The 72,089-nt window shown below is 47.2% G+C and overlaps 1 long non-coding RNA gene across 6 annotated transcripts; it reads right to left on the bottom strand.

The window, feature by feature from the left end:
• Positions 1-38,007: 38,007 nt before the first annotated feature.
• Positions 38,008-48,675, bottom strand: LOC102548180 (uncharacterized). 6 transcript variants are annotated; one of them, XR_015686144.1, is made up of 6 exons: positions 48,092-48,249; positions 44,723-44,757; positions 43,890-43,951; positions 42,934-42,979; positions 39,517-39,637; positions 38,008-39,184 (listed from the first exon to the last, which is right to left on the bottom strand). It is a non-coding gene; the product is annotated as an uncharacterized LOC102548180 (long non-coding RNA). The 6 variants fall into 6 exon arrangements; XR_015686143.1 differs by lacking the exon at positions 44,723-44,757 and having other exon boundaries at positions 43,890-43,956; positions 48,092-48,675; XR_015686145.1 differs by lacking the exon at positions 44,723-44,757 and having other exon boundaries at positions 43,890-44,117; positions 48,092-48,169.
• Between the last annotated feature and the right edge of the window lie 23,414 nt (positions 48,676-72,089).

Here is a 72,089-nt window from a genome sequence, read left to right on the forward strand (position 1 = left end):
CTAAATCCCCAGCCCCCATATTTCCTATTTTTTTTATTTTATTTATTTATTTTTTTGTTCATTTTTTCGGAGCTGGGGACCCCACCCAGGGCCTTGCGCTTCCTAGGCAAGCGCTCTACCACTGAGCTAAATCCCCAGCCCCGACATTATTGTTCAATAGGACAATTTCCTTTAAAGATTTTAAGTGTGTGTGTGTGTGTGTGTGTGTGTGTGTGTGTGTGTGTACAAACATGCACACATAAGTTGTATGAGTGTAACACTCACTTGGAGTCAGTGGATCTGGAGTTACAGGTTTTAGCCATCCCACTTAGGGGTTAGGAACCAAACTCAGGTCATAACCTCTGAGCCATCCCTCCAGCTCAAGTCAACTTTGTTAACTACCAGCAATAGGGAAGAGAAAGGCAACAGCTTGTGTAGGAGGGGCACCACCAAAGGCGGTGTGTGGATCTTTGAACCTTTTTATGGGAGCCAACCAAATGTAGATGTGCATTTTTATTTTTCCACACTAGGAGACATTTGAGTCAAGCTAGCTATCATCGGGTGATAAGAAATCATTTGCGTTAGGACTTTGGATTCATAGTTTTTTTTTCCCTTCCTTCTCCTTCCCTTCCTGCCCCCCTTTAGATCTACATATGGAAGTATTTAAGGACAGAATGGCACACAATGTCAGGAATTTTTTTTTAAAGTACTGTGGTGGGCGAGGGGGTGGGGAAGCAGGAATGGACCCATATCTCAAAATGTCAGCAATGGCTGAACGTGGAAGATGGGCTCATTTCCGCTTCCTGTGATTTTTCTGAGTGTTTGAAAACTTTCATTGTAAACAGCTTTTTCCAAGAAGGGCTGAGTGAGGCACGGCGACAGTGTTTAGGGCCAGAATGATACGTGATTTCAATGGGTGCAGACTTAAACCCACCAGCCTAGTGCAGTGGCTCTGCTGAACGGTGCCCCAGGAAGTCATTCAAGACACATCCAGTTCTGGTTCTCTAGCTGGGTGACGTCAGAGCCAATCATTCTGAAGCTCTTGTTCTTAGTGATTGGTGTGAAGTGACATACCACCACATGTGACATACCACCACACGTGACATACCACCACATGTGACATACCACCACACGTGACATACCACCACACGTGACATACCACCACACGTGACATACCACCACACATGAAAAGCAACTAGTGAAAAACAGGCTCCTAAAAAGGGGTTCAAAGGAGTTATCACCATAATGAACCCCAGACTCAGAGGCATCAAGGAAATTCATCGTCAGCCCTCGAGTCTGGGGTTGGGTCTATGCAGAGGTGAAGCTTGTGGGGGAAAGTCTTGCCTAGCGTGTAGGAGACTTTGGGTTTCATCCACAGCCTGGAAGAGAAACCTCAGAGTAGGAAGAATCAGGACAGCTCTGCCGTGTGACATCACTAGCTTCCTGCAGGCCCTCCAGGTAGAGAGGTCACTTGGGCACCAAGCATGGACATCAGGGTGGTCAGGGACAGGGTAGGAGACAGGCCAAGAACTCCTGGTCCCTGCTTCCTATGCGTGTGATACTCTGAGGACCATGTGTTGCTTGATGAGTCTAAATATATATGTGTGTGTCGTTACAGCTTCCTTCCCCAGTTCTCCCAGCGTTTTTGTCTCATGAAGCTCAGATTCCCCAGACTGGAGAATGGAATCATTTTGACTCCCAAGGGAAGCTGGAGCCCTGGAATCATTTTTCCCTAGAGAAAGCAAGCCTTCTGGAAATGAGAGAAGGTAACTGGAGAGGTGGACGGGCAGAGGGTGACGTGCAGGGGTCATTTAGTCCATCCTCCAGCCTCCAAGCTGGACTGAAACTAACTGCTTCCAGATGTCCACTGTTCCCCATGCTCAGAGGACTTCTGGGAAAGTCCCTTGGAACCTGGCTTAGAAGCAATTCTAGAGGAGGCTAGGCTCACTGTGTGAAGGTTCCCTTACCCGCCACAGGCTTGCTACGGGTCTGCTTGCCGCTTGGGTGTAAATCATCACAAGATGAAAACAGATGTCCGAGGCCTGTGGGCAATGCACTCCCAGCTCTTTAAAGAGCCCTGAAAACACTTCAGGGGCTGGAGAGATGGCTCAGTGGGCAAAGTCTTTGCCAAGCACGTGTGAGAACCAGAGTTCAAATCCTCAGCCACCACATAAAAGCTGGGCAGGTGTGACATCCTGTGTAAACCCCGCACTGGGAGATACAAGGCATTCCCTGGGCAAACTGAGACTTGTGCTAACTGCAGGGAGGGAGCTCCAGGTTGGGTGAGAGACCTGCTTCAGTGAGTGGAGAGTGACCAGGAAAGACACCTTGTAGTTAACTTAAGGCCTCCTGTGCGTGTGCACATGTACCTGCACGCACAAGTATGTGTGCTCATACACAAGCAGGCACACATGTACAACACACACATAAGAGTATGTTTCCTGGGCTGGAGAGATGGCTCAGCGGTTAAGAGCACTGACTGCTCTTCCAGAGGTCCTGAGTTCAATTCCCAGCAACCACATGGTGGCTCACAGCCATCTGTAATGAGATCTGATGCCCTCTTCTGGTGTGTCCGAAGATAGTGACAGTGTCATATACATTAAATAAATCTTTAAAAAAAAAAAGAGTATGTTTCCTAGCTCTCAGTAGCAAGAGCCTATTTTAGAAAGGGGTTATTGAGACAAGGTCTCACGTAGCCCATGTTAGACTCATATGCAGTGTACAGCACACCTCTGGAGTGCTGGGCTCACCCGTGTGCACCACCATGTCTGACTTCAGCAGCCAATTATTCCAGTTTCTTCTCCTTTCCTTAGAGGACACGGTGGGAAGTGTGGACACAAGGGGGCACATCCCTGATGGGTTCCACCTCTCCAGTACTGGAATTGTCCACTTTGAGCTTCTCACAGGACTTTCAGCCACTGCTGTGGGCCCATGCATGTGCCTTCCGTCAACATCGTGTTCCCAGGCTCTCGAGCAGATTGTAGCGTGTTGCGATCCATTCCTATTAACAACTGAATACAATTGATATGTTTGCGAAAGGTATTAAGGGAATGTTCCAGAAACAATACTTCGCTGAGTAAGGAGGAGCTGGACTGTACAAATGCCAGCTAACTAACCAGCTTGGGTCTCAGCTTTCTCCTCTGCAAGTCAGAGATCGCAGTGGCCCAGTTCCCTCTGAAGGATGCTTGGGAGGGGAAAGGAGATGGGTTAAACAATAATGCAGCCTCGAGTCCAACTGTTCAAAATCAGCCACTGTCAACAAATGTGTTCATCATTTCTCCCACTCTGCTTTCAGTTCCTCAGAGGTGGCTGTACCCATACAATCCTCCCCAACACTAGCTACTGCCCAAGTGTCTCCTGTATGGACGACTTCTTGAACAAGTGAGTGGTGAGGTAAAGAAGGGAGGAATGAAGGAGAGGAGCCCTCATTTGGCCCGGGATTTGTCCTCCCTCTCCCTACTGTGCAGAACTCGATTCAGGAGGCCCAAATGGAATGTGTGTGTGTGTGTGTGTGTGTGTGTGTGTGTGTGTGTGTTATATGTGCACTTGTGTGTGTGCCTGTGCACACACGGAGACCAGAGGTGGAGATCATGTGTCTTATTCTACCACTCAGCATGTGATTGATTCCCATGAGTTAGGATCTCTTACTAAGTCTGGATTTAGTGACCAGCAAGCTCTTGATGTCCTCCTACGTCCACTTTCCACAGTGCTGGGGTTACAAAAACACACATGGTCACCCATGGTTTTTCATGTGGGTGCTGGGGATTTGAACTCAGGTCCTCATCCTTGTGTAGCAAATTCTCTTATCCACCGAGCTATCTCTCCAGCCCCAAAGGCAACTATTGGAAACAGTGATGACAACAGGAGCACAGACTTTTCAGAGAATGGCTGGGATTCAGGACAGGCTGCCCCTGCAGCAAGCAGTTGTTCTGGCCTCAAACGGGAGTGAGACCTGTAGCTAGGAGCTCTGGTACCTTGTTGAAAAATTGTTTAAGCTGGCTATGGTTAGAGCTCAGTTGGTGGAGAATTTTCCTGGCATACACGAAGCCCTGGGATTCCACCCTCAGCACTGGATAACCAGAGCATATAACCCCAGGTGTGGAGGTGGGAGAAAGAGACACAGGTTCAATGCCATCCTCATTATACAGAGCTCAAGATCAGTCTGGACCACATGAGACCCTGTCTCAAAATGTCGATGTTGGTACTACTACTAATGACAATAACCCTGAGCCTCCCTCAGGTTGACTAGGCATCAAGAGACAGGAGAGGAGTCCTCTGTCACAGAAAACACCATTGCCCCAAGCCTTGAGGGGTGAGTCAAGTTAAAGAAGTCATTCTAGTGAGCCAGACACTTGTACGTGGACTGATTTTTAAAAAAAAAAACATGAGGTTACCCTCTTAATGTGAGGTACCTTCAGGAAGTAAATGGCAAACCCTGCAGAAGATGTTGGTCCTTACGTTACCTGGGAATGGCTGTAATCGTGTGAATAGTCAGGCCTAGAGAGGAGCTGGCAGAGTTAGTGGGGATGGGAACCATGTAAAGGGAAGTTAAGAAAGTGGGTTTTAGAACTCAAACGAGTGATGTCTCAGCCAATGGATGGAGGGCTCTTAGGATACTAGATGAAGGGATGCTAGACTACTTCTGTAGGCGAAACCTAACCATGTAAGCCTTAATAAAATTGTGCAGGAAAAATGATCTGTAAATGACTCAATTCTTATTTACCCTGAGATTTTGTACATGGCAAAAACAAAAACCCTGTAACCCACATGATATTTTCACTAGTGCATATTTAGACAAATTTGTATATAGTTTTCCCTGTTGCTCGCTACTCTCTAAAAACTCCCAGGATCTATTTTCAGTGACCTCTTCCTGTTCTAATTATGCCCAGGGAGCAGGGGCTTCTGGGTTTTATTAGGAGCTGGGACGTCAAAGTTCTGAGCTCACTGTAACTTACACATGTGGCCTGGCGTCCAGGGTAAAGAGCCCTGACTTGTATTCCTCTTCGTCCCATCCTATTTTAGGATATGGTTTTGGCAAAGCTCATTATTGTCCTTGAGTCTCAGTTTGCAAGTCTGCCAAACTGAGGATGGCCTTTCATACCCCACGGGAACCATCCTGTACCCTTACGGAAGTGAGTGTGGGGCCCAGAGGAAGCAAGGTGCTCTTTGGAGTGCACCTTATTTCCTATGCCTGACCACTCATCCAAGCACAGTTCCTATTTGTGTGTGTGCGTGCGTACTTATGTGGTATTCATGTATGTGTGTGTATGTAGGTGCACATGCGTGTGCAGGCATGAGCCTTTGGAGGCCACAGATCAACATCAGGTTCTTCCTCAGTCTCTCTCTCCCTTATTTATTCTCATGTCATGTGCATCCGTGGCTCTGCTGTGTGTATGTCTGGGCACCACGTGCACACAGTGCCCGCGGAGGCCAGAAGAGGGTGTTGGATTCCTTGGGACCAGAGTTACAGATGATTGTGAGATGTCCGGTGGATGCTGGGGACTGAACCTGTGCCCTCTGGAAGAGCAGCCAGTGGGCCTCATCACTGAGTCATCTCGCTGGCCTTAAAACAAACAAACAAACAGGTCTCTCAGTAACCAAGTGGGTTAGGCTGCCCAGCCAGCGAGCTTCGGGGACCCTCCCCAGCATTTCATTATGGATGTGTCCCACCCCTCCCAGGCTTTGTTTGTGGAGACGAAGGATCCGAACTCACGTCTTCATGCTTGCTCGTCAAGGACTTTCTATCTGGGTCATCTCCCTGGTCACCTATTTCATTTTAATAGCTTTATGGGAAACAAATCTTAAGATCCAAACTACAATGCCACTGTATATAGTAGAACATGCTCAAGAAACAAACTATAAAGTCACTCCACCTAAAACAGGATTCAGAGGAGTCTGTGAAGACAACCCAAGGTTGGATTTCCATCCTGAAAGGAATCTAAAGATTTGTGTCCTCAGAGGTCCCTGTGTTGAAGGTTTGGTCCCCAGTCTGTGTTACTGAGAGGTGGTAGACTCTTTACAGGGAGAGACCAATGGGTGAAAGTTGGCTCTTTGGGAGTGTAACCCATGTAGGGCGCCCTACCCCACTCTCCATGAGGGTGATCGCTACTTGGTCCCTATCGAGTTGTCACACCCTCTCACAGACAGAAGCAACAGAGCTGACCAGCCATCATCCATGGGTGGAACTTAGGAAACCATGAGCCAAAATACACATCTTGCTTCTCTGCCCCACTTTTTATGGCTTCGTGCTATGAGGCGGGATCTCATGTAGCCCAAGGCTTCACAGTCACAATGCTCTTGGCCCCGGCTGGGATTGCAAGTGTATACCACCACACCAAGGTTTTTCTTCCTTTATGCTGTTCATCTCCAGTGCTTTGTCACAGAGATGGGCAAGCCAACACAAACAGGGGAGAAGTACCCAGAAGTGCTGGGAGTGTTTCTGGGAAGATTTCCACACTGATGTTAATGGAACTTAGTGTTACCCTGCCATTCATGTTCCCAGTGAACTGTGAGCATGGAGAAATTGAGCCTTTCTGCCTCTTTACAGGGCTGAAGATTGAGGCACTCGTACATCCGAAACCAGCCACTCACTCACCTTGAGTTCAAATTGGCTCTTTCCACCATAATCCTCCCGCCCAGTCAAATTCTACTGCTTCCTGTACAAGCCTCAGGGAAACAGCAGTCCAGGGGTTAGGGGCAAGGTAAACACACCTTGGTTTGCACAGCAAGATGCAAAGAGCAGGTCAGTGAGGCCTCAGGCAGTTCCTCCTCGGCACTCAGTAGGCTCTACCCCAACGGGTTGTTGCCCGGCCTTCTTCTCTCGTTGCAGCCCTGTGGGTATTGGGAGGAAATAGCAGGCAGCTGGCGTGCATTGCTCAGTGCACGCGGCATGCAGAGGGTTTGGAAAGGTCTCTGGCATGACTCTACGAGCAATGACAGGAGCACTCCTTCATTAACTGCATGATGGCACTTTTTAACAACTGTCCCAGCTCAAATGGTGGAAGAGGTGGTGGACAAGAAGATAGAGGTGACTGTACCCTGTTGTCCTGAAGGACATCACTCTTTCCATGCTTGGTGACCAGTACTCTTCTTACAGCATAGCCCGAAGACCTATGGAGGTGTTTGCATCAGAAAGATGGCATAGGCTAGGCATGAGGCATGAGGTGGGGAGTTGCCGGGTCATGGAAAGCCTTCGGTCCTGCTACAAAGTGAGTGTTGACAGCAGGTGGGAGAACTGCTCTGGGTTGTACCCCATTTTAATCAGACTCACTCAGAGCCTGCCCCACATGTGGCCCATGCATATACAGCCATCCAATTAGACAAGATGGATGAAGCAAAGAAGTGCAGGCCGACAGGAGCCGGATGTAGATCTCTCCCGAGAGACACAGCCAGAATACAGCAAACACAGAGGCGAATGCCAGCAGCAAACCACTGAACTGAGAATAGGACCCCCGTTGAAGGAATCAGAGAAAGAACTGGAAGAGCTTGAAGGGGCTCGAGACCCCTTATGAACAACAATGCCAAGCAACCAGAGCTTCCAGGGACTAAGCCACTACCTAAAGACTATACATGGACTGACCCTGGACTCTGACCTCATAGGTAGCAATGAATATCCTAGTAAGAGCACCAGTGGAAGGGGAAGCCCTGGGTCCTGCTAAGACTGAACCCCCAGTGAACTAGATTGTTGGGGGGAGGGCGGCAATGGGGGGAGGATGGGGAGGGGAACACCCATAAAAAAGGGGAGGGGGGAGGGGGATGTTTGCCCAGAAACCGGGAAAGGGAATAACACTCGAAATGTATATAAGAAATACTCAAGTTAATAAAAAAAAAAGAAAGAAAAAAAATCAGACTCGCCTGGCTTCCAGTCTTGGGCTCAGGGTGGCACTGGCAAATGCTTAATTCATCCTATATTTTATTCATTCGCCTGGGAGCAGGGATAAGGTTACATCCTGAAGGCAGGCAAGATGGCTTTGCAGGAAAAGGGGCTTGCTGCCAAGACTAGGAACCTGAGTTTGATCTCTCGGTCTCTATAGCGAAAGGAGAGAACGGTTCTTGCAAGATGTCCTCTGACTTCCGTGCCTGTGCCATGGCATACATGTACACACAGACACAGTAAGCAAGATGTCTTTTTTTAAAAAAGTATACCCCATGCATGTGGCTGTCACGCCTTTTAAGTCCAGCAGTTGAGAGGCAGAAGTGGGCAGATAGAGCTTTGTGAGTTTGAGGCCAACCTGTTTTACCTAGTGAGGTCCAGACTTGCTGGGGATACATGTCTCAAACAAATAAAATATAAAGTAGAAAGGGTACGCCTTCCTTGCATTACTGGGCCAATAAGCGACAATAAAGTATATTTGCCAGCTGCTCGGTTCACTGAAGATGTATGACAGTTCACTGAGTTAGGACGTTAGGAATCCACAAGCAGGTGCCCCAAGCATATGGCGGTGGAACTTGTGCTGGGCACTGAAGCAAACATCCAAAGGGAAGGCATACGCTAGGCAGCCGTGAGGGGCTCACACTGGTTGTAAGGAGATAGTGTGTGGGGGGTGGCAAGTGTGGCTTAAGATGACCAACGTGGTGGGCAGGAGCCCCTAAACAAAGCAATTAAATGATGCAGACAGCGTATGCCCAAGAGGAGAAGGGGCATTCACTGTGTCCTAGGCAGATCAGAGGGGCCTTCTCACGGGAAGCAGAACTTCCCTCTCTGGTCATTCTTGCTACAGGGGACATGAGATGGTTGTGTGGTGACTGCCAAGGGTACAGGTGGTGGACTCTCCTAGAGCCCAGCTGTGGGTCTCTTGACACTTGCATGTATCATTAGGGTGTGGGGACAGAATGACTGGTGCCTTTGGCCAGACTTCAAGGCACCACCTGCATCTCTCCAAGCTAGGATAAGCTTGGGATGACCAAGTTTACTGTTGTTGACGCCGATGGCAAATGGTAAGGGATTAAAGATTGCTACTGTATTGTGGTTTGTCCCTAGGCATATGGATTAAGTCTAGGTCGCCACCTACTGGTACTATTTTGGAAGATTCTGGAAACTATGGGGGACATTACCCGGAAAGAGCAAACCCTGGGGAAGAGGACAGGCCCTTGGAAGTATCTTTGCTCTGATCATTTCTATCTCTCTCTATTCTTTGTCTACTGAGTGGTGAGGACTTTCCTCTGTCATACGTCCTCACCAACATGATGCTTCTCCCATGTATCGGGGGCTAAGCAGCCAGGAACCTTTAAGACTGAGTTAAATGGAGTAACCTGTCCCAGGACTGGAGAGATGACCCAACAGCTAAGAGCGCTTGTTGCTCTTGCAGAGGACCCAGGTTTGGTTCCCAGAAGCTCACATGGCAGCCCACAACCACCTGTAAGTCTAGTTCTAGGGGATCTGGCACCCCCTTCTGGCCTCCAAGGTTACCAAGCATGAGTGTGCAGCTCACAGATACTGCTGGCCACACACTCATCCACAGACAAAGTAAAAATAATAACTTTCCTCTCGGGTTACTTTTGTCAGATGTGGGGGTCACAGAAGATAGTAATGGTGAATGATAAACACACACTCTGGTTTCTGGGTTGGGCTCTGAAAGCTGCCTCAAGACTTGTCTTTCTTGATGTCACCCATAGCAACATTTAGGGCTCTGTGCATTTAGAATGCCGGTAGGACCTGGGATACCAGGTCCACACGTCTGTCAGATGACCATCCCCGGACAAAATGCTTTGCAGAAAGAAGTCTGTGGAGAAGGGAGATGGTGGAAGGGAGCATTGTGTCTTCCCACACAGGGGTTGGGGGAGGGGAAAGGGAGTGCAGGGAGAGCAAGCATAAATGCCCAGCAGAGCTTTGCAAAGTTTGTTTTCTACCCTCGCCCTTTATCTTGTGTCAAATACATCCCCTGGGAAAAGAAAACATCTCTCAGGGCAATCCTGGGGAAACATTCTTCCTCCTTCCTGTGATTTATACTGAGGCTGTGGGGGAATGCCTACATGCTACCCAGGGCTATGAGGGGCTCATAGTCTTGCAGGAGAAGTGGGGGCCCCAGGCTGTGAAGAAGCCTGGCCTTGTTTCTGTCCTAAATCTGTTCTCCGGCTCCCAGGGTCCCAAATAGGAGTATTTTGGTGATTCATTGCAATTTAAAGGGCCTTGTTATGAAGTGACAGTGTTAGGTTCAAGTCCTAGCCTTGCTACTAAATCGCTGTGATGTCTCGGGTTTCCATGGCAACGAGATAGATGTGTTCTGCCTTACTCACGTTGTCACAAGGATCCAGTGAGCAGGGAGAGAAAATTGATGTTAAAAGAAAAGTGGATCTAGATCATTATCACAGGTGATGAGAAGGAGAGACTCCCACTTGGACTCAGACAGTGAACTGCTGCATTATCACAGCGGGTGGCTTGTCACTCTGAAACCCCTTTGAAGTGGGGTGATCCCATTTGTGCCATTTCACACGCATATGAGTCGAAGAGTTCCAGGTGAAGAGGGCAGAGGCTTTGTGTGCTGGCCCACTGCAAAATATGGTGGGTCAACGCTGTTGCAAATTCTCCCTAGGGCTGGACCAGCTCCGAGGACAAACGGGACCATGTGAGGAAGGATCCATGGTGTGTGGCTATCTCAGAGACCTGGGGCCGTCAGAATTGCTCTCTCACTTTGAAAGCACTCTGCGGACACTGCCCCGTCAATGGTGCACATTCTTGATTTCAGTATGGGAACTGGGCTATGGGAGTGAACATCTGCTTCCTAGTGTGTGGAAATGGAGACCATCAGAAGCAGAAAAACACACTGGTAGGAGAGTCTCGAATTAGTCACCAAATGCTCACCTTTCCTTCTGTCCTCACGGCAGAGCCCTGTTGAAGATGGAGCGGTGAAGTGTTCACACCAAGTGAATGTCCTTTTCCGTATGGTGGCCCGTGTGGCTCCTTGGACCACAGAGATGTAAGTAGAAGCTCTCAATGGCGCTTAAGGAGAATTCTCTGGAGGAGGCAATTGCCGAGCTGCCCTCTGCCTTTTGCCTCTCTGCCTCACGTTGCTAAACGTCTGGAATGTAAGATATCGGAGGCAGCTACAGCGACCGCAGGGCTTCCAGAGGAGAGAGGCAGCGTAGCAATGTGACAAGGAGTCTGGGGTATCGACGATGTTATGGAACTGTCGGCCTGGCCTTAAACTACCTACCTCTAACTCTTTTGAAAGGAAAAACAATCTACTCACTTAAGCTGCCTTCTTTTTTCCATGATCTCTCTTAAAAAAGAATGCAAACACTGACTGGATCCTAAAACAACACATTTACTGATAGGAACGTTGAGGTCTAAGGGATAGCCTTGAGCAACCAATCCTTGAGGAAGAACTGCCTTTAGGCCTCCCACATGCTGGGCGTGCGCTCTACCGCTGAGATACGGGCCCAGCCTCACCTTTTATTTTATCTGAAAAATACGCTTGCAAATAAATATGTTTACTTATTTATTTTGTGTGAGGCTGCATGTTTGGGGGGGGGGTTGTTTGTGGTGGTTCATTGCCAAGGTCAAAACACAGTTTGTGGGAATTGATCCTTTTTAATCTACCGAAGGAAGTAGGTCTGGGAATTGAACTCAAGCTGTCAGACTTCACAGCAAGAGCCTTTACCCACTGAGCCATCTTGCTGGCCCCTCTGTTTTCTATTTTTTATTTTCACACAGAGTCTCTCACTGAGTTGAACTTCTGCTCCTCCTGCCTCAGTCTCTTGAGTAGCAGCTACTGCAGGGCCTGTGCCACTAGACCCAGCTTTGTTTTTGTTTTTGAGTCAGTCACATCTTCCTGGACCAAAATATCAACCCTCTTGGAATTATTTCTGAGTGGAGAAGGTGACAAAGTATCCCAGTTGCCATTTTTCCAGTTTGAAACAACAATACTGAAAGACTCATTGTCAAGATGAGCAAGAATTCCTAAAGAGAGAGGCCATGCACTCTGAAGGTCCTCAGTTTTTACCTGAGGTGGGGGGAAAGGAGGGAGAGGGAGAGGGGGAGGGGAGGGAGATGGAGAGGGAGAACAGGGAACCAGCAAAGAGAGGCAAGCAAGATGTCACCCCCAACATGGATTTTACCCCTGCAGAATGCCTCTATCAGACACATTCCCTTTTCCTTAACGAAAGCCACACCCAACAGAGCAGTTCTGTGGATGGGAGCTGTATTCTGTACTGCCCGGCACACCTGAATAGCCTACAGATCCCTACACTTCTGCTTAGCCAGAGGAAATCAAACCTTGCTTTGGAAACACCTGGAAGACTGTCAATGCTTTCTTCCCTCAAACAAGTATCTGTACCTGACTAGCACCTGGCATTGAGCCCTCATAGCCTCACGCAGATGGGGATCCTAGACTGAGTAACGCACCACTTATGTAACATGACTCACTGTGATGTTAATCTCTGAGTAAAATGCACTCCACAGATTGACAGAAGGGAGTGCAGTGGTGATCTCATGGGATAAGGCCTGCCTCTGCAGGTGGAACTGAAGAGCTCGTGTGACCATGAGTCTGCAGCCCTCCCAAATGCTTGGTGATTAAGCAAGAGTACGCTTTTAGCTTCTTAAGGTGTCTAAGGATACACATGGACACGCTGATGTTCCGTTCTGCCTCTCTTCCATTCCCATCTGTGAATCTGGACTGTCCTGCTGTTCTCCACTGTTCAGAGCAGTTCTTCAGCTCTGTCTTATGTTGATCCCTCACTGATGTGTCTTAACTATGTCTCTCAACTAGAAACTGCACTGTCTAAATACAAGGAATCCCAAGAAACATCAATGCAGCTGGTGCTAAGCAATCGGTCTTGTTGCTCAGAGTGAGGCCTGCCTTATGCTTCTGGAAAGAGGGAGTAGGTGTTTCTTTATCCCACTGACTAAAGAACAATGTAAACCTTAACCCTATATGGAAGACAGATGTTTGAAGATTCCAAAAGGAAGGACTGACGGGTTTCAAAGGTAACAATGATGATGGTGATGATGATGATGGTGGTGGTGATGATGATGATGGTGATGGTGATAATGATGATGGTGGTGGTGATGATGATGATAATGATGGTGATGGTGATAATGATGATGGTGATGGTGATAATGGTGATGGTGATGGTGATTATGATGATGGTGATGAGGAGGAGGATGGTGTTAGAGACCATGGCGAGGATGGTGACAGGGACAACAATGATGATGATGATGATGACAATGCAACGATAACTACGATGTTGATGGCAATAGTTATGATGATGGTGACAAGGATGATGATGTCTATGATGGCTGTGACAATGTTGACTATGACGATGATGACAATAGTTATAATGATGGTGATGTGACAAGGACAATGATGGTCGTGTTAGGGATCACAGCGATGATTATGATGATGATGGTGACAACAATGATGATGGTAATGATGATTATGATGATGATGACAACAGTTATGATGATGGTGACAAGGATGATGGTGGTGTTAGAAACCATGGTGATGATGATGACGGTGACAACGATGATAATGACACTGATGATAAGAACTATTTAGACTTATGTGCTCCAAGCTTAGAAATATGACTAGGATACCCAAACGATAATAAAAGACTATTATAGACAACTCTAGACATGTAAGTTTGAAAATTGAGATGAAATGAATACTTGCTTGAAAAACAAACTCACCAAATATTAAATATGACAGATTTACATACATATATACCATGTTAAGGTAATTGACTTTGTAATATTAAAATTCTCCAAAAAGAAAATTTCCAAACTCAGATGGTCTTGCTCGAGCATTGTATGACACAATAGAGAATAACATTGACTCTATACAATCTCAACTCAAAGATGAGAGAAGTAGGCATCGTTCCAATGCATTTAATGAAATTACTATCATCATGAGAGCAAAACCAGGGAAACAAGCAAACCTACAGTGGTAGTTTGGATAACAATGACCCTTTAGGCTCATATCATAAACTTGATATGGAAAGGGCGGCTATAGATCAGAAATTAACATACGTCTTTATTTCAGATGACATGACTATTATCTACAGAACTAAATCCCAAGTAGTCTACAAAAATACACCCTAAACTAATCAGTGAGTTTACGACAGAGACATATAGAAATCAACAAGCTTCAATACAATAATAGCAAACGAGTAGGAAACAAGCCCTTTGTAAATGAAAATGGTATAAACACCACTCTTACTTGCTCAAAGGAAAACCAAATATTCAGGTATGCATTCAAGAGAGCAAGTGTCAAACTCACATGCTGAACACTACAAGATGCTGAGGAAAGAAATCGAAAGAGTCTAAGCGAATGGGGAGATGTCCCATGTTCACTCATTGGAATGGTGTGTAAAAAGCTACTTGTCGGGGCAGATACTAGAAATGAAAAATGGAGGATACACCTTGCAAACTTTCTACTATTTGAAGTGAGTTTTATTTCTCTGAAACTAGTAACAATGTCACGAGGCATCGTGGTCTGCACACCTGACACATGATCGGAACAAGCTCATGAAGATTATCCGTTGAAAAGTGCTCAGTGTCCAGCCCTAAGCGGGTTATCTGTATCACTCGCTTCACAGCTCAGGGAATACCGTGGAAGAAGGAATGAATGGAATAGCCAGAGGAGGTGGCAGTGACTTGGAATGTTGACTTCTGGTTATGCCAGGGCTGTTGTACCTTTGACTCAGCAGCTGTGGCTTCCGGCACAAGATCTGTGTAAGATTGGCCTTGTCAACCCTCTGTCAGGGAAAGGGAGGGAGCTAGCAATCCCTCATTCTCCATGAAAAGGTAACACAGTTTTAATGGTTGATAGTGGAGGGAGGAACATTTTCTTCATGGTGTTGCCACTGACAAGGGACCCATACTTCTGAAGCAATGAAAACCAGTGAGTCACAGAGAGAAAAGAAGAACTTCCACAAATGTGGAAAGGAGGATAGTTAGGAGGAATAAACTGACTGACGGGTGGGAGAAAGTGTAATTAAAACATGGCTCAGTGGTTAAGAGCACTGACTGCTCTTCCAGAGGTCCGGAATTCAATTGCCAGCAACCACATGGTGGCTCACAACCATCTGTAATGAGATCTGATGCCCTCTTCTGGTGTGTCTGAAGACAGCAACAGTGTGCTCATATACATAAAATAAATAAATCTTTTTTTAAAAAAGTTTTAAGAAACATTATGTTTATGTATGAAAATGTAACGTCAAGCTCAGCAGCTAGCAGCACTGACCATGTGGTTCAGTTCCCAGAATCCACCTGGTGGATAACCATCTGTAACTCTAGTTCAGAGCATCCAACACCCCCTTCTACCTGCCACTAAACATGCATGCGGCACACAGACATACATTCAGGCAAGACAGGTACAGGCATAAATCTGAAATAAAGAAATCTTTTCAAAAGTGCCTAACCAAAACCCTGGTACATAATTAATGTAGGCAGAGGAAATCTTTTTCTTTTAATAAAGTATTGATAAATCTAACCTGCACTGTAATCTAGCCCTCTCCGTTTTAACTGTGTTCTGTGCACTTAATGCTTGTAGCATCAGTGGGGAAAAAATTGTCTAACGTTGAGAAAAAGAAAAGGAAAAAACTGTGAGTAATTCATACGACTTACAGACACTGTTCTGAGAGGTGAAAAGCAGAAAGGTTGCATGTCTACAGCTCAAACCATCATAGAGGCCACAACTCACTATTTATGGGAAGTCAGAGACATCAGTACTGTGGTTAGCATAGTCTGGAGTCTGCAGGAGCCAGGGTTAATCTCCACCACTTGGTAACTGTGGCCTTAAGTGGGAAACTCTGTCTTCACCAATGCTGCTCTCACAGTCTGAAGACTGGGGCCAATTATGCCTGTCTCCCTGGATTTCTGTAAGATCACACACGATTAAGGGCAATAATGGACATGAAACATCAAGTTTAGGACTTTTGGCCTAAAGTCAACATAAATGCCTGCTTTGAAATGTGACTGAAGGACACAGGTTGACTCTCTTGTGAGATACTTAAATGGAACCTGCAGGCCATCTGAGGAAGAGTTCACAAATGGGTTGAGGCATCAATCAACCCCTTCCAAACCTGATGCCACTCTCCAAAGCCCTGCGAGGAACAAGCTGTACTCGGTGGGAGAAGCTTGTGCGTTACACAATGACTTTGATGTCTTTACACCCTGTCCCTCAGTGATCGCTCACTAATGGAGCCCAGCGTCTCTGCCTTAGTTGGGGCCAAAAGGAATCACACATAATTACAAGATGACACTCGGGATTTGTCAAAGAAGGAAAAAGAAAATTTTCAACTCGATAGATGGACTTAAAAGTTTTGGCAGATGCCTTTCTGAAACATCGCATAAAAAAGTGGCTCAAATATGTGTGCTTTGAAAACATTTGCCCTTTAAACAAAATGGACTTTTAAGATTAAAGTGAATGATCACCATTCTTAACTGAAGCGCCTCATATACTGTATAGAAAACCTCATGCGTTCAGGGGAAATGGTCTGCAGTCCACAGAACTAACATGGAGTTACTCCTGTAATGGTCAATGCAATAAGAAGGCAAAAGGCTCCAATACGAGATAAGTGCAGATTCTTTTTCTCTAGGTGGGCAAGCAGCACGTTGGGAAGTTCCCCATCATAGTTAGCTTCAGATGTCAACTTGACACAAACCTAGAACCTCCTGGGAAGAGAAAATGCTAACTGAGGAATTGTCTTCTTTGGATGGACCCAGGAGTGTGTCTGTGGGGGATTTTCTTTATTGCTAGTTGATGCAGGGTGGCCCAGTCCACTGTGGGCGGTGCAAATCCTAGGCAGATGGATCTACCCTGTGTGAGAAAACTAACTAACTGTGAGTCTGGAAGAAAGCCAGCAAATACCATTCTTCTGGAGTCTCTGTTTCAGTTCCTGCGCCCAGCTTCTTACCTTTAACTCCTGTCCTGCCTTCTCTTCATGATGGACCAGTTACCAGGAAGTGTCATATGACACACACTCTTTCCCAAATTGCCTTTAGTCATGGTATTTACCATAGCAACGCAAATGGAAAGACTAAGCAAACAGAGAAGCCTGCAGTTCTCTCAAATCTGAGGAGAGGCAAGGTCACAGAGCAAGTACTGTCCCCAAACAGAGGAGCAACCAATGACTTCGAGAATCCCATCCCTCACAGACAAACTTTGAAGGATTTAGTGCCGGGAAAGAGACTGGTGCTGAAGCCAGAGGCTCATGCAGAGCGCCCCAGCCAGAGGAGGGGTACCATTTTCAGTGAGCTTTACCTCGGGGCCATGTATCTGGTTCTCACTGTGACATTAGAAAAATCCCTTCTACTGTTGTCAGAGGAAGGAAAAAGCACTGGTTTGGAAGATGTCGGGGCATTCACTTCTTGATGAGGCCTCCCCTCTGGACAATTTAATTAGAGCCTAATTAATCTGGGGCAAGGAAAACACTCCATCGCAGTCTCTTCTAGACACTCCGTCCTACCTAGGAGGAAAAGAGAGCTGAGACTCTCTGGTGAAGCTTGAAGTCGGGCATGGACTTCTCAAAAGACCAAGACTCAACTATATGACTGCAGAGTAACCCTCCCCCCATCACCACAACCTAAGACCAACTTACAGCATGCTTTTTCTTCCACCCCACTCCTCACATTAGCTGGATATCAAGGAAAAGCCCAGGGCCCACCAACAGATAACAGAGTGTGAAGAGACAGAGCAATTGTCCAATCAGAATCAGATGTTTTAGGCTGGGAAGTTCAAATATCTTACCTGAGTTGCCGAGGGCTCCAGGAGCTAGAGCAGACAGCATGCGAGAAGAGTTGGAGGATGTAAGCAGAGAGAGAAATTCTAGGATGGGGCTGGTGATGTGGCCCCTCGGGGAAAGGCACTTAGAGCCAAGGCTGACAATCTGAGCTCAGTCCCTTGGTGGAATGAGTTGTCTTCTCAATCTACCATGGCAACCCCACCCCCATGAAGAAATGGAAGAAAGAATCAAAACCATCACCACAGGATGTCATTGTTGAGCTTATTGGAATTTAGAGATGGCTGGGGATAACTCAAGATCTCAGAAGCAAACCAAAATAGACACAGAACAGCAAACCCCAGAATGTGGGGATCCCTGCAAGGGTTGGGGCCAGCAGGGCAATAACCTGCACACAAAGCAAGAAGGGAATCTGGTTTCAACCCGACTCTGTAGCCAGTGCTGGTTCAAACTTCTAGAGTCTGACCCCAGGAAGTTGACTTCTGACATATTTAAGCACAGTACAGCTTTGGAAAAACATTTTCCAGTCAGCACAATAAAGTTTAAGGTGTGACTGCATCAAAACTCCTTTTGCAAAGTTACTCATCTTTTCCAAAGCACGTGTGACCTCTTCCATAAGGATGGATTCTGTTGACTGAGAGATAACGCTCAGGCATCTGGGATAAACATAATAGTCTGTGGAATTCGGGTGCAGCCTGGCCCTGCAGAAAGCAAAAGATCACCAGGCTACTAACTACATCCACTCCCAGCCTTCCGGGTGGAAACCAGGTATCCGCTGTTGAAGAAGCAGGCCTGGACACTTAACATTTCTGGTTTACCTGGTGCTTGTTGGTAAGCATGAGGACTTCCGGCTCTCTACGCCAGAGTATCCAAGATCTTTGGGACAACTACAAAAAGTTTAACACATAGATAGTAGGAAGCAAGGAAAGAAAGAAGAGAAACAATAACAACCCAGAAGTTCTCCAATGTTGGGTTCCACCAGTGCTCTGGGAAGAGAAACAGTAACAACTGAGAAGTTCTCCGATGTCTCACACCATTGCTCTGGGAAGACCAGAGAACTAGAGCAAATGTAAAAACCATCAAGAACAAAACTACGCAGTCAGATTTGTGTAAAGTGAAGATTCAGGGGAAATCTTGAAGAAAGGAACAAGGAGTTACACAGGGAAAAGCAAGGGAAATAAATCACTTGCTTCTTCAGACACAGAGACAAGTAGAATTCAAAATTAAAAATGTCTGGTTTATATTCACATCTAAAAACAAAGGGTTCTACACATAACAAAAGAGACACAAGCTCTATATAGGAAAACCTACAAAACTCTGATGAAGCAAATTAGTGAAGAAACAAGTTGACTGTAGAGATGGCCCGGGTTTATGGGTAGGAGCTGCTCGGTAATGTCTCATGATACAATTGTGGTACCTGACCAGGTTCTTTGGTCTATTTCTATGAAAGAGCAAAAGACCAAGATAGAGATGGTGCCACTGAAGGAGAGAGTTAAAGTCATACATGGACGATAATGTGTCTTCAGGAGGTGCCAGGAACCTACAGTGGTCAAGACGATGTGCAGAAACAAGTCTCTAGAGGAGACTAGAGAGGGCAAAGTCAGAGCCCCATCAATGTTGGAGAATGATCTTTGGCGAAAAGAAAAGGGCAAAATAATGGGGGCAATGCTCTTTAATGAAATGTTGAAGATCCACAGGATATTTATGTACAAACTAATTAATCAATTAATCTAATAAATCTGAACAATGAACCTTATATTCCTCACAAAATAAATGTAATCTAAGATTCTTTATGGACCTCTAAAAGTCAAACTATAAAATTTGGAGCTGGAAAGCTGACTCAGCAGTTAAGAGAAATGGCTGCTCTTCCAGAGGACATGGGTTCAATTCCCAGCACTCACAAAGATCTTTAATTTCAGTCCCAGGGATTGAACATTGGCTTCTGACTTCTGAGGGCACTACCTGCATGTGGTACAGAGGCAGAAATGCAGCTAAAACACTCATGCACACAAAATAAAAAATAAATAAATAAGATTCTCAAAAAAATGCTGAATTATAAAATTTCTAGACAATAACGTAAGGAGACAATTTAAATGGTCTCCATTTTGGCAGTGACAGTTTAGATACGACACTATCTATGGCACAATTCATGACAAGATGGACTTCAATAAAATTAAAAACATAATAGTTTTAAATTACATTGCTCAGACAATGAAGAGAAAAACCAAGGCTTCGAGGAAATAGTTATAAGAAATATTTGACGGGAGAATGTTTCCGCAATATTTAAAGACCCTTGACATTGTACCAAAGACATTAAATTTATTTTAAAACTAGAATGTAAGGAACTTTTAAAATTAAACGATGAGTTAACAATCTGAATAAAGCTGGCCAGAAGGCTTTTTTTTTAAATAAATATATGCATATACTAAATAAACATGGAAAAATATATAAGATCAGCTGTTATCAGGGAGAAACAACTCAGAGCAACAATAAAATATTGTTATCACCTGTGGAAATGGCCATTTTGGAAGCCTGATACCACCAAGGACTGGGGAGAGAATGGAGCAACTGAGGGCTCTCATTCATAGCTGGTGGAAACTCAGACAGTCATGGCTGCCGGGGAATACCACTGGCCATGGCTTGTACAGCAAAATGCTCATATGGTACTCATTTCACCAACCACACTCTATGTCCATGCAAAGCCTTGCATCTAAATATTTATGGTGACTTTATTATTGGCTGCTGGAATACGCAGGCAGAGATGCTGTCCTTTAAGAGATAAATGGGCCAATAAATTTCGGCGCACAGTGGTAATGGAATATTATCGCAGTGATAATGGGTATCATCATAGCGGCAGTGGAATGTTATTCCAAATACTTATGTCATGGAGAGACATAGACAACCTCTCAAGACACATTCGTAAGTGAAAATGACTAGTCTGGAATGCTTATGTGCTGCAGGGTTCAAACTTCATAACATAACATTTTACGACCTCCTAGAAGGGACAAAACTGCAGATGTAAAAAGAAAAGCGTTGGGGCTGGGGATTTAGCTCAGTGGTAGAGTGCTTGCCTAGGAAGCGCAAGGCCCTGGGTTCGGTCCCCAGCTCCGAAAAAAAAGAACCAAAAAAAAAAAAAAAAAAAGAAAAGAAAAGAAAAGAAAAGGAAAGTGTTTTCCAGGGGCTGGGGAGGGAAGAAAGAACAGAAGGCCACTGAAGTTTCTTCGAGAAGATTCTGGAATTCTCTGTACAAAGCTGAAATGATGGATTCGGGCCCTCTTCACTTATACAAAACCCTTAGGGTATGCGACAAGAGTAAGTTTTGATGTCAGCGATGCTCTCTGGGTGATAACAGTGTGTCCCTGTGCTGAGATGCAGGAGGTGACACTTCCGATGGGGACATTGGCAGTGGGAGAGGCATTGCCTTTGTTGGAGCATAAGGCACAGGAGCCCTCTGCTCTCTCCTCTCAATTCACTGGGACCCTAAGGTGTTCTTTAAAAAATAGTCTATTTCTGAGCGGAATGGATTTGAAAAGACACTTTATAAGAGAGGCTGCGTGAGGGGCTGAGGAGCCCCTGAAAGGAGTCAACAGGTGCTAAAAATGCAAACCACAGTAGAGCTGCCATTTCACACCTCTGACGCCTCTGAGAAGCTAGTACTGAGAGGAGGTGTGGAAGGACAGAACTCAAAGGCATTGCTAGTGAGGATGAAAACTCAGAGCCCCTTAGAAAAGCTTGACAAGTTTATAGAAAGCTTTTACTACACAACTCAGAAAGACTACTTGGAGGTATTTAGCCAAAATGAAGCATTTGTTCACATAAATAATCACAGTAGACTTACTTGTAATAGTTCCAATTTAAAAAAAAAATGTGTCAATAGTGAATAAGAAAATAAATTGTGACACATTTACAGAATGGAATAATACTCTATGACAAAAAGAATTATTAACCTCTGTATCAAAATGATAAATCTCAAAGATATGCTGTCTAAAAGAAGTCACACACAGAGTATGAACACAAAATTCTATTTGTGTGAAAGTATAGCTTATATTCTCAGGCATTTGTGACCCTGAGGCAGGAGGTCAGAAGCTCGAAGCCCATCTGAGCTGTGGTGTGAGGTCAGGGCTGGCCAGGGCAACTCAGCAAAACCCTGCCTCAAAATAAAAATGACAGAAAGAGTAGAGGTTGTAGCTCAGTGGTGTAACAGTTGCCTGACTTATGGAAGGTGCTGAGTCCCACAACACAGACAGGCAGACAGATTAAATTAGAAGAAAGAACAGAACGCAAGGAGATTCATGGCTACCCAAGTACAGGAGGGCCGGGTATCTATATGGGGGGGATTGGCCTGATGAAAGTGTTGGTGCTACACTGTAGGCTGCACACTCTCTTGGCGTACAGGGCACTTTATGTAGCTATGTCTCGTTAAAGTTCCCTTAAAAACCCGAGTCCTGGGGTTTAAGATAGCTCAGTGGGCAAATGTACCTTCTGTCAAGCACAGAGACCCGAGTTCAATCTCTGGGAGCCACATGGGGGAAGGAAAGAATAGATTCCCAAAAGTTGTCCTCTGACATTCAGTTGTTCACTTGATACACACATGCACACACACACACATACACACACACACGTAGGCACACACACACACGTAGACACACACATGTAGGCACACACATACACGACAAATAAATGCGCTGTAATAATTTTAAAGAGGAACCAGTCTGCACTCATTTCACAAATAAGACAGCAAGCCTCTGTGGATTCCTTCGGGAATTACCGGGCCATGCAGACGGTGTTCCGGGAATGTTTACAGAGAAGGTGTTATGTATGAGTATTAGTCACTTTCCTATGCTGCGATAAGGCACTATGGCCAAAAGAAACTTGTGGAAGAAGGAGTTCTTGGGGCTTATGGTCCCAGAGGGATGGGGTCAGAGTTCATCACAGCAGCAGTCTTGGGGCAGCAGCAACAAGCTGACAGGTAGTCACTTCAACCATAACCATAAAGCAGAGAAAGAACCAGAAGTCAGGCAAGGTCATAGACTCTCAGACATGCTTCTCCCAGTAAGGTGGCTCCCCCACCAGCTGGAAAGCTATTGTTCAAACATCTGAGCCTCTAGGGACAATGTCAAACCAATCACCACATGGCTGCAGGCCAATCTGACCAAGGCCACCCTTCAATGGAGGTTCCCTCTTCCCAGGGTGACTGGGCATCAGGTTGGCCAATGAAGCTATGACACAGGGTATAACTCCTGTCATGGTGGTGGAGTACGGACAGGGAGTTGACAGATGCTGTGTTCAACCAAGTGAACTTAACTGAAAATGTCTCCCCTGACCATACCTTTCTTACCCATTGAGTGTTTCCTGCCTTGGCCAGATCGCCTAACACCACATGAGCGTGTAAAAAGAACTTAATCAATGTTGGTATGTGCTTGTATTAAATGTTAAGTCACTAGAGTTGTCTTTTAAAGATTTTTTTTGTTTCTATTTTATGTATTTGCCTGCATGTGTGTGTGCATGTCTGCATGTGTGCATGTGTGCATCATATACATGCAGTACCATTGGAGACCAGAAGTGGGCGTCATATCCCTTAGAACTGGAGTTACAGATAGTTATTAGCCACTATGTAGTTTCTGGGATCCCAAATCAGGTCCTCTCCAAGAGCATCATGTGCTCTTAACTGAGTCATTTCTCCGGTCCCCAGATTATTAGAGTTTTAATTGCCTTTTAAAACTCTATCTTGGGGTTGGGGATTTAGCTCAGCGGTAGAGCGCTTGCCTAGGAAGCGCAAGGCCCTGGGTTCGGTCCCCAGCTCCGAAAAAAAGAATCAAAAAAAAAAAATCTTGCTGTTAATAATTTTTTCAACCTTGGAGAGTTTTTCCTTTTCTGAATCCTTCTAAAGTCTCCCCTGGCCCCACCCCTACGCCCACCACGTGTTCTGTGGTGGTATAGACAGTAGACTGTCTTTGGTAGCATCTGGGAATTGGGTCATTGTAAAAGTTTCCTGTGAAGAATAGGATCTGGCTAGGAACAATGGGTGTGCTGCTGATTAAAGTGGGGCCTTTGGGGTGGTGACACTCTTCTACGGTATTGGGGAGGCGTTGATCTGACTCTGCATTTTTGATACCCTTAGAAACTGCACACCATGAAGAGTTGGTTTTGCAGTATGCAAATGTGTAAGAAACCAATGAGGATGTGGGGTGGGTGACTGCCGAAAGGAGTGCACATTTTGTAATGAACCCAAACGCATCCAAGACCGTGGCATCACCTCACCCAAGGGAGCCAGCAGGAGCCAAAGGACATTGCTCCTGTAACTCTGAGGGGTAATCATTTGACTGGACACTGTTAAGTCTACAAAATGTACAGAAGAGTCTTGTATTCTGTTGGTAAAGTTGATTCTCATAAGGATGTAACTTAGAGGATGTAACTTTCCACATGTGCTAGGCTGAGCAAAGATGTAAATAAGCTACAGGCAAGAGAGTCTGGTGTCTCACTACCAGAGAGAAAAGGGAGACGTTGGAAAGAAGAGTCCAGAAAGAAAAAGGCAAGGTGCTGGGTTCAAGGAGACATAACAGTAGGAACAAATACTTATTCTTGTGTGTAACAGGAACAAAAGCTAAAACACACACACACACACACACACACACACACACACACACACACAAAACCCACACATACACCCTACACATTCTGTCCATAAAGAAAGCCTGGAAACTGAAATGCTCCTTTGGCAAGAAATACAACCAGTGTATGGGTCCTTTTGTTTCTAATGCATCTCAAAAAGGGCAATTAGTTCTCTGTAGGCAGAAATGACTGGGAAATGGGAAGGGAAGGGAAGGGGAGAGGAGAGGAGGGGAGGGGAGGGCAGGGGAGGGGAGAGGAGGGGAGGGGGAAGGAAACAGGACAGATCAAAAGATGCTGACCTGACAGAGCTTCTGATATCCCAAGCTAGAACAATTTGAGGAAACAAATGAGTGAAGAGGAAATTCGATGCTGACCCACAGAGTAAGGAAATGCCCATGGCTCCGCACCTTGTAATGAGTTCAATTCTGTGTCCTGGAAACAGGTGTCCGCCAGGAGCTGAGATGGTGACCTTAAAAATCCCACCCATGCAGATACAACCATTTAAAAGCCTCAGGATGGGATACTCCTGTGTATGGACAGTGACTGGAGCTTGACACGGAGAAGAGGAGAGGGCAGATGGAGAGACACCGCCACACATCAGAGGGTGACCCTGCACGAGTAGCATTACTCGGGCATGCATTTCTTAGTTTTGACAAACGTGCCTCAGTTGTGTCAGAGGCCACACAATGGGAGGCTGAGGGCGAGATGTGCAGGGATGTCTTTTACAATCGTTGCAACGTTTTGGCAGATCTCAAATGACTTGAGAATGCAACACTCAATCGGGAAAAACAAAACCACGTATAAAAGACCTAGAGGCCAGTCAGCACTTTCTCTACCTCTGCTTTCCACCCTGTGGTTTTATTTCCTTTCCCTAAAGTGGAAGAGACGCTGTACTCAAACAAGGCACCTCTCCCCTCCCCTCGAGCTCCTGCCCAAACTACTGAATGCATTCTAAAGACTCAAAAGTAAACGAACGACTGAAAGGATTGCGATTCCTGGGGGACCTCAGCAGTCTGGTGGAGTCGGGGTAGAAAGTGTGGAGATTAGAACGAGAGGCTATTGGCACACTTCGAGGGCAGCACCCACACACGCACCACTTCCAAACAACAGCTCAGTCCTCTAGCTCCTGGTCCTTCGTCCACCACCAGCCTTATGGACAGAGCCAAGGCTTCTTGTGTTTGTCAACTGACTTTCCACCCCACGTGGTTGGAACTGGAAAATATCATCCTGAGTGAGGTAACCCAATCACAGAAAAACACACATGGTATGCACTCATTGATAAGTGGCTATTAGCCCAAATGCTTGAATTATCCTAGATGCCTAGAACAAATGAAACTCAAGACGGATGATCAAAATGTGAATGCTTCACTCCTTCTTTAAAAGGGCAACAAGAATACCCTTGGCAGGGAATAGAGAGGCAAAGATTAAAACAGACACAGAAGGAACACCCATTCAGAGCCTGCCCCACAGGTGGCCCATACATATACAGCCATCCAATTAGACAAGATGGATGAAGCAAAGAAGTGCAGGCCGACAGGAGCCGGATGTAGATCGCTCCTGAGAGACACAGCCAGAATACAGCAAACACAGAGGCGAATGCCAGCAGCAAACCACTGAACTGAGAATAGGACCCCCGTTGAAGGAATCAGAGAAAGAACTGGAAGAGCTTGAAGGGGCTCGAGACCCCTTATGAACAACAATGCCAAGCAACCAGAGCTTCCAGGGACTAAGCCACTACTTAAAGAATATACATGGACTGACCCTGGGCTCTGACCTCATAGGTAGCAATGAATATCCTAGTAAGAGCACCAGTGGAAGGGGAAGCCCTGGGTCCTGCTAAGACTGAACCCCCAGTGAACTAGATTGTTGGGGGGAGGGCGGCAATGGGGGGAGCTTAGATAGGGAAAGGGGGACCATTGCAAGCCTCCTAATACCAGGCTACCTTTGTTGCCACTCATTTTTTCAAGTTGGTCTCTTCTGGTGGACTGTCTGTCCATGCCTCTGGGTATCTGCTAACAGCTACCAAGATGTCCTGACTGGGTTCCCTAGGCTCTGCGGCTTCAGCCACTTGAGCCTGATGTCTGAGCTTCCATCAGTTACTTTCTGTCGCTGTGATAAAAGCCAACACCAGGAACAAGGCAACTTCCAGGAGGAAGGGTTTATTAAGAGTCTGTCGTGGTGGGGAAGCAAGGCAGCAAGCAGCAGGCATGGTGGCTGGGGCAGAAGCTGAGAGCTTACATCTTCAACTGCAAGCAGAAAGGATGAACTGGAAATGTCTGGTGGGTTTTAAACCTCCAAGCCTGAGTCTTGAGACCAAAATGTCTTTGAGACAAAGACTCACATAGTCCAGACTGATCTTAAATGGCAAGATAGATAACTTCGAATTTCTCAACCTCTTTTTCTCTCTACCTCCGAAGAGCTGGGATTATAGGTGTACACCATCTTATGCAGTTCCTATGCTCCTGGGAAACCACACTCGGGGCCTTATGCATGCTGGGCAAACTCTACAAACAGAGCTACATTCCTAGCCAAAGCTTCCTGCTTCTACCAGAAAGCTCCATCCACAAGGCCATTACATGTGATTTTTTTAAAAGGTGGTAATTCCCTGAGAATGGTTCTACTGGGAGAGAGGTTGGTGGAGATCATGATCCAGGGCCATACAGGAGGTATTTTTCTCTTGAATGGTGGCAGTGCCAATACACAGATGTGGGTCCCTTCAGTCTTTGGAGCGGTCCTTTCTGCAAGAGGGCAGGAAGCAGACCACTACGCTCTCAGCGCCCATGAGCTCAGTCAGCTTCATAGGCCCTGGCTGCAGCAATGTCTTAAGGCTCTGGAGGAGATACAGGAAGGCAGAAGAACACACTAGTCGAGCCCCGATGGGGGAGAGAGAGAGAGGTCCAGGAGCTATCTAGCCAGCAGAGAACATCACTGAAAGTTTCCAAAGATACTGAAAACAACAGATCCTAGAGCCAAAAGGAGAGTGGAGCTAGGAAGGAAATACAGACCCTCAGGGCTGGAAAAGGGAAGGCCGTTGAAAGGAAAGAGGGTCAGTGTGTGCCCTGGAAACACACTGCTGGCCCTGACTAACTTTTAGGAGACATCAGGAGGTTTGAGCGCCTAGAGGGCCATCAGCAGGCCAGAGGTACTTGTCAATACAATGCTACAAGTACACTTCTGTGCCTGCAACTGGAAGTGTCCCTCCTGTTCCCCTTGCTTCTTGAGGTCCCATTCATCTTTTGAGAGCCAGATCCAGACCGGCTTCCCTGTGAACTGCCCGTCCTCATGAACTCTTACCACCATTTTGGTTCCTGCCTTGCACTTCGACGGGAGATTCCTGACACACAGTATGCATTTACAGCCTTATCTCTCATCTAGAGGGAAGACACCTGGGTTTAGGGACTTTGAACACCTTCATGGCATCTAGCATGCTGCTGGGCTTAGTGAACTAGAGGCACTAGTCACATGGGTCACACCGTTCACCAAACCCAGGTGCTGCCCATCCAGCTCCATGTAAATACACAAGTGTCTGCGGGCACTAAAACTTTCTTAGCATGGGACAGCTGAGACAGGTCAAACCACTTATTGGACCTGCTCACTGTGGAGCTTTCTGGTAGAAGCAGGAAGCTTTGGCTAGGAATGTAGCTCTATTTGTAGAGAGTGTGTCCAGCATGCATAAAGCCCTAGGTATGGTTTCCTGGGAGCATAGGAACTTCATAAGATAGTGTACACCTGAAATCCCAGCTCTCTGGAGGTAGAGAAAAAGAGGTTAAGTTCAAGGTTATCTATCTTGCCATTTAAGATCAGTCTGGGATATGTGAGCCCTCGTCTCAAAGATAAAATAAGAACCGACCATCTGCCATGGTCCCACTGAAGTTACCTGGGGGACCTGTCAGTGACTTGCTTCTGGCTGACGTCTAAGTAACAATGTGTTTAAAGACATTTCTCTGGCAATGCTCACACACAGACATGGCACGTGGCTGCACACGCATCCCGAAATCTCAGATGCCCTCCATGTTCTAGCACCTTCTCCCCTCTAGTCCGGTTCACCTACCTAGATGTCTAAGCAGCGTTTTCTACGTTTTCTCTGTACCATGCTTTGCTTACCGAGCATTTAGGCAGTACACCATGTGCCAGGCAGAGGGTGACGGAGAAAGAGGTGGTGTTTGGCCAGCCATAAACTGGGCCACAGAGATAGTTTAATGGAAATAGTAAAAGTACAAATAAACCTGGCTGTCTAAGTTCAAGAACTTAATAGGGTCAGACAGGCTTTTGGATAAAACCTCACTGCCTGGATTCTCACTGGATTTGCTACTGCAACACAAAGACTAAGAAGGAGGCAGCTTCTCTCTATGCAAATTCCCCACCCATGCAGTGCCAGGGAAGTGACGGACAGAGAGTGAACAGGAAGAAGTAGCTATGTGGGCTGGCAGGGCTCTGTCGAATCCCCCAGCCCTCCAAATCCTGGACCGCTAAAGCAAACGATCTGGACTCCGGGTGTGATCAGATTCCAGAGTTCAATCTCTCTCTAGCCATCCCTTCTCTTCCTGTTTCAGAGGAGCATTGACACTCCTGTAATGACTGATGTTAAGAACTTCCTTTTCCTGTTTCACTGAGGTCCGGAATACCTAAGAGGAGAGGAGCCCATGTTGGTGGTCTCTTCCGGTCAGAAGCATCTGAGGCAGTGATCCTCAACCTTCCTGATGTTGTGACCCTTTAACACAGTATCTCACATTGTGGTGATCCCCAACTATTAAATTATTTTGTTTCTACTTCATGACTGTACTTTGGCTACTGTTATGAATCATAACGTAAATATTTGATGTACAGGATATCTGATACATGACCCCCCCCAGAGCGGTCGAGACCCACAGGTTGAGAAACGCTGATCTAAGGCATAGGGAGGAATGAGAGAGGGGAAGGTGGCCAAGAGATAGTGCTTAACACTCTCTAAAAAGCCCCAGGGGAAAGCAGAAGGCCCATCATGGGCTATCTTCAGTCTAGAGCCTAGTGTTTCTAGCCTGGGCTCACAGACACTGTGTATTACGTGGAGCTGGATGGGCAGCACCTGGGTTTGGTGAACCGTGTGACCAACTTGATTAGCGCCTCTACTTCACTAAGCCCAGAAGCGTGCTAGATGCCGTGAAGGTGATCAAAGTCCCTAAATGTACGGCGTGACTGACCATACAGCCTCTGCAGTCAGGAAGTCCAGAGCTATGAGGCTAGTGCTCACCTCACTTTCCTCCTTAACCAGCCTGAGACCTCAGCCCACGGGACGGTGCCAGCCACGTTCAGGGTTTTTCCTGCTCAGTTAAACCTTTCTAGCAATGTGCTCCTAGACGCATCCAGAGGTGTGTTTCCATGTGATTCTAAGTTTAGTTCAGTGGACAAGATTAGTGATCACCCTGGGCTTCCTGATACATTGCATCCTGTCATCACTAGCTCAATTCTGTCCCTCGTGGGCTTATGACTAGTATAGTGTAGGACGCAGCTTCAGAAGCCATTAGTTCTGGACCTTCATTTGATACCCAACGGCAAGCAACAGGAAGACCCTATCCTTTTGTGGGATGTCTGGGTGGAGAAGCCCCGACACTCAGTCATGAAACAGCGACTCCTTTGTCACTGCTCTTTTACCTTGTGTTTGCAGAGGCCATGGATGACTTTCTCCATGCTCACGGTCCCTCTCCTCTGGCCTCCCTCTGCTGCAAATGTCTGGGAATCAGACTCCTCTAAACTGTTTCCCAGAGCTCCTCATCTGATTGCCCACAAAGCAGGCTGGATAAGAGAGTTCAAGGAAGCCGAAAGACAGAAGCTCTTCCCGGGCAGGGCTGTGGAAATCTTGAAGCATACCAGGCACAAGCCCTTCAACTCCTTGTCATCAGCCTTTGATCCAAGTGGCAGCTAACACGAGAGGAGAATTTGGCCCTCTGACTGCACAGGACAAGACCTGACAAGGAGATCAGGTTCTCTGACAGTTTCAAAGGCCCCGACACTTTCGTTACTTGGCACTTGGCCATGGGGAATGGAGCTGTGGACACACGCACCCGCTCCCCCACAGGAGCCATTTTTCCAGGAAGGCCTGACAGCTCAAGTGTAGGCAAGCCCACGAGGAATGACGGGCGAGCTCTGCCCTCCTGTCACTGAGGACAGGTGGTGCTACTGCAGGAAGACTTGACTGAGCCATGGTGGAAGATTCCTACCTGTCTGGGTGGAAGGACACTAGAAGGGTTGACTGGGGAACTAAAGAAGCTGCTTTCAGAACTCAAAAGAGGGTATCTGTTAACAGCCAGACAAAGTTTAACCCAAAGATTCTGGAACCAGCCTTGGAGGATTGTTCCAGACTGCCTGAAACTTGGAGGTGTTTGTTTGGTTTCCCAAGCTCGCTCTGAAGTAAGCAGGCCAAAACGAACTCTGTTTTGTGAGGCTATGGCACCTGACTTAACCTGTTTAGGTTCAGTTGCTTCGTGTGTGGTTAGCAGTAGGCAACTAGGATGCTGGCCCTGTGACTGAATCATGACCAGTACTTAACAGTGACAGTGGGTGACATCATGACCGTTCTTGATTAAGATGTGTGACCACCTTTTTGGTATGCCAGAAGGATTCCTGTCAACATCAGGAGCTGCAATAAATGACCCTAGAGTGCTCTTCTGACAGCCACCGCCTATGACACTCTTCTTTGAAGATAGACCCAGAGGATTGTTGAGTGTCAGAGGGTTCAGGAAAGGCAGTGTCAATTACTACCCCAAACAGGGCTGAGTCTGAAGCTGAGCTATGTTGAGAGAGAGAATGAGATACATTCCTCTCCCTCAGCAAGACCCCAGCTGGAGAGGGCGTGGGAGACGCTCGGAGGATGCACACAACGTACATAGCTCCACCAAGATGCTGCCCCAGTGCGCAGCATAGTAGGCTCTTCATCAGAGTGACCCGTGCGCGGGGAGAAGGATAAAATTTCTCTGGCGGTGTATACTGGGAATACAGTCCTCTTGTAGCATGTACAGGGTCCTGAGATCCATCCCAGCATCTGGGGAGGAATCAGTGACAGGATCCCCAATTCTAAAAGCTCAGTGGATCTGCAGTCAGGCTGTGGGGTTCAACCCAGAGGCACAGTGAGTGACTAAGAGTGGTTGCAAGTCAGCTTTTCCCGGGTGCAGGCTTAGGAACCGAGATTTGAGTGGAGGGGTCATGTTAGGAAGTATTCTACCTGTGGGGTTAGGTGACTGAAGCAGGACTGAATGGTGGTGGGAGGGGGCAGGCTACACTGTGCTCAGAGGTTGCCAGCTCACCCATGTGTCACAGCTACCATCTCGTTATGAGTCTTCATCTCGCTGCATGACCACTGCATCACCTCCCTGAGGTGTATCATGTCTCGCTGGATCAGCCACCACTGGGTACAGGCTGCCTCTAAGGCCATGGATGAGCAGGTGTCCTGCGTAGCGACTCTGTAAAGAGCACCACCTGCTCATGCAGCAAGTAACTCCCAAAGGGATCTGGTGGGGGAGTACCTCTGGGGCTTTAGAGCAGGTAGAATCCTGCACTTAGCTGGTCTCCATGGAGAAAGCTAGCTGGTTTCCCAAGCTGCCCATCACTTGCCCAGAATCCTTTGCATTCTGTCTCCCAGAAGCCCAGAGCTGCAGGGTCTCAGTATGGATTCACACCAAGGGTATAAAAGCTCACGGTGCTGCCTTCTCTAAACTGTTACAGAGTACTTTATGGATGGCCTGTGTAGGGAAGGTATGCTGGGAAGCCAGATTGCTGTCCTGAGGCAGTGGTCCCCACTTACAATCCCAGCACTTGGGACCCTGAGGCAGAAAGATCATAAGTTCAAGGTCTGCTGAGACTACATAGTGAGTTTTAAGGCATCTGGCATGTCTTAAACAAGGAAAATATAATTAAAAACTGGGGCCGGTGAGATGGCTCAGCGATTAAGAGCACTGGCTGCTCTTCTAGAGGTCCCGAGTTCAATTCCCAGCAACCCCATTGTGGCTCACAACCATATATAAGGAAATCTGATGCCCTCTTCTGGCATGCAGATATGTATGTGGCAGAGCACTCATGCAATAAATAAAATCAAAGAAGTCATTAAAACCAATGTGATGGGGCTGGAGAAATGGCTCCATGATTAAGCACATGCACTGCTCTCGCAGAGAAGCTAATTCCAGTCCCCAGTAATGACACGGCCCACAACTGCCTATAACTTCAAACAGTCTAATGTCCTCTTCTGGCCTCCACAAGCAGCTACATTCAAATGCACATACCCACACATGGACGCACATTTAAAAAAAATGAAACTTAAAATGTATTTCACTTCTTTATTAGTTTTATCTTTAATGTTTATTAGACTACTTTAATTGCATATGTCCCTAAAATTGGCAGCCCCAAGTATTTCTCTGGACAAACAAAACCAACTTCAGGTTGCTAAAGAAAATTAAAACCGGAATCCTAGGTATCAGGAGTGCGGCTCAATGGTTTAGTGTGTACTTAATGTGCAGAGCTCCAGGTCCAATTGCCAGCACCAAAACTGAAAGAAAACCCTGGAGGGTGTGTGGTTGGAGTTTATCTCCCAGAAGATACGTTCCCTCAACAATGGGTGAGTTCCCAAGGAGAAGATTGGCAGATGGAGTCTGGGCTTCCCCAGGCTATGGACCACTCCTATGCACAGCGTAGACACAACCACCCCTTTTAGCAGCTGGAACAGTGTACAGCAGCCCTCCTCCAGCAAATCCCAACCACAGCTCCAGTCAAGAGAGGCCTCATTAATTAAAGCGACTCTCTTCCCTTCCCCTCAAGTCACTTCCTTAAGGCCCTGAAATTATAGATGATTTTTAACATTCTTGTGCTGGGAAGGAGAAAAAAAAGATCCATCCCTTATTCCAAAAGCATTTGAGGTGGCAGGGCTATACAGTAATTAAAATTACAGAGATGATGGGAAAATAACCAGGAAAAAGGTAGCTAGAGAATGACTATGACAAACACAACCCTTCCTATAAAAAATTATTTAAAGTTTACCGGAAATCCCACACCCGCGGATCCCGGCCCGCAGCAGCTCTCTGCTCCCAAACCCCGTGGGAGAGAGACCTCACCGCCTGATCAGGCTGCAGAGCGGAGGAGACCACCAACACTGCCCACCCCTGCCCACATCCCTGGCCCAAGAGGCAACTGTATAAGGCCTCTGGGTTCCCGTAGGGGAGGGCCCAGGAGCGGCAGGATCCCTGCGCCTGAGACACCGCCGGAACCTGAAGGAAACAGACCGGATAAACAGTTCTCTGCACCCAAATCCCGTGGGAGGGAGAGCTAAACCTTCAGAGAGGCAGACACGCCTGGGAAACCAGAAGAGACTGCACTCTGTGAACATCCAGACACCAGAGGAAAACACCAAACGTCATCTGGAACCCTGGTGCACGGAGGCTCCCGGAAAGAGCGGCGCAGATCTTCCCAGTTGCTGCCGCCGCGGAGAGGACTTAGGCAGTACCCCACGAGCAAACTTGAGCCTTGGAACCACAGGTAGGACCAACTTTTCCCCTGCAAGAAACCTGCCTGGTGAACTCAAGACACAGGCCCACAGGAACAGCTGAAGACCTGTAGAGAGGAAAAACTACACGCCCGAAAGCAGAACACTCTGTCCCTATAACTGGCTGAAAGAAAACAGGAAAACAGGTCTACAGCACTCCTGACACACAGGCTTATAGGACAGTCTAGCCACGGTCAGAAATAGCAGAACAAAGTAACACTAGAGATAATCTGATGGCGGGAGGCAAGGGCAGGAACCCAAGCAACAGAAACCAAGACTACATGGCATCATCGGAGCCCAATTCTCCCACCAAAGCAAACACGGAATATCCAAACACACCAGAAAAGCAAGATCTAGTTTCAAAATCATATTTGATCATGATGCTGGAGGACTTCAAGAAAGACATAAAGAACTCCCTTAGAGAACAAGTAGAAGCCTACAGAGAGGAATCGCAAAAATCCCTGAAAGAATTCCAGGAAAACACAATCAAACAGTTGAAGGAATTAAAAATGGAAATAGAAGCAATCAAGAAAGAACACATGGAAACAACCCTGGACATAGAAAATCAAAAGAAAAGACAAGGAGCTGTAGATACAAGCTTCACCAACAGAATACAAGAGATGGAAGAGAGAATCTCGGGAGCAGAAGATTCCATAGAAATCATTGACTCAACTGTCAAAGATAATGTAAAGCAGAAAAAGCTACTGGTCCAAAACATACAGGAAATCCAGGACTCAATGAGAAGATCAAACCTAAGGATAATAGGTATAGAAGAGAGTGAAGACTCCCAGCTCAAAGGACCAGTAAATATCTTCAACAAAATCATAGAAGAAAACTTCCCTAACCTAAAAAAAGAGATACCCATAGGCATACAAGAAGCCTACAGAACTCCAAATAGATTGGACCAGAAAAGAAACACCTCCCGTCACATAATAGTCAAAACACCAAACGCACAAAATAAAGAAAGAATATTAAAAGCAGTAAGGGAAAAAGGTCAAGTAACATATAAAGGCAGACCTATCAGAATCACACCAGACTTTTCGCCAGAAACTATGAAGGCCAGAAGATCCTGGACAGATGTCATACAGACCCTAAGAGAACACAAATGCCAGCCCAGGTTACTGTATCCTGCAAAACTCTCAATTAACATAGATGGAGAAACCAAGATATTCCATGACAAAACCAAATTTACACAATATCTTTCTACAAATCCAGCACTACAAAGGATAATAAAGGGTAAAGCCCAACATAAGGAGGCAAGCTATACCCTAGAAGAAGCAAGAAACTAATCGTCTTGGCAACAAAACAAAGAGAATGAAAGCACACAAACATAACCTCACATCCTAATATGAATATAAAGGGAAGCAATAATCACTATTCCTTAATATCTCTCAACATCAATGGCCTCAACTCCCCAATAAAAAGACATAGATTAACAAACTGGATACGCAATGAGGACCCTGCATTCTGCTGCCTACAGGAAACACACCTCAGAGACAAAGACAGACACTACGTCAGAGTGAAAGGCTGGAAAACAACATTCCAAGCAAATGGTCAGAAGAAGCAAGCTGGAGTAGCCATTCTAATATCAAATAAAATCAATTTTCAATTAAAAGTCATCAAAAAAGATAAGGAAGGACACTTCATATTCATCAAAGGAAAAATCCACCAAGATGAACTCTCAATCCTCATCTTCGATTGGTTTATATACAAGTGTGCAATTTCTAGGCTTGAAAGTAAAATGATGCTATCTGGTGCTGGATAGAGGAGCCTTATTTTTTATTATGGCAGCTTGCTATTTTTGTAACATGGTGATTTGGTTGAACACAATAAAGTACAGTAGTAACTGATCTCCCCCTCTTCCTGGATGAGTGAGGAGATGATTAAATGTTGATGTCAGCATCCATGAGCATATTCAGATGAGCTTCTGCTTCTGTTGAAAAGGATGCTGTGTTTGATTGTGGTCCGAAGCTTTGAAGCACTACTTGGCATCTCCTTCCTTGGAGGTCTCACTGTTTAAACATAACAGATTTGATAGCTTGTTGGTAAGGTGAGGTCCAGCTTGTCTCCACTAGGTCATCTTCATGTGAATCCGGTGGTTATACGGTTTTGTTCTAGGGATATTTCATTTTTTTAATAACGGTTTTAGCTGACATTCATGGAGAGAATGAATCCTTAGAAGTGTGCCACTAGTGAAAGGAAATCCTGTCTAGAGTATGTTTCTTTACAAAGCTGTGTCACACCATCCTTTGGGCCCTCTGCTGGAAAAGTAGAATCAAGTCTCAAATAATGCCTTTTAAATTGTATCCTCTAGTATTATAGATGTAGGACAGTACTGTATCATACCTCTGTGGATGTAAAATAGCTTGTACCTGCTTTATGATACGTAGTAGTGACCGTGCTTTATCAGAGCTGTTTTTAATGATGTTGCTCAGAATGTTTTCTTTCCAGATGATGATTGAGAAGCTAATTTTAAAAAAAATGGTGCCAGGTACCACAAGAGTAACAGAACTGTGCTGTTTTCTCGGGTTTTGTTTTTTTACTTTTTTTTTTTTTAATGGAGTGTGCTGGATGTCTCTACAGTTTTGTTCAGATGACTGCAGAACCTGGAAAAGCTGTTGCTGCTGTTGATGCATAACACACTGCTATTATTGGTCTTTTTATATAAATATAAATATATATATACAGATATATAATTTGAATTTTTTGAAACTTTACCTGTGCTGTCAACTTTCGAAAAAAGTATCCCCGTTTACTGTGTTGAGTTGGCACTGTACAGAAATTAACAGCCATATTGGTCTAGAAATGTTGAACTTAAGTTTTTTCCATTTGTACAGGGGTAACACACTGTATTAAATATGTAAGGTCTTATATACGTGGGTTTGATTACAAAAACTAATAAAGTATTCTCTAAATTAAAAAAAATTATTTAATATGTTTAATATGTGTGTCTACCTGCATGTAAACATGTGCACCATGTGTGTGGCTGGTGCCCAAGGAGGCCAGAAGAGGGCATCTGATCACAGCTCTTCCCTGTCTAGGAGACTAAAAGAGTGAGTGGGAGGCTTCCTGACGTGGAGATAAGGGGGCACATTAATTGGTCGGGAAACTAACAAACATTTAACTTACACGTCACCAACTTGGAGCATCAGATGTCAGTGTATTAGATCTATGGAGGACTTCACTGGGAGGGAAACACAAGCGCTGAGTAGAGACCCCAATCTTGGGGAGCACTCAACTCCATCCACTTAGGTGTTCACACTGAAGAAATGACTTGTGAGGAAGGAAGTTAATGCTAGTGTGAAGGACAGGGCCTTTGAGCCATGCTAGCATAGAAGACAGAGCCCAAAGGGAAACAGGATAGCCTGGGTATCAGATGAGTCTAGGGGCTGCGAACACAGTTCAGTGGGAGAGTGCTTACCTAGCTAGCATGTAAGAAGGTGTGATCCTTAGCACCAAAAACAGGAAGGAAAGGGAAGAAAGAACAGGAACAAAAAGGAAAGGGGGTGTTTTGAACACTTGGTTCCTAGTCAATGGCATGTGTGGGGAGGTTGTGGGAAGTAGAGCCTTGCTAGAGGGAGATATTGACATTGTAGCACCTCACCATACTCCTGACTCACTCTTCTCCATTCTTATAGCTGAGATGTGAACGCTCGACTTCTTTTTCCTGCCACCGTTCCTTCGGCTGCAATTCTACCCCAACCATGATGGACCCCAACCACCCTGGAACCGTGAGCCAAAAGCAACTCTTTCTTCTCTGCGTTGCTTTGATCACGGTATTTTATCTAGCTACAGAGAAGTAACTAGGGCTGCAGAGATGGCTCAGCTATTAAAGGCTAGGCTCACAACCAAAAATATAAGAGAAATAACTAAAGCAGAAAGGAAGGGGAGGGGAGGGGAGGAGGGGGAAGGGAGGGAAGGATGGGAATGGGAAGGGAGGAGGGAAGAAAGTGGCCTTGAGGAGGAATATGCAACAGACCAAGAAGCCAAGGCAATAGATTCAACGATCTTTTAAAATAGCCCTACCACTGTCCCCGTCATACACAAGTAGAAATTGGGGACATGAGGATGAGTGGACATGCTCAAGGTCATTCAGGGAGTGTATGTGTCAGAGTTTAGGATTAAGACTCAGGTAACTTCATCCCAATCCCGTCTGATAGAAATAGATTAAAAGCTCTAGAGACACCTGTAATGTTAACTACTCTAACACAGGAAAATGAAAAGCCACAAAGAGGTGAAATTGACTTTAATGATATTTTGCGTGTCCCAGTATGTCTCAAATAGGTCATTTCAACATGTGATCGATCTACAAGTAACCGACGGACGTGGCATTTGGCACTGCTTTTTACCCATGAAATTGCTATCTTTGAAGTCTGGTGTTTCAGGTTTTTTTTAATATATTCAAAGTGCATTTCAATTCAAAATGGCCATATTTCAAGTGTTCAGTGAAGGCACTTGGCCACTGGCTATCATATTAGTCTAGTATTGACCATGGGCTGGATCCTTAGTCTGGAGTGTCCATTGTAGGCTGCCTTTCTAGAACAGGGGCCCAGAGAGACAGGATTGGGAAGGGAAGCTAGGCAGAGTCTGAGAAGGGATTTGAAGACCAGGAAAGAGGGCAAACATCTTGTAGGCACCCCTGCAAACTGACGCAACAAATGTAGCACCTTATGTTATTTCCCTCTGGTGTGATCACTCAATTAGCACAAAATTGTGCCTGTGATTTGGGTTCTGTGCTGAGAGAATGGCCTTAATGTTGAGGCCTGGTGGGCAGGATATAGGCCCTGCCTTCACACACCAACTGTGAGATTTGAAGCAGGATATTTAATCTCATTAATCTTAGGATTCAGTGTGTATAATAGGAGATGGGAATCATCTGGCTGAGGTCATGGTGCTATGGTGAGGATTGACAAGTGGCTCAAGTTCCATAGTTACAAGGTTCCGAGTGGTTCAGAGAGCCCAGTTGTGGATGGCCACCTGAGACCATGTACACTGGGACATGCATTTCAGTTCTGCCTCTCTCCATGGGAGAAGCAAAGGAAGGCAGGTAAGGGTGCAGGGGGAGCTAGTGCGAGCCGAGAGCAGAGGTGATGTGCAGAGGAAGGCAGAGCGGGCTCCCTCGAGACCTTGTGAGCTTGCAGCAATCATCCCAGAGAGGAGCCGGAGCCAGAGTGGGAGCAGTGATGCCTTTAATTGTGGACTCTCGCCCAGCAAGAGCAGCTGTGCGAGGCCTCCTTGCCCATCACAGCTGGAAAGAGATGGAAGGACTCTGATGAAGCACCCGTGCCTGAAGCAATGATCAAGGAAGGAGCACAGGAAACGTCAGAAGCCAGGAATCTCACACCCTCGTCTCATGGCCTGTACCTAGAAACCCTTGCTGCTTTTTCTCTTATGAAGCCTGATTGCCTGAAAAATAAAAATGATATACGATACATTAAACGTATAGAGATGTTGGATTCCTTGGGAGACTGTCCATGTTTGCTCTTTCTTAGACTCCCATTTCTACTCCCAAACTCTACCCTCCACCCTTCAAAATCTTTTTTTCCCCTCTCAGTTCTCTGCATTGGAGCCTAGGGTCTTGTATGTGCCAGACGAGGTCTCTGCTACTGCCCGATATTCCCAACCCTCAAACCTGCCCCCCTTTACATATTTTCTCCATGAGGCCTTCTCACAGTGATAGGAACAGAAATATTAATCATAGCTGTGGCGAATATTGTGAGGGCTGATGAGACACCAACCGCTGTGCTGAGAGAATGCTTCTCGTGGACTATTCCATTTTGTCTTTGCCAGGACTCTTCCACTCTTAGCAGCCTGACATCACAGCTGTCTTGTTAGGGCCAACTAGACACAAGCTGCAGTCTGGAAGAAGAAACCTCAGTTGAGAAAATGCCCCCAACGGATCACAGGCAAGCCTGAGGGGCATTTTTTTTTTTTATTGGTGATTTACGTGGAAGATCCTAGTCTGTTAGAAGTAGTGCTATCCCTGGGCAGGTGGCCCTGGAGTGTATAAAAAGACAAACTGAACAAGCCAGGAGAAATAGACATTTCTCCACAGCTCTACTTCAGTTCCTGCCTCCAGGTTTTTGCCTTGTGTTCCTGTCTTAGATTCCATGATGGTCTATAACTCTATGATGAAATAATTTCTTCCCAAGGTTGCTTTTGGTCATGGTCTTTATCACAGAAACAGAAAGCAAACTAGGATAACACCTAATGGGAAATCAAGACAGAGCAGTGGTAAAGGTTGGGCCCCAAGGTAAAACACGTGAATGGCGAGTTTAAACATGAAGATCTTAGTAGGTTCAGTCCAGGGTCTACTTTCCTGACCCCAAACCTGTATAATGCCATGTTACATTGGGCATTTTGGGTGTTGCTTTGCCTATCAATCTTTTCTTTTTGTTATTTTCCCATTTTGTGTGTCTATCTGTCTGTGTTCGTGTGTGTGTGTGTGTGTGTGTGTGTGTGTGGTGTGTCTGTGAGTGTATGAGTGTGTGTCTGTGTGTTTGCCTGCCTGTCTACCTGTCTGTCTGTCTCTCTCTATCTGTGTAGGCCTGACAGTGACATCAGGAATCATCCTCCATCATTCTTTTACTTTATTCAGTGAGGCAGGGTCTCTCAATCAAATGCTGATAAGCCTACCCTTGCTAGCCAGATTGCTCTGCCTTCTGAGGCTGAAATTGCAAGTAGGCTGCTATGCTTACCTGGCATTTTACCTAGATTTCTGGGATCCAAACTCTGGTTCTCATGCTTGAGTGCTGTCTCACTACCCCTCTTCCCCAAGTCTCTTCTCAGAAATCATATCTGTCCTGTTTACTCTTCTGGTAGCTAGGCAACTTAGGGAACTTCCTTCCGCATTGGGGGTGGGAGTTTCTACTTTTTATTTAAGCATAGTAAGTTTGGGGTTGCCCAGGAGGTAGACAAAGAGACAAGAAGAACAAGAGTGTATGTGTTATGGGGTGCTCACTGGGGCATCTCCAGAACTCCGATTTTAGCCAGTAGGCATTTTTGGAAAAAATTCACAAAAATAGGAAGTTTGTACCAGTGTGAAATGGGCAGTTTAATGCTACTCTATTTTTTTTTTTAATATTTGAGATATAGTCTCGTGTAGTCCAGGCTGACTTTGAACTTGCTATATAGCTGAGGATGATATTGAACTGCTGAGTCCCCTGCCTCTCTACCTCCTAAGAACTGCTGTGATTATAATGTGTGTCGCCTGTCTAGCTTCTAAAACCTATCTTACAGATGGGGAAATGGAGGTTTATAGATGGGGAAAATAGGTGAGCTCTTACTGTGGTTCAAGTCAGGGATAAGATGAGAGTCTGGCAAACAAATATAAAATCAAAATCAGTGTGTACCATTCTCTCAATGTGTGCCGTAACTTGTACACAGATGATCTGCAGCCAGTAGGGATTACATTTTTGTAATCTCAGCGCTTGGGAGGCTGACACAGGAACATCTCCAGTTAAGGCTAGCTTGTATGATATAGAAAGACCCAGTGTGTGTATGTGTGTGTGAGTGTGTGTGTGAGTGTGTGTGAGTGTGTGTGAGTGTGTGTGAGTGTGTGTGAGTGTGTGAGTGCGTGTGAGTGTGAGTGTGTGTGAGTGTGTGTGAGTGCGAGTGTGTGTGAGTGTGTTGCGAGTGTGTGTGAGTGTGTGTGAATGAGTGTGTGTGAATGTGTACGTGTGTGAGTGTGTGAGTATGTGTGTGTGAGTGTGTGTGTGTGTGTGTGTGTGTGTGTGTCTTTAGTCCACGTGATGAGGCAGATAATTGGCCCCATTTCACCGACTTTAAAGTGAAGCCTTGCTGGGCAGTAACGTAGTTTGTTCTTGTGCCCATCTGGAAATGTGGAACCCACTCGTATCTGCTGGCTCACTGCACAATCTTTCTAGAGGTCCTTCGAACTTACTGCCTGGTAGGTCTCTCACAGCCTCTCTCTGAGGCTGATCCCACGGCCCCATTTTCAAATCAAGGATACTTAAAGAAGGCAGCTGCCTCAACTGTGATTGCTTACTCAGTCCCTCAACAGTTCAAGTTCAAACCCAAGTCTGTTGGACTCTTGATCTTGAACTCTTAGGTGCAAGGATGCGTTGAACTGAATGCCCTTCAGGTTAAAACGGATAAGGCTTGGGACTTTGTTAGGCCCACAGGTTTGCCTCATTTTCTTTGACTTGTGGTGGTAGAAGGGACATAGCTCCTGCCTGTTACTCCTCTCCTCACACTGAGTGCCGTTCTTTGCTGGCATCACAGCTCCAACACAGTATGGACACATCTCAGCAAGTAGACGCTCCTTCTATCCCTGATAACTCCAAAAGGCGATGAATCAGTAACTCCCCGTGACCAAGGACATATTCCTTCTAAGTGCAAGCCAGTAATCCGGTTCAGTTCCAGAGAAGCAAGTTGCAGGCTTAGGGAAAGATCCATCGCAGCAGTGTTTGCCATGCAATCTTCTTTAAGGACTCAAGAATCAGGTTTAGCTCAAGATGCTGAGGCAGGAGGTTTGCTGCAGGTTAAAGATGAGCCTAGGCTTTGCAGGAATTCCAGGCCGGCATGGGTTACATAGAAAGACCCACTGGACAGTGGTGTGGGGCACACCTTAAGTCCCAGTACTTGGGAGGCAGAGACAGGCAGATTTCTGAATTTGAGGCTAACCTGGCCACACAGAGAAACCTCCATCTCGAAAAACAAAAACAAACAATAAAAAAAAATCTTATCTCCAAAACCAAAGGGCTTGGGATACACCTTAGTGGGGAGCATATTGGAAGGCCCTGGATTCCATCAATGGCACTATAAAGAACACCCTAAGTCCTGGGATTACAGAGGGACACCCACATGCGGTCTTCACACTGCTTTCTGTGCGTTACTCCACAGAGCACCAAGTCCTTGTCAGAACAGCACCACTGACTGCGCTGGCTCTATGCAGATGACACGGGGTCAGGGAAGGCAGGGGAGCAGAAGGACGGGGTGCTTAAGATGAAAGGGGAAACCTGAAGATGTGTCTGGAGTTAGCATCAAAGCAAGAATGGCCAGAGCCTCCTCATCCAAATCTCCCATGAGTAAAATCCAAGCCACTGCATTTTCTTCTAAGGGGCGGGGACAAAGAGGCATGAAAAGAATTATTAATAAAGCAAAGACCAGGGAAAGGAAATTTCTCTCTTTACCTTTTCATTTTCTAAAACTCCGGTCTTTGCTGTTCCGTTTCTCGATCTAGGAAGAGAAGGTTATAGCATCTTTCCATGTGTGTTCTTCCAGTTTGCTTTTTGTCTCTCAGTATTGCTAGTAGGAGGCATTTTTTTCTCCTCTCTGTGCCTGTAAGTCTGGCTCCTGTGTCTGTACTCTCTAAGGGTCTCCTCCAATGGTTGTCTCTAGTTCCTTTGACTGGAGCAGTCTCTCCAGGCTATAACAAAGCCTTCATCCTTGTTTTGCCTTGCCTCTCTCCCCATCAGCTGCCTTCCTGAGTCACCAGTGTCCCCGATTCCATTTTGATGGCCACAATCAGTACAGCTGAAATGTTGAAGGAGTCCTTGAAAAGGGAATGCTAATCAGGCCTTGTTAGAGAGCTGCAGCAAACCTGCTGGGGTGTGTGTGTGTGTGTGTGTGTGTGTGTGTGTGTGTGTGTGTGTGTGTGTGTGTATGTGTGTGTGGTCTGTTCCCACCACAGTATGCAACAAGGATACTTGAGCGTCTCCATTCACTTGATAAGGCTGGGGAACAGAGGTACACAGGGTACCACTTCTATACAATTCTCATCTTCAGTTGAACAGTTTGAGACTTTTCCAAAACATGCAGAGGGAGAAGCACACATAAAACAACCACACACTGGCCTGGACAGTCACTGTCTGGGTGAGAAGTGTTTCCGGGGGAAAAAGAGTGGGTGTGGGCAAGCAAGTGTGGGGTGATTCATGAAGCAGTAGATGTAATGCAAGGAGTGGCACTCAAAAGGCTCAAGCAGTCCTCTTAGGACCTATAGTTGATGTAGGATTATTTTCTTTTGTTTGTTTCTTTGTCCATGCATTTGTTTAGTTTTGGTTTCTTGAAACAGGGCCTCATGTAGCCCAGGCTGGCCTCAACTTTGCTTTGAAGCTGAAAAAGACCTGGAACTCCTGATTCTCCTTACCTGCTCCTCTGCGGTTCCAGGTGTGAACCGACAAGCCCAGCCTTCTTGTGTCTATTGTTATTCTGTACTGGGGAGAAGAGAAAGGTCAGTGACCAGGCCCACTACTCAAAGCTCAGTAATCAGTTGTGGCCTAAAATCAAGACACTGATTTTCTTTGAAGACATTCTCCGACCCAGCTGGGAAGCATAGCATAGGAGGCAGTCAGGCTATGGGCATGTTCATAAAAACCTAAGAAACAGAAACAGGAGGTGAGGGGAGCGGTGGTCCTTCGGCAAAAGAAGTCACTCGTTGTTCTTTCAGAGGACTGAGTTCAGGTGTTCACAACCACCAGTAGCAACAGTTCCTGGAAATTTGATACCATCTTCTGACATCCGAAAGTATCTGGGTGAACATGCATGCATGTGTGTGCATGCGTGCGTGCACACACACACACACACACACACACACACACACACACACACACACGAAGAATAAAGTAAATACATATTATTTTAAAGAAAATGGAAAATTAGCAGAATAAAGAAAGCATGCTGGAAGAGAAAGGCCTGGGGTCACAAGAAGGGTCTTTTCTCCCAACACCTGCATGCATGGGTTCTCACTGGGTCTTGGCCCCATCTGTAAAATTGAGTTGAAATGGATTCATCTAAGAGATAACAATTTATGCTGTGGAACCTCAGACAACAACCTTCATCCTCTACCTTGACATGGCATCTAGATAATAATCCTTATGGTCTCTGTCTTCATTCATTCCCAAAGAATTATCTTTGAGAGAGACCCCTTGTTCATTTACGGTAAGACCCAAGGGCTGGTGGTGTAGCTCAGTGACAGCTTACCTAGCTGTGTGAGATCCTGGGTTCTAGCCTCAACACTGCAAAACAGATAAAATAATTTTAAAAAATAAGGGATGGCCCAACAACCAAGCAAGTCCCTCCACCCCAAGCCCCACAAAGCCCCGAGCCAGGCCCCTTAGGGTTGTGGGGCATGCAAGAAACAAGCAATTCACGTGAGCCCTACTCTGTCTATCTGACATGGCAAGTGATGGGGGAAGGGGTGAGGCAGGGGGAGAGGAGATGGGAGTTTTCTAATGATCTTCTTTAGTTAATAGGCACAAGTTGTTAGCTTGATCTGAGAAGGCCTCTTTCCCCGTGTGCCAATTCCACCCCCTCTTTTTTGTAATGGGTTTCGTTCCCACAGCTAATGTACTGCGTAATGAGGCCGGAGGGAAGCAGAATGCACTGGGGTAACGATATGGAGCCTCCTGGGCCCTGACAAAGGGCAGAGTGAGCCTGGCTGGGTGATCTTAATGACAGGATCCAGGCTCCTTTCAGCCCTGCTGAGCCCAAGCCTCCTGCCAGGGCTTATGCTAAGCACAGTATCATAGTTAGGCCCTGGTGGAAAACCCCAAGGGGTCTGGTACAAGACCAGCCTCTGCCAAGCCAAGTTCATTTTTTTCTCTAAGCTCTGACCCAACTTTTCCCCATCTTCCTCTTGGTCCTTCAGGATGGGGTACACTTCCCTACTGGGTAAAAACATACCCTGGCCATTCTGCCAACTTTGACCAGACTTGCATTGGGAACGTGAGAGCACACACTCTGAATGGTCAACTACCCAGTAGTCAGGGTAGTCATCGTAAGAGATCTAATCTTCTCCGTCACTTCTGAGTGCCCCCTTTCTACATATCTTGTGGCACTTTGCTCAATAGAATGACAACATTATCTGTGCATATTTCCATCCAGCAGACCAAGGCCGTTTGGGTCCCTATTCCTCACCCCCACCTCCCACTAAGTACACTGAGCTGAAATTATTTCATGAGCAATGAAACAGACTGCTGACGAGAAGATTTGAGAGTCTGAGGCATTGTAGTGAAACTCTGTCTCAAAACAAACAGGTAAACAAAACGGAAAGAATTAACAGTCGGAAAACTTGAGCAAGGAGTAGTTCACATTGATAGGGAGGCAGCTGCTGTGAAGGTGCCTCGTATAATGCCTATAATAGTTATTTGTTTGTTTGTTTATTATCTACCTGCAGTGTTGTGGATGGGACCTGGGTCCTCCACAGTTTACAAACTGTCATTGAGTCTTCCTAACACTTTATGGTAGGAGTTTCTAAAATATGGGAATGACTTCTGGAACTTTCAGATGAGGAGCCTGGGTTTCTTGGGGTAAGGTTACAAGGTGACATTGTTTATGCATCTTAGAAAGAGCTCCCCCTACCAGGGCTTTTCCTATTGTCCCACAGACCTGTGAGAGTCAACCAGTGTTAGAGAAAACAGTGTTAATGGCAGTGTAAAGGACAGGAGAAATAACAAAAGGCTTCCTTGTTGTTTTCACAAACCTGTGACCTGAGGTAACTGAAAGTTTGAACAAGCTAAAATGTCAAATAATTAAAATGGTTGGCCGTTTTATTGGGCAGATAGTAAACTTGTGCTTATTGGCAATAAACACTTGTTTGGTTTCCTTGCATCCCAGCTGTGTTACACGGTAATTTCCCGTGGGAATTCTGTAAATCAGATGTTGTCCCTGTCTTCACAGACAATACTGCTAAGAAATACCAATGTTCTTAAGAACAACTAAGAAAAAAAATAATAATAGTATCTGATGATCCGAGATAGGTTAGTGAAGAGGAGTGGGGAGAGAGGACATTGTCCCACTCCTCTGAGGCTGATAATGGGTTCCAGCTTGGGCATCTGGCAGTAACAGCCACAGACTGTCCAAAGCCATGGCTCTGTATGGGTCTCATTTCTCACACTCTCAGACAAGTCATTCTCTGCATCTGAGGAGAAGCAGAACATGGCTCCCTAGCTGTGGTGGTTACCACACTGCAGACCCAGCACAGCTTATCTTGTACTACCGTAAGGACTTCAAACTTGCACTTCCCTCCACCTCATAGTATTCATATGGCCACCCCCCTTCCCATTTGGCTCTCTACTCAAGTGTGTTCTTCATGGGAGACAGTGTCACTATCAGAAACAACCACCGCCAATCCTGCTATCCCCTTACCCTCACTTATTGTCGTTTTTATGTCTTATCACCACCTGACACTGTGGTGTCTATTTCCTTGTCTGTTTATTGCCTCCACCAGAATGCTGCCTATGTGGAAGGAAGGACTCTCATCTACATTGAGCTTTGTAGTTGCTAAGAAAGTAACTGGATGTCATAGGTTAACTGTGTGTTGCTCCATGATGAATGAATGAATGAATGAATGACTACCCAGAGTTCTCATTCTTTACTTTACTAGTTATTGGACCAAAGAGGGGGTGTCCAAGTGACCTTTTCTTCTGTCTTTCACTTTATGTGCTGCTCCTTGACACCTTGGTCACTCCCTCTGCTTTATTTATGAGCATAACAGTTCACATTTTTACCATCATTCATTGGAACACTATGACCTGGGTAACCACCTATAATAGGAGGGCACCTAGGATACAGCAATTGCTTGCTTAATATTTCACCCACTATCATAACAGTCTAAGCCCATTCACCAAGTTCCCCACAGTCACTGTGGCAAAGAAAGGAGTCATTACCAAGTACTCATTGTGGCCTAGGGGTTTCACATGCAGTGCCTCTCGTCCTTTTAAGAGCCCCAGAAGGTGAGCATTCTCATGTGCTACAAGGCACAGTTAGGAATTCGCATCCTAGTGCTGAGTCTATTTGACTCCAGACTCCACCTCTTGACCCTAAAAACGTAGTGTTGCATTTGTAGAGACACACCTTCCTACCCGATGCTGGGCCAGCCCTGGTCTGTTCAACACACCTGAAGGGGAAAAAAACAGGAAGAAGAGGAGGAGGAAAAGAGGAAGAAGGAGAAAGAGGAAGGAGGAAGAGGAAGAGGAAGAGGAGGAAGAGGAAGGAAGAAGGAGAAGGAGGAGGGGAGGAGGAGGAGGAAGAAGAGGAGGAGAAGAAGAGGAGGAGGAGGAAGAGAAAGAGAAAGAAGAACAACAACAGGAGGAGGAGGAAGAAGAGGAGGAGGAGGAGAAGGAGGAAGAGGAGGAGGAAGAAGAGGAGGAGGAGGAAGAGGAGGAAGAGGAGGAGGAAGAGGAGGAGGAAGAGGAGGACAAGGAAGAGGAGGCCGAGGAAGAGGAGGAGGAAGAGGAGGAAGTAGCCTGAAAGAACTTTCAGGTATTTTGCACTTTTTATTCTACAACTCTATGTCTCTCCAGCATTGATGGAGCCCCCGGGAGCTCCCTCCCCAACTGCACCACTTACTGGGACCGCCTCCTTCTTCATCCTTTCCATGTCCTCTGAGTAGGACACAGTTCTTCTTTTCCTTTTATGTCAAACACCACCCAAAGGCCACGCATCTCTGATATGCACCCCCTCAAGAGAAACCAACATCTTGGCGTCATCTTGTTCTTGGTTTCGCCCAGAGCTGTTGCCAAGACTTCCCACCTTGCAGGTCTGGCAAAGATAACTCCTTCATGCTGGGCCTTGGTTATCAGAAACAACGTGAGACACTTTCCATTGATAACCTCATGTCAATCAAGCCCAGGCAGCCTCTCCAGCAGTTATTTCAGTTAAAGACTCAACCAGTCTCCTGCCTCCAAAGCCTACACTGGCAGTCGCTAGCAAAGTGGTGTTCCCATTTGGTTAGGAGAGTTGGTGCTGGCACACTAAGCTGTATGCGCTAGAAACACTACAGGACCTCCTCACAGACAGGGAGTTATGACCCACTTAAAATGTTTGTGAGTAGAAAGCAGGGGTTGGCCACCTGCTTCTCTTTCCGCTGATGCTTGTAACAGCTGAGAAATCCTAACCTTTCACAGAAACCTCACCTTGGTGCCTCATTTTCCAGCCTTTTGTCTCCATTTGTCATAGTCATCTTCATAGAAAAGCTTTGTGAGAAGTTTCCCAACCCTCACAAAGTAAGGAACATTTTTTTCAACAGGTCTTGACAGTTCTGCTCAACCTTGGGCTTGGAGCAAAAGATGAAGTATGCAGCTGTCTGTTTTCCTCCTCGTGCAGGTCCAGGGTCATGGTGAGTTTCCCATAATTCCTTGTGAAGGGAGGTAGAGAAGCATCACAGAGAAGGCCCTCACATTCTTCATGGTGTTTCTCAATCCTGAAGTGCCAGCAATTTCCCTTCAAGCAGAGACTGGGATGATGAATCCACACACAGATTCTCCTGTCTTCACTGCCACACACACATGCGCGCGCAAACATACACGCTCATGCAAGCACACATACTTCTGCTTTCAAGGTCAAGGTCCTGCTGACCGTTCAGGAAACCTCTGGCAAGGGCTCTTACAGTCATTTTGGAGGAGGGCATCATTATGGAAGTAATGGAGCATGCAGCTCTGTTATGTGATCTAAAACTCTACCACGAGGGTTCTTGGTAGAATGGTAAAGCTACATGGGAAACTAGAGGCTGGGTACATGTGGTTTCCTAGGGCGGTAATGAGTAAAAACCCAGGACCTGAAATAGCTCAACTGGTAAAGGCGCTTGCTGTCAAGCCTGAAGACCTGAGTTTGAGTCCCACAACTACCTCAATGTGGAAACAGAACCAGCTCCACAAAGTGGTTCTCTGACTTCCAAGTGTGTGCACCTACAAAGGGCACATGCATGTGTGCCTGTGCGCGCGCACACACACACACACACACACACACACACACACACACACACACACACACACCACCTGTAGGTCTCCGAACGCACTCAGCTACACTTTCCTCTTACCAAGAGTGAAATCTGGCCTAGGCATGGTGGCATAGGCTTTAAATCCCAGTACACTGAAGACAGAGACAAATGCAGCTCTGTAAGTTTGAGGCCAATGCAATCTACACAGCAATCCCCATCATACCCAAAACCACACAGTGAGACCCTGTCTCAAAAGGAAAAATTCATCCGGCTCCACCCAAGGCTACCTTTCTGGGGGCAATGATGAAAATAGAAACCCAACTGTATTTTGCTACTACTATCGAAGTCCTCCAGTGCATTTTGCCCCATAAACTGGACCATGTTAATAGAGGAACACCCAGTGAACTCTGGCCACCCTCTCCAGCCATTTCTTTCCCAGGAGCACCACAATTACAGTGTTTACAACACACTCAGGATCCTGGGAAGGCTGTTTTGATTGTCCCCAGGTGAGGTTAAGGCATCCACCTATCTCACCAGATCCCTTGGTAATCAGGCCACTAATTGTTAAACACAATGATGTAATAAAGTCACCCGTTCATTTTATAGAATGCCTTTTTCTCAATGGCCCAAAGTGCAAACAGAAAGTGTGATGTTGGGGCTGGAGAGATGGCTCAGTGGTTAAGAGCACTCACTGCTCTTCCAGAGGTCCTGAGTTCAATTCCCAGCAACCACATGGTGGCTCACAACCATCTGTAATGAGATCTGAAACCTCTCTTGTGGTGTGTCTAAGTCAGCTACAGTGTACTCATATACATTAAATAAATAAATCTATTTTAAAAAGTGTGATATTGCCTTGTTAGCTTATTATACTTGAAGCCAAGGTATTACTGTCTTAAATCTTAGCCACAATGTCTGCCCCTTGTCCTTGGACCCATCTTGGCTTGCCTCCCTTGTTTGATTCACTGCAGTCTACTGATATACCAGTGGCCTCTGGACCATAGTGGCCTTCTGCCTCAGGCCCAATGAGTCCATCCTCAATGACGAAGGTTTGGAATAGCTAGTGTGGACATCTCTATTTGCTGCTGATGGTGGTGTGGCATGACCTTCCTTGCAGAAGACAAAACATTCTGTGCAGATTATACAGACGTAAGCAGACATCTGTACAACGTAAGGATACCCCAGAAACCTAAAGGAGCCCCATCTGGGCATGGAGCCAACACCAGCAACGAGGGAATGAGTAGAAGCTCACGTGCCTTTCCACAGGCTGGATTCTGGGAGACCATAGTCTAGCAAGATGCTGCCCATGCTTCCTTCTCAGCAGGCTTAGCTGCCTCACCACCCACAGCTTCTGTACACCCAAAAATGACCCGAATTCCACACGACTGAAGCAGCCATTGCAGCTGTCACTCAGCATTGGCCACGGAGAACCTGGATCCATTTCAGGGAGGGGTCCCTGAGGCCAAAGATGGTGAGAAGGAGAGATCCCAGGGGAATCAGGAGGGCCAACTGGAGACGGAGGGGAAGGCACAGAGGGGAAATCCAGCAAAGACAAAAGAAGAAGGAGTCTTCAAAAAGCATGTCACCCTCATGGGAAGAAGGAGGGTGAGGGGGAAAGGAAGAGGGAAGCCCTAGGTGAAGGCTGGCCTTATCACCAGGCAGATATCATCACTCTGCAGAACTTAGGTTCGCAAGGACACCTTCCTGCTACTGTTTTGGCCACCAGAGGGCTCCTGTAATCCAAAAATATTATGGAAAAGAAACAAACGTTTCCATATTTTCCACCCCCACACAAACCCATAAGATCGGCAGCCCCTGCCAGCGTGCGGGATTCTGATATTTCCATCTGGACTCGTAATGCTGTGTCCCTGGGTGAATATACACAGACACCATCAGCCTCCTCGCTCTGTTTCCCTTTCTAAAATGGAAAGGCTGCCCTTGTTACAATCTATAGCTAGAATCAGGAGAAGGAGAGGGAGAGGGGGAGGGGGAAGGGAAGGGGAGGGAAATGTTTCTAGCAAACAAGACAGGAGACTGTAGAGATAAAATCATGTTTGGTTAGGGACGACTCAACTGTACTGTAGGTTCACTATTGTCCGTGCCCTGCTGACATTCCAGGAGAATAGAACATGTCTGTTTGATAAAAGGTTAATGTACCACTTCTGTTCACTCCCCACTACATACATGACCTTGGCCTAAGTTCTACACCTCACAAGTTTCTCTCTCTCTCTCTCTCTCTCTCTCTCTCTCTCTCTCTCTCTCTCTCTCTCTCTCTCTCTCTTTCTCTCTCTCTCCCCCCCTCTCTCTCTTTCATAAAATGGAAACGTTCTCAGCTCACAGGTGGAATGTGAGACTCGATAGTGTTGAAGGGGGTTGAGTTGGCAAATAGCCAGTGCTCTCAGTTCTCCCCGTCACTCAAATGTGGCCTACAAATGACACCAATGTGACTGATAATTCCCACCCAAATACCAAACTGGGCATGCTCAGTCTGAGGACAAGAGGATTGAGGATGCTGTCAGGTGTGCCTTGAAACATCTGCAGGACTAACCCATTAGAGGACAGATTTGAAATCTTCAACCTCACCCCAACCAGTGGAGGTGAGTCTCCTGGGGGGAACCACCGATCACGATTGATAATCCTACGAATGACTGAAGAAGTACAATCTCCAAAAACGTGTGGGGAGATGAGTTAGCTGACAGAACCTCCAGTCCAGACAGAAATGGTGAAACAGGCGCACAAGGGAAGCTCCAGCAAGGATTCCTGCAGCAGATGGATCAGGATGTTCATGAGCCAGAGTGGGAGGAGGGGCAGACAGTGCACCAAGGGGAACTGGAGAAAGCAGGGTGTCTCAGAAACCAAGTGTGGCATCGAGATCTACAAGAACCTGGACATGCGTATCCTTGCCTCAAGGTTTTAGCTACAAACAGTGATAATATTATCAGAGTGTGTTGACTCTACACGAAGCCTAGCTCAGGGCTTGGCCGCACTGTGTTATTCAGACTATGGTAAGCTGCTCTTTATTTTATGGGCAAGGAACCAGCCAAAATCAAAAGAAATCCCAACTCCTATAGGAAGGATGTGCACTTCCGTGGAGTCCAAAGAGCAGACGTGGGGATGTTTGCTCTGGGGGTGTACCTGAGAGGCTGTGCCCCTGGTTATGTAAACTGAACTGGGAGCTATCTGTACTATATACATGGGGTTGGGTGTGGGCACAGATAGGCGAGGAGAATGTGGGTGTGCTCGATGTGAATCAAAGTGTACGATGTCGGTTACCTTACACATGTTGTCCCACGTAGCCTTTCTTTGAAGCCTAAGTGTTCTCTCCTCTCTGCCTGGTCCTTCCTTCAACCTGCACACATTCCTTCACTGTAAGAAATCTGCCCCTGCTCCTTGAGAAGGGTGGTAGAACTCATGCTCCCCCTCCCCCAGGACTTTACCTAACCCCAGTCAAACATCTTTTCATGCCTGGTAAGGGGCAGTTCAGTAAGCAGGCTTCAGTTGCATTTAAAACTACCAGAAAAAGCAAAGACTGTTTTAAATCACCAGGGATGTGGCCGGGCAGGTGGTAGCCAGCCACTCTCTAGCTTTTCTGAAGCCAGCAGAAGAGATGTGTTTGCTTTGGAGCAAGGAGTTTCCACACTATCCCCCAAAGCTCCCCTATAGGTAAGTCTGTGAGTGCACTGGCAGCACCCATCAGAAGAGGTTAGACAATAGCCCTCTCCTATTGGAGGAGAATGTTAGGCTGTCAGTACTCACCTGCAGGGATGGCTACTCCCTTATCTACCATTATGATGCTTAGAAGCCAGTGGCATACACTACACCAAAACTCAGACCACAGTAATTGCATGATGTTCTGCCGGAATAATAGGAAACGACTATCATATTTAAGTCATGGTGTCACGAATCGCTCTAGAGCTGTGTGGGGCTGCAGCAGACCTTGGAAGGGACCAAGTCACCGATCTGCCTTGTTTGCTCGACACTCCTATAACTTCCTCTCTACCCATCCTTCCTGATTCAGCCTGAAAGATATGCAAAGGCAGAGAGAAGACTTCTGAAGATTGTTAGGCAAGACTCTAGCAAGTCCATCACACATCACGACCTAGAACGCGCACAATCAATCATATAAGCACACATATTTTGCAAAGCATACGCATCCATGTACTCTGAGGTCTTCTGTTCCATTCTGTAGTCACCCATTCTAGTTTTCAATGTTAATGACTCTCACTCTGCAACCCAAAGTTTGAAAGGCAACATTCTTCACTGCTGATTCCCCCAACAATTCTAGCTGCTCTCTACTCCCTCTACATGAGGTCCAATGTCTTTTTTTTTCTTTTTTCCGGAGCTGGGGACTGAACCCAGGGCCTTGCGATTGCTAGGCAAGTGCTCTACCACTGAGCTAAATCCCCAACCCCGAGGTCCAATGTCTTTATCACAATAAGTCATCCCATTCGGCTTCAGTCTGGCCAATCACCTGAGCTATTGACACATCTGGCACCTGACTACTGTGTCTGTCCTTCTTCCTAGCCTGCACATGCGACAGAAAACCTCTCTTTCCTTGTATAGCATCCCAGACACCATTCCTCTGAAAGCTATTTTGTGTGCCCCCGCAGAAACAAACTTCACTATGCTGCCACAGTCTTCAGGAATTTTTTTTTTTTTAATTTCTCTCTCTTTTTAATTGTAGCACAGAATGACTGCCTGGCCCTGCTTCAGAGTGGTGTTTGGGGTGGGGGTAGGAATGAAAACATGCAAATGAACACGGAGGTCAAAGGTCGATTGAGGTTGGGTATCTTCCTCCATTGCTCTCCTCCAGCTTATTTTTTGAGGCAAGGAACTGGAACTGCAGTTTATTGATTTGATTAATCGGACTGGTCTGCAAGTTTTGGGGATCCTCCTGTCTCAGCTGTAATTACAAATGCTAGCTTTTTACCAGGGTGCTAAAGATCTGAACTCGGGTCCTGATACTTATACTTTACCAACTGAACCACCTCCCCAGCCAAAGGAATTTAAAAAAAAATAACCCTTTCCTTTGTGATTATGGCCCTTTCTTCTTGTCAGCTTGTCCCCCTTTCTCCTGTTTCAGTAAAGCTCAGAACGCCTCACAGAATGGGGAGTTCTGAAGGAGGCAGGAAAAAACGACCGGGTCTGGTTTGTCTTTATTTTCTTTTAGACAGACAGTCTCATTACCAAGGTCTGTGAGCTTGTCCAAGGCGCAGCACAATCCGTTGGAAGGAGCTAGCCGAGGTGGAGAAATGGAGAATGGTGGCCCGCTGAGGCTGCCAAGGCAGGGTAGGTACTCACATGAGGGAATGAAGGAAACAATACTGATTCCCAGACCAATGACAAAACCTTGTCACCAAGCAAGTGCCTGTGGCAGTCTGGGCTGGCGGGCAACAGACACCCAACTTCTACCTATCCAAGAAACTTGATGAACAGTTCGTTACCTTCATCTACTTAATGGCTGGTAAAGATGAGTCGGTGAGTAAAGGTACTGGCTGCCAGGCGTGATGACCTTAGCTCAAGTTCCAGAGCTCTGGAAAGAGAGAAAAGCCTCCCACAAGTTGTTTTCTGACTGCCATGTGCAGCATCTCAAATGAATGAATGAATGAATGAATGAATGAATGAATGAATGAATGAATGCATGTTGTAACAAACAAACACTTCAACAAAAAATAACAGCCCAAAGATCCCAGTGTTCTGCAGCTCTAAAGTAATGATGTGTATATTGTTCCATTTAATCATGGAGATCAGGGAAAGGCAATTTGCTTAACACATCTTGATAGCCAGGGAAAAGAGACCAAGGCAGGCCAATGACTTGCCCATGGTCACGCCTGATTAGCAGCAGAGCACAGAGCTTTTTTATGGCAACCATGCTGGTCACCCATAGAAGCACCTAGTGGGAGCTAAGGCTCTGAGGGCTGCACTGCACCCAGATTGCAGAGCCCCCTAAACCAGGCGAAGCCCTGCTGCCTGCCTTGTCTTCAGAGAGAGGCTTCCCAAGCCATCAGCCCTGCCCATCACGCTCTGCCACATGCCATATACATTAATGGTCTCTTCGCAGTATTGTGGCTGTTACCAAGTGCCTAAGCTATTAACTCACCAGCAGCAGGTGCCAAATTGCCTCTTCTTCTGCACAAGATGTTCATTTAAAACCAAATTACACGTAAATCCTCAAGTGCCTGATTATTTCCTTCAGCCCTTAGTTTTTTTTTTTTTTTTTTTTTTTTTTTTTTTTTTTTTTTTTTTTTGTGGCTCCCACCCCCTCCACACCCGGCTGCTGGGTGTCTCTGAGATGACACGTGGCATCTACGCAGTCATGCACTGAGAAACTGGGCCGTGTGGACCCCAAGCTCCCGCATGCGAGGTGCATGTGTAGAACTGGAAGGATGTTTAGGGACGCTTCCCCCATAAACTTGACCCTCTTCATTGGAAACTGAGGCCAAGAATGCAAAAAGGGCTTGCCCAAACAAGCTGCAAAGACCAGACTAGCATAAGTTTTTTGCTTTGCCAAAGAGGAATCTAAGCTTAGAGGGGTGGTTAAGTGACCACCCCTCAAGCCTGGAATCGCCTTGAGAAGGGCAAGAGGCAGTCCCTGGGAATCGCGCCTTCCTACTGTCTTAGGCGCTGTGTCCCCTGAGGCCTGGGTGCCCCTTGGCCCTTGTGTGCATTGCTGAAGACGGGATGGGGCACCGATGGGGGCGGGGAGGGGGGCAAGAGGGTCTTGACCCTGCAGAAACCAGCTCCGAGGAGAGGCCCCACCCCAGAGTTGAAGGGGCCTCTGGTTGTTGAGCCCGGGACAGGGTCCGAATGCCTTTCCCCATTCAGTAGGATTATCCCTTTTGAATTGTTGGGGGCGGAAAAAAAAAAGCTACAGCTAGCGAACCCTGCCTGACAACACCGAAGGAATTTTTCCCAGGGATCAGCCGAAAGCTGACTCACATTTAAAGACTTGCCCAAAGTGGTCATGCCCCTCTGAGCAAATACCACAGGCATGTAAAACCTCGCTCCCCGCGGCCTCCGGCGGCCGCCCATTGGAGCGGCGGGGCGCCTCTTGGGCCGCGCTCAGCCAATCGCAGCGCCGCGGCGCCCGGTTGCTAACCGGGCTGCGGGTCGGCGGCAGGCGCGGGCCGGGAGCTGTCACCGCTTGTTTCCTGTCCCGGGGGCGGGCGTGCAGCGGGTGGGAGGCCCAGGCTGTTTGTTTAGGCAGGTAAGGCCTGCGAGGGGAAGCCAAAGATCCAAGGCGGAGCCACCTACCCACCCGGGAGCCTGTTGTGGGGCCTGGGAGAGTGCAGGCTTCAGGCCGGCTGGGGTGCATTCCTGGGCTGCCGCCCTATGCTTCCAGGGGGCCCGGCCTGGGCGACCCCTCTGCTGTCAGGATGCTTGCAAGTCCTGCATCCATTAGTCATTCCGTTACATCCCACGACCCCAGCAGAGGGCAAGCCGGCCAGGGCAACACTCCTAAGAAGTGAAAGGGTTCTGGCCTAGCCACCACCAGATCCACGAATCAGCATGCCCTCTTCAGTTGAGACAAGGTTGTTCTCTACTGTAGTCTTGGCTGGCCAAGAATTCACCACATAGCTCAGGGAGGCTTAGAACTTGTGAGGGGTCTTTTTGCCCCCAGCCTCTAGAGTGGGAGTGCTAGAAAGATTACAGGCATGAGCAGAACTGTCAAGCACAACTGTAGCTCTTGTCTTCTGTCAACCTAAATATACTTTCTGCTCTGTGTTTGTTTTTGTTTGTTGTTTGTTTGGGGTTGTTGTTGCTTTTGAGACAGTGTCTCGTGTATCCCAGGCTGGCCTTAAATCCGCTGAGGATGACCTAAAACTCCTGATCTTCCAGCCTCCACCTTCCCGGTGCTGGGATTGTGGGAGTATACAGTCACACTTGGTTTTATGCAGTTCTGGGGATCAAACCCAGGGTCCCCTGCATGCCAAGCAAGTGGGCCACTGCAGACCTTGAGCTCCCAGTCCCGTTTGTTCATCTCTAAAACGAGATATGTAGACCGACCCTCTTCCCAATCCCTGGCTCAAAGACCGTTGGTTCTTATCTGGAGTATGAGAGGAACGCTGAGGTTAGAGTCTAGTTTCTCAGTCCTGGTTTCCCGCGGAACAGCCCAAGTGCATATGGCATCTGGCCATTGACTCAAAACAGAGGGTCCTCTCTTCCCTTCCAGCCTTCCCTCTGTCCAGCTGTGCAGGATAGCTTCATATTCCTTCTGCCGGCCTCTAGTTTTTTTGTACCACCTGTCCCATCCCTTAGACACACCACGTCTCCTCCTTTGTCCATTTTCCAGATCTCTGCAGAAATGGCCCATTGTCTCTGTGCCATAATTTTCTGTAGGTCATTGCTGTCATTTCCATGGTGCCCCGAGATTCTCAGGCACACATATACCCTAAACCACAATTGTAGTTTCTTCTGTTAGGCAGGACAGGGGCCACTACTCGTTTGTTTTGTGTCATTCCCCCCACCCCCCCAGTTCCTAGCATGTGATAAATATTAAATTGAAGTTATTTTCAGAAAAAAAAGCCTCAGAGAAGTATGCAGAGAAATATGGTGGAGCATCTAACCTGAGCTGAGCATCCCAACAGTAAGCGAGCTTCTCAGAGAGGACGAGCCTTCGTGGAGTCTAGAGATCCCTCTCCATTCAGATCCTCCCTTTAAACCGTCATCCATATGGATATTTTGTTCTTTTCATGCCCAATCTGAAGTAAGCTTAGCTTGGTCTTTATCTTAAGCTAAAAGATGAATTCCTTAACACACACACATGCCGTGTGTGTGTGTGTGTGTGTGTAGGGGGCTGTATGTGTGTAAATCATAGCTAGTTTGGGACCAGCCTAGGCTTTGTGAGACCATGTTTCAAAAACAAAGAAACAAAAAACTCCAAGTATATTGTCAACGTTCCTTAAGATTAGCAGTGAGGTGTGGGAGGGAACCATAATTATAGCTAAAGAAGGGTGCTCAGGCCAGGGAGGTTTATACACGGCGTGAGACTTTTTCTGGGTACCATTCTCTTAGCCAGGATCTAAAAGTTAGCTGACCCTTACCCCCAGTACCCATAGACATGAGACACGCTCACACCATTCCACTACAACCACCAGCTGACTGAGCCTGGGAATCTGGTTAGAAGGGAGGAGAGGAGTGGCGCTCCTTGGTTGAAGGACTAGCACTTGGCTCCTGGTCTCGCCTGAATGCTTTTCTGTCATGAAGAGTTGGCTGTCCTGTTTGCCTCCTTCTCTTGGTTCAAATGGTGTTCTAGGGCATGTGCTGTGCACACAAGTTTACAATAAGGAGGAAAATGAGCTGCGGCCTTTGGCCTCAAAAACTTACAGTCCAAGCTAGGCTCGGTGGTACATATCTGTTATCTCGGCATGTGGGAGGCTGAGGCAGGAGGATTTGGTTCAAACCCAGCTGGGGCTACAAAGCAAGACCCTTTCTTGATAAGATAAAAGAAGGGTTACAGTGCAGTGTGGGGAAGACTGGTATAAACCATCTACCAGGTCCAAGTAAACTCCAACCAACTGTACATCAATAATCACAAACTGAACCTAGTCCCAAGGAGTGGCCACAGCAGTGTATAAAACCAAAGCAAAACAAACAACAAAACAACAACAGAAAACCGGGGGCAGGAGGGATCTTGCACAATTAAGGAGCTGGAGAAGGCCAGCCAGTCTATAGAAAAGAGATGGGGAGGAAAGGCCAAAGAGGTCCAAGGTCTCAGAAGTATTTAAGATGAGTTTTCCATTATCATCCTGAGAGCAGTGGTGACCATTGGTGGTTCCTGAGAACAATGTTTCCTTAAAGTGCATAGTGCCCTGCTTGTAACCCCAGTACCACACACACACACACACACGCACGCACGCACGCACGCAGAGGCAGGTGCACACACCCAGCACATAAATACATATGGTATGGTTGTATTTTAAAATCACTATCTTTGGCATGAGGCACGAGTGAAGTGGGGGGAGAGTTAGAACAACAGTGAGCACACAGGGTAGGAGGGGAGACCTGACAGGATCAGGAATCACGGTGAGGATGGCAGGGACTTCCTCCCTACGGAAGCGCCTTCGGAGACATTTCCCTCACCCCCATCTCCATTTCCCTCCAGAACCAGAAAGTCCAGCTCTTTCCATCACAGTGGCTCTCAATCCCTTTAACACAGCTCTTCATGGTATGGTGATCTCCCCACTCAACCCATGAGATGATTTCAGTGCTACTTCAGAACTACGATTTCACTACTGTTAGGAGTCGCAGTGTAAATGGCTAATAGGCAGGGTATCTGATATGCAACCGCTAAAAGGTTCTTGACCCACAGGTTGAGAACTGCTGTTCTAACAGCACTGACAGAGACTGGTAGGTATCTGGTACGTTTATTTCCCTCCGCTCTGGGTTACAGAGTACCCATGGGCCTGTGGGGCTGTGAGGCTGACAATGCAGCACATTTTCCTGCAATCTTCCTCTTCTGGAAAGTCTACCGGCCACCTCATGTTGTTTCCTGCTTGAGATGCCTGGTGAGGGTGTCTTGGACTTAGTTCTTGGGAAGAGATAACTCCTGGCCTCTCGGTTGCTCACTGTGTTTACACTAGGGGTTTGCCACCTGCAGTCTGGATTCTGAGGAAAGCAGTGGGTAGAGAGGGTGTGGTGAGTGGGGGCATTTTCTGTTTTACAGGTTCTTTGAATGTGACCCCATTTCACTGAAGCCTTGCCAGGTTCTGCTTACAGGCTATGGGCCAATCTTTCTTCTTCCTGCATATTGTTGCGAATGAGCCCTAGACATGCCCCTACGTCTGTTTCACTTTCAATTTCTGGGGAAACACACACACACACACACACACACACACACACACACACACACACAAGGAGGGAGGGAGGGAAGAAGGGAGGGAAGGAGAGAGAGAGAGAGAGAGAGAGAGAGAGAGAGAGAGAGAGACTGACTGACTGCAGGACACAGAGACAGTGACACAGAGACAGAGAGAGGGGGGATGGGGAGGGCCACCTGAGCTGTTTCAAGGCTGCAGAGAGAGTTAAGTTTGCTCTCTAAGCTTGACCTCAGAGCTCATGAGCCTTGCATACAGAAAAGGTATGTGTTCCAGATTATTGCAAAGATGCCCATCTTTTAAGATTCAACACTTTCCTTGAGCCCTTTCTACTGACCTCTGGTGACCTCAGTTCCCCCCCCTGAAAAGGTAGACTTGGGATCGCTCTGAGCCTCAGCAGAAATCATAGTAGCTATACACAGACATGCACACACACAGGCATGCACACACACAGACATGCACACACATAGGCATGCACCCATACAGGCATGCACACACACAGGCATGCACCCACATGCACAGTGCCTCGGCCTTCTCCCTCTGTGGTCTCTAATTGTCACCGGGCCCTAGAGAACCTATAGGATGCATTTTTCTCCAGGAACTGACAGCGCCAGCGTCCCTCTAGACCCTCTATGCTGGAAGCGTGTAAGGAAAGGCAGGGTAGTGTTCACCCCTTTTCTATGAACAAGGCACCTGTTGGAAGCCCTGAGATCCAGACTGCTGCGGGCCACTCATCAGTACTGCATGCAGCCAAGCATGGCCAGAAGGAGAGGGCAGGGCACCACAGGGCTGTATCTCTGAGCTATCTACCAGGTCATAAAGCAATTAGCAGAAGGGCTTGGCCCTTCCCACAGCTTCCATTGATGCTCCCTTTCTTCTATTCATTCAGTAGGCCAAGGAGTTGCGCAAGGGCAGGGGATCAGGGATCATATCGTATTCCCTTGTGTATTCTCACTGCCTTGCCCTGTGCCTGGCCCCAGACTCTCCAATGAATGGACTCATTCACCCGAGCGTTCATTCAACAGGTGCTGGGCCAAACCCTAGAGGGTGCAAAGAGAGCCGGGCACCACTACTCTTAGCCTTCCGGGAACTTCGAGTCTAGATGGGAAGATTCAGTGGCTCAGCAGTGATTTATTGAACTTGAACTGTAAGCCAGGGCCGCACTGGGTCCTGATGAGCAAGACCCCCAAGTCAAGCACATCGCCCGGGTCCATTCTTCCAAAGGAAGTATCAACTCCCAAAATGGAGGGAGTTTCCGCCCATTTTGGCCTTTGATTTGGCCTGGCCCCTTTGACCACACTTTAATCTCTCTGGGGTTCCATAACTGAGCCCAGGGGTCTGCTCTCTAACCATGAGGAGGCTATAGTGGTTAGGGTGGGGACTTCTCAGTACCAGAGGGCTCACAGCACCTCTGGGAGAGGGAGGCAGCTTAGCTGAAGAGGTTTCCTAGACTGAACTGAGAGGGAGCCTCATCAGGCCTCCACAGGTAGATGTGGCTTGCATCATGAAGCCTTGTGCTGCTGCTTCGCCTTCAGAGGTACCAACAAGCATCCACAAAACAAATTCAACACTCGTCCAACCTCCCAGTGGCCACTGAGCCCTGAATCTCAGCTAAGAAAGTGAAGGACTCAGAGAAGGCAATTCTCCATTGGCAAGCATTGGGTCGCGAGTCAGTGACGAAGCTCTCGGTGTGCCGCTTTGGCGCAGCACTTGACTGTAGCACCTTCCTTTAGACCTCTTGCGCCTAAACTGAGCCTGCCTCCTGTTTCCTGGCTTTTGAAGAAATCCGGGACCTCTTGTCTCTTGTTCCAAGCCTTGACCTCTAGGCACATCCCACCCCGCTGGGGCTGCCACTCAGAGATGGTTCCCTGAAGTCCCCCTCCTGTTTCCTGGGCCCACGGCCTCAGGTCAGCGGTCAGCGGTCAGGTCCTCTGGGCCCGTCCTCTCTACACTCCCTTCTTTCTAGTCTTTCAGCCTTGCCAGACTCCCGCTGTTCTCTCATCTCCAGGCCCCTCACACCGCTTCCTTCCCCCTTTCATCCCTGCCCGCACTGGCTCCCACATCCTGCCCTGGGGCCCTCTGCCTGGCCCCAAGAAGTCTGTCTCCGCTTTGTTCTCCACTTCCAACATTAGCATTCTCAAAACCCACATTTGCATTTTCATGGCTCCTGTCCCAGCTAGACAGGGGTACACTTTGATGCATATATATTTTGGAGAGGAGGCTTTCTCCTGCATAGCGGCTAATTTTCCACTTCCATTCAAGTGTGTTCTTTGGTTCTGGCCTGATTTACTCAGGGCCAAGACTGGCTTTAGCCAGCACCTTTAGGCTATGCTGAGGCCTATAAGATAACAGAGAGACATCTCGCCTCCTGGGAACTCAGGGAAACAGACGTCTCACTTCCCACGCCTCCCCCGTCCTGCTAAGAACTTCAAAGCTTCCTGCGAGCTCCATCTGCAGCCTCCCAGGCTCAAGGGCCTTGGCCTCCAGTATTCCCTAGCACAACTGCAAAGACTGGAAATCAAGGGCCCTAGCCCCGCGGATGGACAAACTCAAGTATGAATCCTAGGATCTGCTTCAAGAGCACAAGAAGGATGGGACCGAGGCACGTCGAGTGCGCCCGTGGTTCCCTGCTTACTACACTCCCTCCCGCACCCCGGAGCCAGAGGGGTTTCCCTTTGCTTTAGAGGCTGAAGGGAAGCTATCCAGGGGTTCGGGAGGCATTCTCGTCTAGGGCCTAGTCTTTGAGGCTGTGTTTATATGCCTCTGGGCTGCTGAGGCTCAGCCAGAACCAGAGCAGCCAAGTGCCAAGCAAAAAAAAAAAAAAAAAAAAAAAGAACGCCCTGCCAGGTCTCCAGGGGGTTCAGGGCAATTTTTACAGAGGTTTAGGGAATTGTGGTTTGCATGGCACAGATCCTAGGGTTTCATCCCAACTTCAGAGTGATTTACAATTCTGGTCCATTGAGAAACTCGCAACATTCATTTCCACCTACAGCTGAGTTCTTTCATGCAATGGCCTCAAAGAGAATGCTATCCAGATGGCACGGAGGAAATCTGGGTACATTCTGACTGGCATGGGGAAACAGAGGCAGGCAGTTGGAAACTTCTAGGTCCTGCCTCCGGGCAGGAATAGCTTGGGCTGACAGAGCTATTGCAAAGGAGACAAAGGAAGATCTTGACTCCCCTGGATGGGTCAGCATGCAACAGCTTGCTTTCCAATCTTCCGTTCTTAGTTGGCACCACGTGGAACACTGGGGCTGAGGCAAAAATGCTTAGAAATTGGTCTGCAAAATATATACAAAAAGTTACGTTCTGGCCTAGAACAAATAGGAAATAGTTCCTGCCCATCCGTTGATTACTCGTTTAGGGTTTTTCTGTCATGGGGTGGAGAGAAGGTATTTTTTACTTCTGTCTTTCCATTTTACAGATTAGCAAGAGGCTCAAGTTAAGGATCCAAGTGTTACTGAAAAACCTGGAGAGTCCTGGCAGAATTGCCTCAAATTGCTAGGTAATCAGGGTCCCTCCCCCAACTTGGAGTTCTTGGTCTTCTTAATAAAAGAATTTAATGGCTAGATGTGGTGTGCCAACACGCCATGAATCCTACCATCCAGAAAGCAGAGGCAGGTGGATCTCTGAGTTCTAGGTTATCCAAGTCTACAGTGCAACTTCCAGGCTGGTTCCAGCTACGTAATGAGGGTATGTCTCAAAAGAAAACAAACAAACACACACACAACGATGACAGAAAGAATTTAACAAAGTCAAAAAGGCGCTTCAGGACAATTTAATTAAAAAAAAAAAACTACCAAAGTGAGCAAGCTGTTAAAAAAAAAAGTACTGCTGTTTAAGTTATGCTTGGATAGAAGCCACAAGATGTCAGCCACAAGGAGGACAGGCAGCCATCCTGCCAGGGGGACAGCCAACGTGTTAGGGAACCTAAGCTCAGAAAAGAAACAGAAGAAAGGGAAACATTATACTTTTTTGAGTAACTGTGGGTTTATAAGAGTCTGCTGCAGTGAGACCCCTTCCTTCTGGGAAGCAGAGGCCTGTGACCCACTAAAGAGAGAATTATTTCTTCTATCTCTTTAGCATAGCTTTAGGTGAAGCAGCCTTCTGGTCTGGTGAGTGACTGGCCCAACTGGGTTAACTTCTTAATGTTTTCGGGTCCCTTGGGCTGTTGGATCTCCCCCCAGGTCAGAGAAATAGCTTTCTTTCCCTTAAGGGTCTCTGTAAAACCCTGATCAAGGGCATTGCCCCAGGAAGTCACACAGCGGAGAGGCTGCAGATTCCCAGCTCCAAACCACAAGGCTAGGGCAGATTCTAATACCTGGGGGATGGATGAGAATGCATGGGAGGGTTCACACTTGCCTTGGAACTCAAACTTGCTCAACGAAGACCAGTTCTGCTGAAGGGTGGCGGGAGTCTCTGCGTACAGGCTGAAGCAGCCCTGAAGTGCCGAGGGAACAGGGGTAAGGAACCAGGGAGAGTAGACAATGGGTTGGGTACCAGAATGTGGAAGATTCTGGAGACATCCAATATATATATATTCATTGAAGAGGTTTTTAAAGACAATTATATGATAAGAGAGAACTTTCAGGAAAGACAATGAGAGGACCTGGGTAAGAAGATTAAAATGACACAGTAGAGGCAGGCACTGAGACGATTCAAGTGACAAATCAGAGCAGCCTGAGAATGGCAAGGTAGCCAGAGGCACAAGGCATGCTTTGAAGATGGAGGAGGAGCCCTAGAGCATGATGGGAAGTGGGAACTAAATAAACAAGTTTGAAAATAGTTCATCTGGCCACCCCCAAAGCTCTAGGGCTGGGCTGGGCTTGGCCTATAGCTCAGTAGAGAGAGAGTTTGCTTAACATGTATGATGCCCTGGCTTCCGTCCCCGGCACTGTATGCAAACACTGATGGCTCACTCCCGTAATGCTGGCGCTGAGAAGACGGGGGCAGGGGGATGGAGAGTTCAAAGTCACCTCAGTTACATAGTGAGCTTGGAGATCAGCCTGAACTATAGGAGTCCTTGTCTCAAGAGAGAAAGGAAGGAAAAAGAAAGAAAGAAAAAAAAAACCTGCCCAGGATGGAGCTGGGTGTGGTTGGCAACTGCAGTATTGGGGAGGCAGAAGTGGAAGGATTCTGAGCCCCACCCCAGCCTGGACTCAATGCTTACTCGGCCTGCTTTCTTATAGACCCAGAACTACCAGCCTGGGGATGGCCCGACCTACAGTGGGCTGCCCCCTCCCCGTCAATCACTAATTAAGAACATGCCTTACAGCTGGATGTTGTGGGGGCATTTTCTAAGTTGAGGGTCCCTCCTTTCAGATGACTCTAGTTTGTGTCAAGTTGGCCCAACCCACTAGTCAGGACAGTGGGGCAGACAAGAAGAGGCGCACCTTAGGACATCAGGTAAGATTAGCCCCAGTGACTGATAGCGTCAGACCTGTCTCCTAACAAAGGCTCTTTGTTGGTCAAACTCACGTCTCTTGAGCAAGGATCCCCACTACCCCCTCCACCCACGCTCTCGGGACATCTAACCAGGTTCCTCCTCGTTCAACAGCTCCCAGGTGGTGTCTGGTCCCTCACCTCCTCCTAGGAAGAGGTTGGCTTAGTGAGAATCCTGCTCCTTGGTTATCAATTTCTACTGGCTCACCTGGTATCTGGACCTGATTGCAAGTCCCTTTTGCCCTGCAGAGCTCCATTACCACCGTGGCCCTATGCTTAGTCCGTGGTCCTGAGCGCAATGGGCTTAGTTAGCTATTTGTGTGTTAAGGAATGTCACTGGGTCACCCTTGCTTTTGACACAGCTCCCCTCTTGTGATGTGCCTACCAGAGGTAAGCCGGCCACCTGCCAGTCCCCGAGGATGGTGACAAGTGATTCTGTTTGACTGCAGGGAACGGCAGAGCCTTTGGGGACTGAGCAGGCAGAAGTTCCCTGTCTTAATCATTATTGGTGTTTGCTATTTTCCCCAAATTCAGGGACTTCTGGAGATCCCGGGCTACCTGTTGGCAACAATCGTTTACTCCACCATCCACCCCACCATTGGTGCATCATAGTCACTCTGTTTCCTTGCTGCTGAGAAAATAGTGTGTGAGGGCATCCAACGGCTGTCTCTGATGACCTTTGGATGACCTTTATGCTTCGCTGGGTGTTTTATGGCTGCTAACAATTCCTGATTGAGAGTCAGGAGCAGGGACCCCAAGAAGCTCTAAATACCTGCTCCTCGCTTCCCTCTCCTTCTGCATTATCTTCTGTGAAGACTGTAAAGCTATAACTTCCCTGGTGGGCAAGACTTGGTTGGCCCAGGTTTGGGCTGGGAGAGTGGGGACATGTGGACATGTGGTCACCAACTGGATTCTCTCAGTGTAGAGGGGAAGGGCTTGCTATCTTCTAAAGAGTCTTCAGCCCTGGCACTGAGGGATGCGTGTAGACCATGGAGAAGCAAGGTTAGGCATGGCCACATAGGCACCTACCCTGGGAAGGCAAAGGCTGAGTAGATCGGATCTCAGCATGGCCTTGACTGTTCCCTGCACCTGCACCTAAGGTGCCCTTTTCTCAGCTGTGCAGTAGAGGGACAGCCCCTTCCATGGAGGTAACCTTCAGAAGGACTCACGTCCATTCATCCTTAGCTCTTGGGCTGTACTCGCCCAGGCTGACTCAAGTACCCTTTGCTTTGAGAGGCATCTACTAAAATCCCCACGATGACTTCTTTTCATCTTCACCTCTGTTTGTTTAGGTGGGGTAGGCGAAGGGAGATGTGAAGGGCACAGGCGTGTTCGGAAGCCCAGCCTCCCTCTTGCCTGTGCCAGGCTTTGATAATGCCATAGGGCGAGATAGCTGCTCAACTATCAGACTGGCCTCACCCTGAGCCTGCGGCTCCACTTTCATCTCTCTCTCTGGCCAAGGACAGGGACATGGAGGGCAGCACCCAGGCTGGCTAATGAGTAATTTGGGTCTTCTGTCAAGCACTGAGGTGACCTACCCAAGTCTCGTCCATTTTGATGCCTGGGACAAGATCTGGGGACAAGGGGAAGGAGGCTTTGTCTCCTGCCTCTGCTACCACCACCCTGCCAAGGAGATCAGGGTTGCGTCCTGTAGCCCACCTTCATTTCGGTATCCTGGTGTGGGCTATTCATAGAAGTTGTATAAAAGCTTTCCTCCGTCCATTACTGACATGGATCTGAGCTCAGAGGGAACTCACTTAGTGTAGGGAGCAGTATTGGATTTGGGCCTGGCTGCTTTGTGACTGTATAGCTCAAGGTGGCTACGTGACTCTGGGCTGTATGGCCACAGATGCTCACCCCTAAGATGGCTGCTGTAAGATTATGAGATTGTTGGACAAAAGCCTCTCCCAGGAAGATTCAGGGAACAATCACAGGATGTTTCAGCCTGAGCAAAGCTAGTGCCCTGTCCTGAGCAGATTCCTGAGAAGGGCTCCACCTTTTCAAAGAATATGTCCCTGGAAGACTGTTGTCTCTTTGTCTAAGGAGGATATCTTGCAGTTTAGTGATTCACCTTATATCCTTGGGCACTTCTCAGTACTCCCCCACCCTAAGCTTCAGTTCCTGCTTCAATTCCTGCTTCAGAGCTTTAAATGCTGTACATTCCTCTCAATAAACGAGACCTTGACAACAGAACCTTGCTTGGTCTCCTTCTTTCCTCCCCCCACCCCTTGACCCTCAGGTAGCGCCTCTTCGGGACCCTGAATAACTGAACCTGCTGGACGGGTCAACTTAGATTTCCAGTTTCTTATGCCCCAGAATAAGAACTGAACCAGGGACACACTGAGGCTCAAAGTCCCTGGGCAGCTAAACCACAGATCCCTTGATCAGTCATACAACTCAACACTTCTCTAACATTTGGAAGTTGATATTGGAGGATGATGTGACTTTTTACATGTATGTTCTTTTATGTTACATGTAGCCTGTGGTGGAAGGGGTTCTCTCCTCTGTCTTGGCTTCCGTAGATTCATCTTTCCCTTTTTAAATAACAGAATTTCACTGTGTAGCCCTGGTGGGACTGGAGCTCACTATGTGTAGACCAGGCTGGCCTCAAGGTCACAGTTTCCTAAGTGCTAAAATTAAGTCAAAATATGTGCCACCAGGCCTAGCCCATATTATTAATCTTGAAGGCTCTGGCGCCTCCCTCCATGTTCTACCACACTACCCCATCTATCTTGGTTCCAAAAAGGAGAAGGATGGAGCCTGCATCCTTCCCAAGCGGCCGTCAAGCAAGCTTCCTAGGATTGCCTTCCTTTCCCTCCTCTGTGGCTCTGTGTACCTTTCTGCAGCAGCCTCGGACAGCACATTTGGAAGGTCAAGAGGTCAGCTCTGTGAATGGTGATGTCAACTTGATCTTCCTTGCTGGGGCAGATGACTTCACTGTTGTCTCTGTAATGGCCTTGACTGAGTGTCCTGGCTGACAGGAGCACAGGGGTGTTCCCAAAGAGCAGACATCCCTTACTGGAGCCTTGGTTACCCTCCTCAGACCACCTCCTCATCCTTGGTCACACAGCTGCTTTGCTCAGGGATCTCCTCTCCTGTGGGCCTGGCACTTGTTCACAGCTGTGGGGCCCTGGTACACAGTGATTCCCAGCACCACCCTGGAAGGTTCTGGGTAAAGTGCAGCAAGATGGGAGACATAAAGTGTTGGACACTAAGGGGACGTTAAGGTTGTGTATGGGTCAGCTACCGATCTCCATCCCTACCATGAGCTCCCACTTGAGGGAGAGAGGGAGGTAGTATGAGATTCCTAGAGCATGTTTTCCAGATGCGTGAGTGAATACATGAATAAATGCATGGCTGACGGCAGCAAACGCATGTGAGCATCCGTCCTCCGAGACCAAGTCAGTTGCAACAGTTACGAAGTTTCACATCGCTGGGAGGAGTCAAAGGACACGTGGGAGCCACATCCTTAAACGAATGCATTTGGGCTTAAAATTATGCGGAGGCTTCCTTCTTGTATTCTGTGGTTCTGATTGGTCTGTCAGGAGACTGATCTAAAAATGAGCAACGGTGGGGGTGGTGAGCATGTAGTTCATCATCTGCGTGATATGTGCTAAATCCTGGACGTCATTCCAAACACTGTAAAAAGAAGGAAAGAAAGAAAGGAGGAAAGGAAGAAAGAAAGAATGAAAGAAAGAAGGAAAGAAGGAAAGAAAGAAAGGAGGAAAGGAAGAAAGAAAGAAAGAATGAAAGAAAGAAAGGAGGGAAGGAAGAGAGAAAGAAAGAAAGAAGGAGAGAAAGAAAGAGAGAAGGGCAAAAAAATTGCCAGAGCTCCAGAAAAAAAATTGAAGTTCGGTGTTTGATTTATTTTTTTGTTCTGTATAATGGAGAGATGAATGAGTGCTTGTTGGAACTCAGTTCATTTGAGCTTCTGGGGGCTCGTATCATCCTGGGTGGTCTCCGCTTGTCTTTTACCTTCTTCGCCTCTATCTGTTGCCCTCCCCGCCATCTGAGCTCATGGCATCGAAATTCTCTCCCTGTGTTTTCTTGAAGAGTGCCAGGAGGCAGATCGAACTGGGAACCCAAGCCTTCTGGCACCTTCCGATGCCAAGTGTACACAGGCTATGATCACACATCTTCCAGGGCCCTAACAGCCTGGGGAGGGAGAAAGGAAACAGGCAAAGACTGGAGGAGAAAAATGAACTGGGCAAGTCACCTCAGGGCAGCAAGGGCCAAGAAAGCACCTTCACCTGCCCCCTGCTATGTGCCACTGACTTCAGTATAGTCTTGTGTCCAGGGCAGTAGGCTGTCTCTGCTGCTGCAGTGCTCGGCTGTCTCCTAGGGGCTAGGCCTGAAGACAGGGAACTAGCAGTGAAGCTGGCCTACCTCCCCATCCCTTAAGTTAACCACCCTCAAACAGAAGGCCTGCCAATCTCCTCGAGAAAGTGGGTGGTAGGACCATGGCTACTCTAGCCTAAGAGGGGGTTACTTGGCAGTGAAGAACTGTAACAGAGAGGGCTCCTGGGAGGATTCTGCAGCTCAGAATACCTACTTGGTAAAGACAGTAACTCAAAGGCTAGCTTGTCCTTCCCTACCTCCTCTTCTTCCCCTTCCCCTTCCCCTTCCTCTTCTTTCTCCAGAAAGCCTCTGCGATTGCCTAAGTCGCTGTACACCATTGCTTCCTGCATCTTTGTGGTCCCATTTTCCCCCATCTTACTGGTCCCCTAAGGCTTCTAAAGAAAATGACCGTGACCTCAGTTGCCACAGTCCACGAGAGTCTAACGCTGTCACTACTGCAGCAGACACCCATAAAACTCAAAGAAATGAACGAGCCTGCTCTGGTCACACATGTTGGCTCTCTCACCTCTCCAAGTTCAGGACCGACCATTCCTCCCCTGTGTGTCTCCTAAAGCCACAAGAGTGCCCGAGTTAGAGATTGATGAGCCTCAAGTGCCCATTTTGGTGATAAGGAGGCAGCTGCTGAAGAGGCTGATCTCACTCACGTGCACAGACACATGTGCATGTGTGTACACACAAACGGAGTCTTGGGTGTGGTAAGGGTGCAGTGCCCGTAGGGAAGGATGCGACCGGAGACGTTCAGCTGAGCAGAACTCACGTGGATGCTCACGCCTGCTCTGGTTTTGGATTCATGTCTTATCTTGTTCCACAAGGTCACATTATCTGAAGGGACTTTGCCCCAGGAGCCATGAAACACAACAGCACCTAAGGATGCTCATATCCTCTGTAGAGTGTCTGTGAAGAATGAACCCTACTATACACCCACCTACGTACTTTAAGTACCTGTGGGCTCACCGTACCCAACAGAGTATGAACGTCAATCAGTAGCTGCTACGCTGTCTGTTCAAATAAGACACAATGTTTATTGATGTGAGGTTTGCTGAAGCTGTTTCTAGGCCCAGGACATGAGAGGCCAGCTGTACTAGCTTGGGCAGATTGCTTTCTGTCACTGTATTTTGGGCCTCAGAGAGTGAAACTCTTTAACAAGGCGATCTCAACTGGGAATGGTGGCTCATGCCTGCAGTTCTAGCACCTGCCTCACGAAACAAAACCAAGGCAATCTAGTAAGAGGGCTGACATCATAGGTTCTCCAGCTAGGTGTAGTTCTGGGTCCCCCTTAGGTAAAGCTAAAGAGCTGTGCAAATTTAAGCGAATTACTAAACCTCTCTATGCATATAAGGAGAGATGCTAATATAGACTACATTAAAGAAAAGTGAATTTTTAAAGGACTTTGAGTAGCCCAGGGATGTGCCTCAATGGTAGAAAGAAAGAGAAAGGACAGAGAGGGTTAAAAGAGAGGGAGGGAGAAAGGAGGAAGGCTGACTTATCAGGAAGAAAGAAGAAAGGGAAGATAGCTCAGTGGGCAAGGGCTTGCCACTTAACCATGAAGATCTGAGTTCGGAGCCTCCCAAGGTTGGTCCTTGAAACCAAACCTGGTTCCTGGTCGCTCAAGCCCTGTAAGTGTCATCTTCAGTCACAGAATTCGTTTTACTTATAATAACCTGGAACTTCCTGAGGTGCTCTCTTGGGACCACATCTACTTCTTGGGAAATACTAATTTTATCACGAGTGGTCAGTTTTTCCTTGGCACCAGGCTGGATACCCAGGCTTGTCTGGAAGTCACAACCTTGCATCGGCTGAGTGCTGGGATTAGAGGCATGCTATCATGATGACTAGCTAATACCCAGTTATTAATAAATATATTGCATTTGCAAGGTGGCAGAAGGACTCCTTTGAGGACCCTCAGTGAGTTAGTGAGACTAGAGCCGGGAACTCTTAGCTGGGAAGCTTTCTGCCCGGCTGGCTGGCTGAGGATACTCCTTCACATTGTGTAGACTCAGTAGGGAGAGGGATCAAC

Source organism: Rattus norvegicus, chromosome 4 (assembly GCF_021556685.1).
Source record: "Rattus norvegicus strain SHRSP/BbbUtx chromosome 4, alternate assembly SHRSP_T2T, whole genome shotgun sequence".
NCBI classification, from domain to species: domain Eukaryota; kingdom Metazoa; phylum Chordata; class Mammalia; order Rodentia; family Muridae; genus Rattus; species Rattus norvegicus.